The following is a 72,089-nucleotide window of genomic DNA, read 5'->3' as shown; positions in this document are numbered from 1 at the left end:
GTCATGGTCTGTGAGCAATGCTCCTGCAGTGAGTTCACAGCCCGCTCACACCACACACATCCTGCAAGCTCTCTCCAATTTCTCTCCTCTCCTTCTGTCACCTGCAGGCTGTGCTGTGCACGAGATCTGCTCCTGGGCACAGCTGTCTCTCTGCAGCTCTGCCCACTTTTATGAGCTCCCTGTGTCCCAGGAACATGGACAAGCTAGCAGCAGATTATGTCATTTTTATCCTTCCCACTCATTTCCCCTGACATGTCCCTGGGTCCTCATGGCCAACAGCTCCTGAAAGACAACAGCATCATGACTGTGCTTTGAAATTCGCTCAATTAACCACCACATGTCCAGTGGTCAGTGACTGATTGGAGACATATGGGGAGTGCTCCCAGAGATCGTTTGATGAAACAATAAGGGCACCCAGACAAGGAAGGCGAGGTTTGGACTTTCCCTGTGCAGGACAGTGATCCAGCTGAGGCAGCACAGGAGTCTCATCCCTTGACAGAAATCCTGGAGCTGAAATGGGATTCGGCTCCCCACAGAACCACAGGAGCTGGGATTTCTCTGGTTCAGTTCAGAAGTGCACAAGGAGTTGCCTGCATGTGAGCTCCTGCTCTGAGTCCTCGGTCCTTCAGCTGGGAGGCAGCTGCTCACACACAGACACTGGGTGATGCCCAAGGTGCCTGGGCTGCTCCTGATGTGTGCCAGTGCTTGTAAACCGTGTGGGAAATCCCTGAGATAGACACCTCCTTCCTGGGCATCAGCTGAGGGCCAGAGAGGGGATAGCACTGGCTGTCTGGTGAATTCACTCACAGCTACAAGAGCAGCACAGGGCCTTCAGGAAAGCCATGCCCATGGTGTGTCCGTGCTGCTACGTCACCTCCAAGACCCACGATCGGTCTAATGTTTGTGTGCCACCTTCTGCACACTGATTCTATAGATGAGCTATCCAGTCAGGCAATGTCCAGTGATGCTTTTCAATTAGGATATTTACTTCTGTGCTTTTGCACTAATGCAAACACCAACACACAAGAAGCTAGAAATCTTGGTAGAGCTGCAGGCCTGAGCTCCTGTTTGGACCATGGGGACACAGTTTAATGGTTTCCACAACTGCACTGTAGCACAAGGGGGATACCGAGTCTTTAGGATGGATGGGCGAGGAGACAAAGAAGGGCGACTGCCCTCTGTGAGTGTGCACTGAGCTCTGCCTGGGGATGGAAGAGCAGACAGGTCAGAGCTAATGGAAATGGCAAACAGAGGAGACAATCAGTGTCTTTTCCTGTCTTCCTGATCAGGGACAGTCAATGGAAGGTGCCCTCTGCAGACAGATGGGAATCTGATGTTGTCTGTCCCTTGTCCCATTTGGTGGCCTTTGTCACTCCATTATCTGTGGCAGGGACAGCACAGCAGGGCATGTGGCATCCAGCAGATCCATGGAGAGCACAGATGGCAGCTTCTTGACCAAGCAGTGGAGGAACCAAAGAGGAGAGGTGCTCTGCTGGATCTCATACTCTCCGGCATGGAAGGACTTGTGGGAACTGTGAAGGTGAAAGGGGCATCAGGCCATGTGCAAGATGCAAATGTATCTCTTTTAATTTATTTATTTATTTTGAGGCTGTAAGCTTAATAGTTGATCATAAATGTCAATAAAACTGAAACAAATAATTGAAGACAAAGATGGAAATCAATGAAAATGTGTTAACCCTTCTCAACATGAAAAATTCTCATGAGTCTTGTTCCATTTTAAGTTGTAAATATGAATCTTTGAGGTGATTTGATGTCTTTTTTTTTCTTTTACTGAAACTACAATGTTTTCCAGAACTGTGTTCGCTGGACACAAATGCCTTCAGGTTGAGAGACACAGACAGCGGTGCCAGTGCCAATGCCCTGTGACTGTAGCCTGGTGCCCAGCACTACTCTTCCCTGCTGCCTATTTGATGTGCCTCATCCTCCAAGTTTTTTCAGCTCTCCTAAAGAAATGGCCATGGTTAAGGGCATGTTTTCAGCAGGCTATTTGGGCACACACTACTCCCACTGCCCTCCAGATTTCTCCATCCCTTGCTCTTTGTTCAGTCAGATACCTCCCAATTATCTGTCTGATTTCTGACTTTCAGGGGGATTACTGGAATTTGTTCCATCTTCCCAAAGTCTGATGGAATGTGTTGTCAACTCCTTCACTGTGATTTGATCTATCCCTTCCTATCTATTCTTTTTCTTTTTCTTCTTATACTTTTTCTTTTTCTCAATCACTGTCTCTTTTTTATTAAGGCACGAAGTCTGAAAGATGTTCATTAATGTCAGTAAAAGTGAAAAACAGAGTTGGAGACAAAGATATAAATCAATGAGAATGTGTTAACCCATCTCAATGTGTGAAATACTCACAAGTCCTGATCAATTTTAAGTTGATACCTCTCAACTACCTGGCTGATCTATCCCAGGAAGATTACTGGAATTTGCTCCATCTCTCAGAGTCTGATGGCCTCTGTTGTCATCTACTTCACTGTGATTCAATCTATCCTATCCTACCTCAGTATAAATCATTTCTTTTAAAAATATTCCATATGAAAGACAAACTTCAATAGATGCAGCTTGAACATGGCATGCAGTTGATCACTGTGTTTTACTGTTCATTCAATTGCATCACCTTTCTTTCCATTTGCTGGCCAGATAAAAAAGAGAAATCTTTCCTTTTCCATGTGTAGCTGGTTCTCTGAGGAAAGCCAGTGGGAGTTGGTGCAAAGCAGTTTTAACACTGAGCGGATGAATGCAGAGGAGAAGAGTGATGTGAAGAAAAGTGATGCAAGTCCCATAGGTCCATTGTGAGCAGAAATTGGGTGGGGAGGTTGAGAAGGACCTTTGTCAACACAGTAACAGTACAGAACTCATTGGGACATCCTGGATTGGTATCAGTTGCACAGTGCTGCTTTAATGTCTTCTTTAAACCCAACTATAAATAAATAGACAATAAATTTATACTGGATTCTTTAAGCTCTCTCCAGATATCCCTCCTTTTTGCTGAACAAGTTCTGATAACCTGAAGAAGATAACAAGATGGCATAAGGCACAGGAGATTCTTTAGGTTATAATGGGCCCCAGGGTGCATTTGATGCTGAGTTCATCAGCCTCTAGTGCAGAGAGAAGTTTGCACAAAGTGCTCAACAAGACAAAGTCAGAAGTAACAGTGAAGTTTCTTGGAGTATTAATGGGCCCACTGAGGGCCATTACCAAGTAAGCTTCCCAAGGGACTTGTTAGAGAAGATAACTGGAAGCCATGACTACAGGCAGGCAAAGGCACTGGCATGCTAAGAAACCTCTCCTTTGCCTTACGAAGCAGACAGGTCAAGCCCTGATTGCAAGACCAGTGGTAGAGAGATCCCGTCTCTCATGTTGGCTCCTGGCATTTCCTGGGGCAATGGGTTGGAGGTCCGTATGATGTTAAATGAAAGACATTTGCTGATGACACGAAGTTTGGAGGATTGGCTGACACGCCTGAAGGCTGTGCTGCCATTCAGCGAGACCTGGACAGGCTGGAGAGCTGGGCAGTAAGACACCGGATGAGGTTTAAATAAAGCAAGTGTAGAGTCTTGCACCTGGGTAGAAATAATTGCATGCACCAGTACAGGCTGGGGGAAGAGCTGCTGGAGAGGAGCTCTGCTGAGAGGGATCTGGGCGTCCTGGTGGACGACAGATTGACCATGAGCCAGCAGTGTGCCCTTGTAGCCAAAAAAGCCAATGGCATCCTGGGGTGCATTAAAAAGAGCGTGTCCAGCAGGTCGAAGGAGGTGATCCTCCCCCTCTACTCTGCCCTGGTGAGGCCTCATATGGAATATTGTGTCCAGTTCTGGGCTCCCCAGTACAAAAAAGACAGGGATCTCTTAGAAAGAGTCCAGTGGAGGGCCACAAAGATGGTGAAGGGCCTGGAGCATCTCCCCTATGAGGAGAGACTTAGGGAACTGGGTCTGTTTAGCCTTGAGAAAAGAAGGCTGAGAGGGGACCTGATCCAGGTCTATAAATATTTGAGGTATGGGGGGCAAAGAGGTGAGGCCAGACTCTTTTCAGCAGTGTGTGGAGGAGGGACAATGGGAAACAGACAGAAACTGGACCATAGGAAATTCTGCACTAATGTGTGCAATAACTTCTTTATGGTGAGAGTGACAGAGCACTGGAACAGGCTGCCCAGGGTGGTTGTGGAATCTCCTTCTCTGGAGATATTCAAGACCTGCCTGGATGCCGAGCTGTGCGACGTGGTGTAGGGAACCTGCTTTGGCAGGGGGCTGGACTCAGTGGTCTCTGGAGGTCCCTTCCAACCCCTACAATTCTGTGATTCTGTGAATATCATGGAGTTGTTTGGATGGGGAAAGACTACCCCTTTGAATGACCTTTTGTCAGGGCATGTCCTGGGATTCCTAGGATCCTCAAAATGCAGCACTGCTTCTGTCACTGAAAAATGGGGCCCTGTGTGGGACGGAGGGAGGGTCCATGAGTCCCTGGCCCACCTGACTGAGTATTTCCATGGTCTTAGCAAAGACATACTTACAACTTGAGAATGACAGTTAGCTGTGTTCATGGTGGCATGGCCACTTTTAATGGCCTTGAACTGTCTGAACATAACTGAAGAGGCTCAGGCTGATGCAAATCAGCTATTGAATGACAGTGTTGAAAAACTGGAAAGACAGGTGGCAGTTTTGATGGGGAAAAAACCTAATTCAATCATTCTCCTATGGAAGATCAGAAACATCTCTCTGGAAGACCATGGGGACCCTGTACAAGGGAATCTGTATAAAATGGACTCTGTAAATGAAGGCACTAGAAGGTCAGATTTTGAGGTTCCATTTGGACTAGATCTATTTGAGATCTGACTGATTGTAACCCAAAAATGAAAAAAAAAAAAAAAAATGCAGGATAGGCTGGTGGGAGTGTCATATAACATGGCCAAATAAGAATGACATACCATTAAATATGAGCCTGTGGTCCTCTATGGAGGACTAACAAAATTATATTAGAGAATTAGGCATGAAAGAGGCAATCTATGAAGATGATTTTGAGAGCCCAGTCAATAAATTTTTCATCAGGAACGAGGGATCTCATCCTACAGCCATCACCTTTACATCAGTATGGGTCTATGTTATCCATACTGAACCCCCCAGTGGCCCTCAGGTGCTGTAATACAACAGGCTGCCCAATTGATGGGGAGACAAGAGTGCCTATGGCCAGATGCAGGCTCTGAATGGTGGTGGAAAGGTCTGAGAAAGGCAGAGAACCATCTGCTGCCATGACTTAGGCGTCCAGCCCCTAAGGTAATCCAGTCTGGACCCATTAGGGTCTTGAGACAACAAATGTTTAAAGACCAGATTAGAGCAGGAGTTCAGTTTAAAAAGATCGATGGACAGCATAATCAGGAAAAAATATCTGTTAAACAGGCCCAAGCACTGAGTATTTATAGTCCAACCTTTTCAGCCAAACTAGATGTGAATGTAACTCAAGAAGGGTCTGGATGGGGGCTCTGGCAGAGCCAGAGTTCTTTGTGAACCCCTATGAGGTTTTGGCCACAGGTTTGGCATGGAGCAGAATAAAGATACATCACAGTTGAAAAGCATTTATTGGCTACCTATTCTACACTACAGTTGGTAGAACCAGTAGCTCAGATTTCAGAGGTTATCGTTAAACAACAAGGCCAGTTCAGGGGTGGGTAAAAGATCTAACACACATCTCTATGATGGGGGTGGCCCAATCACAAGCAGTGGTGCGCTCAGTTGTTCTGCTTGCCTGCTCCTCAAGGAGTTAAGAGAAATCTATTCCTGTTGCATGTTCGAGTGCATGCGCAATCCCATGTGGAGGGCTTATCACAATAAAGATTGGCGGATTTGCTGCGTAGACCGGTCAGAACTCAGATCTGCGTTGTGCTTCCTGCGGCACCAAACACCCAACAGTGGCAGTTCCGTGTATTGGCCAGCAGGTGGCAGCAGAGACCACGGAAAGAACGTCTGAGGGACAGACCCTGGGGATCCGTTCTCTTTTGATTATAGGGGAAGAACACAAAGATGGAAGAGGAGGGAAGGGGGAAAAAAAAAAGAAAAAAAGAAAAAACCAAACCACAGCAAACAAATAAAAACTTCTCCAAACGTAGCAAACTTGAATGTCTGTCAATAAATAAATGAGTAATTGAATTGATGTCCGTTTCAGACAGTCCCCTGTAGAATCAGGGTAAGGGTTAGGATTAGAGTTACATTGCAGGTTAATGCTGTTATCTTTACAGCTCCTGTGAGGGTTGGGGTCTGGGTCAGGTGTTTAAAAAATGAAATGAAAAAAGAATTAAAAAAATATATTGAAAGCTTCAGATTTCCTTAATCTTTGTGGGAATCATATAATGTGCAACTTAGATCTACCTCTTCATGCAGTGACTGCCTGTAAATTTGCTAGAGCCCAATATAATATGGCCTTGTGCTTTCCGCTAACTCACCTTCATTTCATTTTCATTAAATTTGCTTGGTAGTCAGATTTTGGTGTGTGGATATTTTAAAACAATCTAACTGACATTGGCAAAAAATTAAAAATAAATAAATAAATGCACGACAGCATCAATTGTATCAATTTTTATAGATAAGAAGAGCAGTTTTCCTTAGTTTTCTGTGCCTCTTTACTTTCTTACCCTCTCCCCTTGTGTGAGAAACTCTCAAAGTCAAAGATTTCTAGTTAGGCAAAGATGGCAGCGATAGCAGCAGTGCTTATTCATTATTGTAATACTGCGCGCACATCCCCTATTGGCCAGGGAGAAATTGCACACCAGTCAGTGAAATCAATTCTGTTCTATGCCCTAAACCCAATGCAGGTGATGCTCTCATGGCTCTCATTGGTTGAGCATCTCAGGCTCACAGACTCCTCCAGATTGTTGCTAGGATTCATTTCCATATAAGGTCAATTACCAACCTCTTGTTTTTAGGTCTGCCTTGTACTTTTCTGCGGACAGAGAAGGGCAATGTTTCCAACAGTCAGTACATTCATTCTGTGCTGTGCTGGGCTCTACCCACCCTGCGTATTTATCTTGTGCTTGTCTCAATTCTACCCATGTCAGAATGCCCCCAGTCTGAACTTAACTCTGTTCAGCAACTTTCTTGGTGGAAAACCTACTTATACAGCTGTTTTACAAGAGGGTTATACATTCAGTTAGGGCCTACACTATGTACTGAAAATACTGGAAACTTCCACTGCAAAAACACAATCTACCTCTCCCATCTGTGCAGCCTTGCAGACCCAGAGCACGCCAGGTTATTTCTGCTTTCATAGCATTTGCATGCTGTAGGGTGAGCAAAAGGTTCTGCTGCTTGATTCTTCTGCAAGAGCTGCCTACCAGCAAATGGTTGCAGGGATGGAGGATGTGACAGAAAGCATTTGTCTCCACAAGAGCAGAGTTACATTCAGTGCAGAGTGTGAGAGTCAGGTTGGTGTGGAAAAGCACTGACACGCTGGGGATGATGCAGTGCTCACATGTCTAACACTCACAGACATTACTGTCAGAAGGATGGTGCTGTGTTGTGCTTCTACCTTTGGCAGCCCCTGGAGAAATGGTGTGGCACACAGAACACCTTTGTATTGCACTGACTGCTGCCATGCAGCATGGATTTAACACACCAAATCCAGAGGAGCATGACTGCATCTAACTGCCCTGAGAAAAACTACTGTAGCTGAAGAGATGAGGAGGCAGCTGCTCATCTGCAGAACAAGCAGCACTGCCAGACACTGGGCCAGGTGAGCACCTCCTGCTGCAGCGTGATGATGACAGGGCTGGAGATGATCTGCAAAGCCAGCTTAAAAGTGGGAGACATGAGTCAACATGGCAGGAGGACAGAGGTGTTAGGGAGCAGCCAAGGCATCAAAGAGTATCAAAAGGCTTTGAAAGGTATCACAAAGCGACAGCCAGGAAGACTGGGATTATCATGAGCAGCAACCTGGATGCTAGAGATTATTTGCTCCCATACAAAATGGTAGAGATCTTGCTGCTGACATCCCAAAGCCATGCAAAATGGGAACCCAGAGCTCTGCCTGCACGAACCCCACAGCCATAGCATTGCAAGCTGAGCTGCCTTGCTGTTTGTTGCATTCATCCCAATCCCTGTGAATGAAGACTCGGAATGCAGCCAAGGCGATGATTGAGCATGAGAGTGACTTTATTCAATAAAAGACAGGAGGGCTTGAGAGGTCAAGGGTGAAGATAGGACTCCTCTTGTCAAGATGAGAGTGGCTCAGAGCTGGTGCTGCTGCCTGGTGCCTGGGACTGGCAGCCTGACTCTAAGTCCCCATCTAAGATGCTCAGCTTCACCTCACTGATGCTGACCTGCTCCTGCATGGTTGTGCTGCTGCTGGGGCACTTGGGCTGTGCTTGGGATGGGCAGCACTGCAAAGGCGCTGAGTCACAGGCAGGTGACTGCTGTGTCTGGCAGGCTCAGGTCAGGAGCTTCAGCAGAGCCAGGAGATATGAGAGCATGAACGTGGATGAGCCCCTTGTGTCCATCACTGTTACCATGTGGAAGGCTGTCATCCGAATTGCAGCGATTTGTGCTTAATAAGAACTCTCCATTGATGGAAACACACTGCACATCACTACTTGGTTTGGATCTTTGGGGTTGACAAGGGCTCGAATTATCTAGGAAGGCACAGAAACACAAGGGTTAGTGTCAAACGTTTGCAAGTTGAATCATGCAAGAGGTTGCTGATACTTGGTAATAGAGTGGCGGCAGGATGAAGCAAATAAGCTTGAAGCAACAGAGCCACTGTCTTGAAAGTGATCCTCGTGCAGGTCCACAAGTTTTGACTCTGCCTGGACTTCATATGGGGCAGTATGACATCACAAAGGGGTGATATGATGTCACAAATGGGCATTATGACGTCACAAATAAGCATTATCATGTCACAAAGGGGTACTATAATGTCAAAAAGGGGCATTATGACATCACAAATAAGCATTATGACGTCACAAAGGGCATTATGACATCACAAAGGGGCATCATGACGTCACGAAGGATTGTTATGACGTCACAAAGAGGCATTATGACATCACAAAGGGGCATCGTGACGTCAGAAAGGGGCATCGTGATGTCAGAATGGAGCATTATGACATCACAAAGGGCATTATGACATCACAAAGAAGCATTATGACGTCACAAAGGGGCATTATGACATCACAAAGGGGTGTTACCATCACCCTGCGCCCAACTCCTCTCTCCCTCCTATTGGCTCCCTCTCCCACCAATCCCCGATCTCCCCTCCCCTTAGGCATGGAATTCTCTTCTCACTACCTCCTCCCAGTCCTCCCCTAGGAACAGAAACCATTCAGATTCTACAGCAAACTACAGCATCTACCCTGCAAGAGCACACTGAACCACCTGCAACAATGAAACATGGTTTTGGAGAGTGGGTTTGAAAACACACCTTTAGACAGCTGTCTCCCTGTAGCCAAAAGGAAACCAAGCAGCAAAAGAAGAGTCCAGCCTGAAACATGCCCATGCTACTAGCCCAGGTTTTTCACAGTCAATGCAGAATCCATCCTGTTCATGAGGTGACAAATGACCAGTGGGTCTCCCCTTGCTCCACCCCTTCTCCTTCAAAGCCAGAAAAAGAAAGAAAAAACAAGCTTCTGTACAGCTGCCGTTATTTCTGACAGCGAGTGTAATCACAGAATCATAGAATGGCCCGGGCTGGAAGGGACCTCAAGGATCATGAAGATCAATCGCCTCCCTGTCCCTGCTGGCCATCCCCTCTTCTGATGGAGCCCAGGGGACCATTTGCTCTCTGAGCTGCAAGAGCACGCTGATGGCTCACGTTCTGTTTTTCATCCACCAGGACCCCCAGGTCCTTCTCTGCGGGGCTTCTCTTAAGGACTGCTCCTCCCAGTCTGTAGAAATGCCTGGGATTCCTCCAGCCCAAGTGCAAAACCTTGCACTTTGCTGTGTTCAACCTCATTAGATTCACCTAGGCCAACCTCTCGGTTGAGCTCCCTCTGAATGGCATCCCTTCCTTCCACTGCGTCAGCCGCACCACTCAGCAAACAGCAGAGGGTGCACTCCATTGCATCATTGGTGTCACTGATAACCATGTAAAAAAGCACTGGTCCCAAGACAGACTCCTGGATGACACCACTTGTTATTGGCCTCCACCTGGACACAGAACCATGAATCACCACCCTCTGTCTGTGGCCTTTCAACCAATCCCTTATCCACCAGGTGGTCCACCTGTCAAATCCACATCCCTCCAGTTTAGAGATAAGGATGTGGTGGAGGGCCATGTAAAAGATCTTGCTCAAGTCCAGGTCAATGACATCAGTTTCCTTCCTTTTGTCCACAAATGCCGTCACTCCATCATAGAAGAGCACCAGATTGGTTAGGCATGGCCTTCCCCTGCTAAAGCCACGCTGACTGTCTTGGATCACATGCTCATTCCTTATGTGATCAAGCATGTCTTTGAGGCGGATCTGTTCTTCACCATCTTCATCACAGTTCTACATTTGAATCAAATAATTGGTGTTGCTGTCACCAAGAAAACCTCTTTGTCTTCTACTCCTGCTGCATATCTGTGCTTTCACCAGAAGCAAAGGGAGAGGCCACCTCCTAGATCCAAATTTTAAGAAACCAACACCCAATAGGTGTCATCTGAAGTAAAATAGGAGAGAAATTAAGATGACTCTTTTGCATCCAGCTTGGATCACTCCCTCACTCAGGCACACCACCATCAGATCAAGGAGATGCTGCCTTCAGCTTAGAGACTGTATGGGAAATCTCAGCTTGAACCTCTGATTAATCAGCTGAGGCAAGTGTTGGGCCAGCTGCGGGAGCACAGGTGAGAGTAATCTAGCTGTGCTCCCAGAAGGGGTGGACCTCGACTGCACCTCTTCTGAGACCTCACCTCATTTAAACGCTGACCACCACTAAGGCAGAATCTCTTGGAGACTGCTCCCCAGTTGAGACTGCCTCAGCTTTCTGGTCAAGGCATCAACATTGGTCAGTTTTCCTTTGCTAATAATCTTTGACTATTTACCACCATCTTGGTTAACATCTTTTTACTAGCCACCCTTACAGAGACCATAAGGGCTTGGGCTTCCAAACTCTCAGCAAGCATTTGGATCAGACAGCTTCCTGCTGGGGAGCCCCCTGCATCACTGCTGCCTCCTCGTGTTCCGTACCCGCAGATGCTACAGAGCTCATTAGCATGGACTTCCTTCCTCCCCTCAGCAGCTGCTCCTGCACTCACCTTCATTCCTACTCAGATACCGGCCACTTCCAGCACCAGCTGACCTGCAAGACACAGAAAGGAAAGGTGGGAGTCATGCAAACGCAGAAGCCCAAGGCTGCGTCACCACCACGTATGGCAGCCTCGGGAAGTCAGCTGCAACTACATCCTTTGTCAGAATGGAAACAGGCACCGTCAATTAAGTGTGACCTCTGAACTCATTGCCACCATCAGAAATAGGCACTGAAATTGCTCACTTCACTGCAGCTGGTTACCTCCTGATTTTGGGTAAATGCGGACACTGTCTTGAGGGCTACCAGAAAAACGACATCAACTTCATTGTAGGTGGTTAAGCTTGGAAGCTGGACTTGAGCAAGAAAAGTTTCTCAGCTCAGAATCACAGAATTATCAAGGTTGGAGAAGACCTACAAAATCATCTGGTCCAACCATTACCAATACTTCCCAGATAAATCATACCTCTCAACACAACATCCAAACGTTTCTTGAGCACTCCCATGGTCGGTGACTCCACCACCTCCCTGGGCAGTGCTATCCAATGCCTGAATACCCTTTAGGGGAAGTAATATTTCCTAATGTCCAGCCTGAATCTTTCCTGGCACAGCTTAAAACCATTCCCTCTAGATCTATAACTGATCACACGAGAGAAGAGGCCAAACCCCAGCTCACTACAACCTCCCTTCAGGACGTTATAGAGAGTTATAAGGTCTCCCCTGAGCCTGCTCTTTTCCAAGCTGAACAATCCTAGTTCCCTCAGCAGCTCCTCGTAAGGTTTGTGCTCCAGACCCCTCACTACTTTCGTAGCTGAAGACGTTCCAGAACCGCAAGGTTTTCTTGCAGGGAGGGGCCCAAAACTGAATAGGTCAAACATCCTTCTCTCCATCATTGCTGTCACGTGGAAGGCTGTCCTTGGAACTGCAGTGACTCATGCATCCTAACTGCACTCCATTGATGGAAGCACAACGTGCATCATTGCAACTTGCTGGTGGGTTCATGTATTGGCAAGGGATCGATTCACCTGGAAAGAGTAGATACACAGCATTTAGCGTCAAACTTTCACTGTCCAAGGAGGCAAAGGCTTGGTGCTGCCTGTCAAGCAGGTTTCAAGCAGCTTGTGAGACTCATCTGGGAAAGACAGGAGTCAACCAAAGATGTCAGGCACAGGCTTGAATGCCAGAAGGAGGTACAAGCCCACTGAAAGCATGAATTCTACCTGTGTTGCTGACAAGCAGTGTTTTGAAAGCTGGATTTGCACCCTTACCTGCCAGGACCAAGACTTCTACTTCAGAGGGCTCCCTGGCACTGCTCTGCAGTTGGTGTTTGGCCACAGGGGATGGTTTGCCCAGGCAGAAGCAGGAACGCCAACTGCCAGCTGGTGATTCCTTCCTCTTTCTGGAAGAACTTGGTCTGGAGAGAAAATAGAGCATGCTGTCAGTCGTGGTGCAGGGTGAGGGAAGAGCTGCACTGAGCCCTTGCCAATAGTTGCCTGTTCCTGGTAATGCCTGCTTTCTGCTGAAACACAACTTAGAAACACCCTCTGTTTCAAACAGCAGAGGATGCTTCCATTCCTACAGCTCAGCCCTCAAGTCCTGCTGGCTACATTCCTCTCAATGATTTCAAGCAAGATTCGGAGCATGTGAGCAAAGGCTCCACAGCCGGACAGGAAAGGAGCTGGCAGGCGTAACTGCTTTCTGAGGAACCGTACAGTTATAAGGGAAGTTCAAAAGCATCCCTGACTCTTACATTAACACCTCCTCGGCCTCAGCTCACTGCCACCTTTAATTTCTAGTGCCAGCAAGTCTGACCAACAGCTCTGCTTACAGGAGAAGCACAATTGGTTTCAGGCACATGGCCCTGAAATCTGGAAAACCCCAAGATTTCCATGTACAGCCAGCACAGAACAGGATAGACGCCAGCATGGCTTTCTGCATCTTGTGACTGCCTGCCCAACCAGGAAGGAAAGGCACCTTGTGTGGCTCCACTGAGGCCATAGGGCAACTGTGTGTTAGTTGAATCCTCAAAGATATAATGGACAAAAAATAAACCAATAAAAATCATCCGAACAATGATGGTAGGGGCTGGAAAGGGAATTCCTCTTTCTTTATCTTTCAGATGGAAAATCAATGATTGCGCTGAAGTTCCTCAGTACAGCTGCAGGCCCTTCCTCCACTTGTATCTTGCTGCTCTGTGTTGCAACAGGAGAGCTGCTCTGGCCTCTCCTCTCAGCCTGTGCCGCCTGCACGGTGAGCAGCTTTGTGGATGGAGAGACCCACACAGACTTGGGCCCAGGCAGAGAACTGTGCCCTGCAAGGGAAAACCACAGCTAAGACAGAAAAGGAAGCAGCAGCACAGCCATCCCCATTCTGCATATCTCTCAGAATTGCTCATCCGAGCCACTGGAAGAAGAGGAGCTCAAAATAACTGTGTGCTCAGAGGTATGCTCGTGGCAAAGGACACAGCCACAATTAAGAGCAGCTCACTGTATCTTAAGAGGCAAACAAAAAGCCTAGAAAAACTAGGGGCCAGAGATCTCAGAAAGCATCACTGCCACACTTCAATCAAGTTTCACCTGCTTGCAAAACATCTTAAGAGCAGTGATGGTTTTCTCTATGTAAGGCTTGGACACTCTCAGGACCCATCAACAGGGCACCATATTCTAACCTAAGCCCAGAAGCCTGCTGTCTCCTCAACAGTAACAGAATTTTCAAAGGTCTTGGAGAAGCCCTGGATTGGATGAAGCTGTCAGATTTAGATCAAGCTAATGGAGGAAGATGCTCACCTACTCCCTCTCCCATGGCTGGTGTGGATTTGGAGCAGAAAAGGACGTCTGTGTAAATAGTACTGTTGAAATATCAACTGGTAGAGCAGTGTTGCACATTGTACAAATCACAGTTGGACATCCATGGACAGCTGATGATAAAAGTAATTGTAGGGGAAGAGCTGGATGAAATATTGTTAAAAACAAATAATCATTTTAGCTGCACGTTTGTAAGCATTTCTTTTCATCCTTCTCAAAACAGTTTCATGGCAGAATAAAGAGGACACGTTCACACAGACATTTCCACAGCCAGACTAGGGAATAATCAAAGAATATCAACCAAAACGTGTTTCCTACCAGTTACATGAATCTTGAAGGTGAGTTTCTAGCCAGCAGCCTCGCAGCTGTACTCCCCTTTGTTGCAGTAATTCATTCCTGGATGTAAATCACATGTAGAAAAGTGTTGCTACGATACTAGATGACCAAGAAAGTCCTATAGCCAAAATGTTTTGCACCAGAGAGGCTGTCAGTTGATCCTCCAAATGCAAGACACACAAAATGAAGCGTTCCTTTATCTCTGGGATTCCAAGCATTTTCTCACCTCTGACTTTCACTTGGAATGTTGCTTTGTCATCTTTTGTTTCACAGCTGTAGCTCCCTTGGTCTTTCAGGGTCACATTTTTGACCATGAGTTTGCGGTGCGTCCCCTGGGAGATGATGGTTGTCCTCTGGTCCTGCTTCACCTCTGTTTGATCTTTCTTCCATACGACAGCTCCGCTTGCAGCTGACACCTCACACACCAGCTCCAGGTCTTCAGAAGGACTGACTGATATTTCTGAAGTGGTTTTGGGCTTGCTGACAACATTAATGGCTTCATCTGAAGAAAAAAAGAGAAAGTGGTTTACATCCTGACTCAGGCTTATTCAGCACAGCAAGAAGATACAGTTAGAACTGATTGTAATGTCTCTGCTCATTACATTTGGGTGATTGAGTTTCACCTCTGGAGGTACTCACATACAAACGTGTGCTTGATTCTCCTGTGTAAGGAAACAGTAAGTTCTATGCAGACAGTTCTTATTTCTTTTAATCAATTCTGTATTCTGCACATGTTCTTCTGAACCTAAAATGAAGGCAGATAAGTAACATGTTTGCAATACATGAACAAACCTATTCAACACCTTGTCTCTAAGCTAACAAGCAGCGTTTGAAGAGCACATCAGTATTTCATGCCCTTCATTCCATCCAGACAGAACCTGCCTGAGGAGCAAGCTGATGGCTGTCAGCTACAGGCAGACCTAGCTTAGCATTGCATTTCTTAGAGCAACAACTGTCGCTTTCAGTCACTGAATATACCAAGGCCAATTGCTATGACAGTCAGACAAGACGGTCTTAGGGCAGGGAAGTAATCTATCTATGTGATATTGGTTGGTGCTATTAGTTGTTCACAGCTTGACTCTAGAGGGACTGTTCTTCTTTGGTCACCTAGTTTTAAAAGAATAGATGGCTCCTGTCTATTACAATTTTTAACGAACTATTTGTTCACTGATGTCATAAATGTACCTGGCATAGCAATTGGCCTTGGTACATTCATGACTGAAAGTGACAGTTGTTGCTCTAAGAAATGCAATACTAAGCTAGGTCTGCCTGTAGCTGACAGCCATCAGCTTGCTCCTCAGGCAGGTTCTGTCTGGATAGAATGAAGGGCATGAAATACTGATGTGCTCATCAAACGCTGCTTGTTAGCTTAGAGACAAGGTGTTGAATAGGTTTGTTCATGTATTGCAAACATGTTACTTAGCTGCCTTCATTTTAGCTTCAGAAGAACATGTGCAGAATACAGAATTGATTAAAAGAAATAAGAACTGTCTGCATAGAACTTACTCTTTCCTTACACAGGAGAATCAAGCAGATGTTTGTATGTGAGTACCTCCAAAGGTGAAACTCGATCACCCAAATGTAATGAGCAGAGACATTACAATCAGTTCTAACTGTATCTTCTTGCTGTGCTGAATAAGCCTGAGTCAGGATGTAAACCACTTTCTCTTTTTTTCTTCAGATGAAGCCATTAATTCTGTCAACAAGCCCAATACGACTCCAGAAATATCAGTCAGTCCTTCTGAAGACCTGGAGCTGGTGTGTGAGGTGTCAGCTGCAAGCGGAGCTGTCGTATGGAAGAAAGATCAAACAGAGGTGAAGCAGGACCAGAGGACAACCATCATCTCCCAGGGGACGCACCGCAAGCTCATGGTCAAAAATGTGACCCTGAAAGACCAAGGGAGCTACAGCTGTGAAACAAAAGATGACAAAGCAACATTCCAAGTGAAAGTCAGAGGTGAGAAAATGCTTGGAATCCCAGAGATAAAGGAACGCTTCATTTTGTGTGTCTTGCATTTGGAGGATCAACTGACAGCCTCTCTGGTGCAAAACATTTTGGCTATAGGACTTTCTTTGTCATCTAGTGTCATAGCTACACTTTTCTACATGTGCTTTTCCATCCAGGAATGAATTACTGCAACAAACCATAGGCAAGGAGGGTAACTTGTGCAGCTCTTGTAGTCATCTGGTGTATGCAGGGTTACAGTGCAAGAGCACACCAGGCATGCAAGGAGTGAGAAAATGGGAGGTGTTTGAAGAGATCTGGTTACAAAATTTGAATGACACAATGAGGTGGAAAATGCCACTAATCAGACTCATAAATGGCCTGGGTTGCAAAGGCCCACAGTGCTCATCCAGTTCCAACCCCCTTCTTCCTATGTGCAGGGTTGCCAAGCAGCAGCCCAGGCTGCCCAGAACCACATCGAGCCTGGCCTTGAATGCCTGCAGGGATGGAGCATCCACAGTCTCCTTGGGCAACCTGTTCTAGAGGGCTGTTCCCTTCTGATTTACTGGAAATGTAGAGAGACATCAGAAGAAAAAAAGAGAAGGGAGGAGGTTCAGTTGTGCATGCAGGTGTTCTAAATCACATGTCCAAATCTGCTATCAGACTGCAAAATGTTTAGCTTTGTGATATGATGTGATATGATATGATATGATATGATATGATATGATATGATATGATATGATATGATATGATATGATATGCCTATCATTTCCCAAGGCAAAATAGAGGGGAAAGTATTTTCCTGTCTTAATGAGGCATCATGATGGTCCCTGTGAAGGACAAGTATAGTGAAAATGGGGAACTGGAGTTAGCTCTGCAGCAGACTACAGCAAAACGGTGTGACTGTTGTGATGTCCCTGCAGAGAAAGAAGACCTGTTTACAAACAAGGACAAGGTACAATAGGAGGTGAAGGCTGTACTGACTCAAAATGCCACGCTGAGCTGCGAGGTGGCCCAGGAGAAGACGGAGGTGAAGTGGTACAAGGAGGGGAAACTGATCACCTCGAGCAAGAAGTTCAAGGTGGAGTCAGAGGGCAAACAGCGTCGGCTGGTGGTGAGCCAGGTGGAGAAGAAAGATGCAGGGGAGTACAGCTGCGAGGCTGCTGGCCAGAAACTCACCTTCAAGATTCATGTCACAGGTAAGACAGGTGTTGTCTGAAATACAGCAGAGAACAGTAAAGTAAAATCTAGTTTCTATTATGCAGTGCAGTAGTCTGTGCTGAGGTTTTTTCCCTAGGCTTGATTGCCTGGGTTTGTAGAAAGTATTTGGTTTCAGTATGACACAAAGACCTGTTTCAGTCTGTCTGTAGAACAACAATTAGTAATATATGTACAGTGGAAGCAATATTCAAGATATTATTCAAATCTCTCCTGTGCCTGAGATCCCAAACTGTAATTCTTGTTCACCGAAACATTTGACTAAGAGAAGTATGTGCAGTGAGGCTGGAGTGCATGTTCTACGTGCAGCCTTTCATGGCAGGAGAAGCAGGAACTTCTCCTAGTAGTACACTGCCTTTTTACTATGCCTTTATGTTGGAGGCTGCATCTGGATAGGTGAGTCTGCTACTCACAGTAAGAGACCTGGTAGAGCTGTCTATTCCCAGAGCTCAAAGTAAGATAGATATCTGCAAATCACACACAAAGAAGAAAGGACTGCGTTGGTGAGCATATTTCCTTTGTGCCTTTGACAGTCACAGTTGTGGCAATGGTAGAGGCCATGAGGAGTCTGTTCAGGAAGCCAGGAGTACTGGTCTGGGTCATGAAAAGGCAGCCAGTGGTTTGACTATCACATGTTTATGTGTTTTGATGTTTCACAGTGGGTCTTAAGTAAAAGGAACTCAGGTTTTGGTTGCCTGCAGGACAGATGTTCTTTTGGGTTCAATATGTTTGCATAGTGACTTGCAACCATGGGACTGGTGTTCAAGGACCCTCTTGGTTCCTTCAGTTCCTAGCTTCTTTCTTGCCTAGATTTGACACTTTGTTTCAACAGAAGAGCTGATATTCTCTAGTGAAGGCTATTAGTTTGGGCACAAGTGGTAACCTAAACCTGTTCCAACCTGTACATACAAACCTGCAAGATGGTCTCATTTCAGTCCTTCTGTTTTTCTTTTCTTCCCTCAGAGCCAAAACCTGTGTTTATAAACCAGGAGCAGGTGCAGAAAGAGGTGAGTGCTGCCCTGGCAGCAAGTGCCTCCCTCAGCTGTGAAGTAGCACAGGATCCAACTGGAGTAAAATGATTCAAGGATGGAAGACTGCTTGCCTCCTCCAGAAAGTTCAGAATGGAATCTGTGGGCAAAACACGGCGTCTGGTTGTGGAGCAGCTGGAGAAGAAAGATGCTGGAGAATACATCTGCGAGGCTGCTGGCCAGAAGATGACCTTCAAGTTGGAAACAACTGGTGAGCATTCAGAAATTCTCAGCCAGGATTTTGTAGCGCTGTTGTGAACTGGGTTTTAGGGTGAAATCTCAGTTTTCTTTGCCCCTGACAGTGTGAGAATTTGCTCTGGACCTTTGAGCACCTCACTGGTGCTCAGCTGTTCCTTCCCTTACTTGGGGATAACGTCATTTATTCAAGGTGATGTCTAAATGGGCTTGTTAACAGTCCTCCGCAGTGCTTTAAGCTGTCATAGGTCAGCCAGAATTTATGCAAGTTCTATAGCCATTCCTACATGTTGAAAACACTTCACTGTGCTTAAGCTTCAGCATATGTTCCAGTAAGTACAGTTCCATTAATTCTAGGGGAGTGGGTGAATTAAGCATAGATCTGAAGGCTCCCTTTGCTCAGTGCAGAGATGGAAGGACTAATGTAGATTTGACTTGATATTTTCCCTTCTAGGATGGGAAGGAGCTCCGTCAAAGTAAAAAAGTGGGCATTACTTCCCAGGGAAATAAGAGAAGTCTCATTATTCACAGGTGGTGAACTCTCATTTTCTCTCAGTCTGCAACCAGGTTGGGTTGCTGTTTCAGTACAGGCTGTTTTATGCAGGAACTCTGCTCCTGAGGTTAATCCAAGTTGTATCCAGGCCCTTCAGAAGGAAAGGGAAATAGCAGCACAGAAATATGGTCTGATTCTGACATAAAGAAGTGCACACCTGGACAGTTAAAAGGGATTGTGTGATGTTCAAGGGACTTTGAAGCAAAGATGTCCCCTAGGTAAGATTTGTGGCTGACATTCCCCATACATTGTTTGTGGGCACACAAGCTAAGGAGAGACTAGTGATGAGCATGCAGAGAAGCCAATGATTCAGACAGGTTTGTAGTGACACGACATTGTAGAGTTCTGTCTAGTTCTCCTTGGCATAGTTTGGAAAATGAAGATGAGGAGATTGGTGGTAACCAATATGGCTTCCTCAAGGTCAAACCATGCCTGACAAACTTGGTGGCCTTTCATGATGGAGTAACAGCATCAGTGGATAATGGGAGAGCAACTGACATCATCTACTTGGACTTGTGCAGAGCATTTGATCCCGTCCTGCATGACATCCTGGTCACCAAACTGGAGAAAAATGGTTTTGATGGATGGACCAGTTGCAGGATAGGGAACTGTCTGGATGGTCACACTCAGAGAGCTGCAGTCAATAGCTCAGTGTCCAGATGGAGGGTGGTGTTGGGACCAGTGTTATTTAACATTTTTGTAGGCAACATGGACAGTGGAATCAAATGAACCCTCAGCAAGTTTGCAGATGACACCAAGCTGAGCGGTGCTGTTGATGTGCTAGAAAGAAGGGATGCTACCCAGAGGGACCTGGACAGGCTGGAGAGGTGGGCCCTTGGCAGCCTCATGAACTTGAGTGTGGCCAGGTACAAGGCCCTGCACGTGGGTCAGGGCAATCCCAAGCACAGGCACAGGCTTAGAGGAGAATGATTTGAGAGAAGCCTTGACCCTGAGGAGAAGAGTTGGTGTGGAGGGAGGTGTCCCTGCCTATAGCAGGGGGACTGGAACTAAATGACCTTAAAGATTCATTCCATTCTATTCTTTTTCTACCCTTAATTTTGCTTGAAAGGTTTTAGAATAAATGAGATTCTGGTTTCCAAGAAAACTGTTTGCAGGGAGCTCCACTGTAGCTAGTAAGTATATCTTTAATTTCAAGGGCAATAATGCATTGACTGTGTTGAAGAGAGAAATGACTCAGGAATGGATGATGGTTTAGAATAAAACATAATCCTACTTATTTTCTATGCAAATATGTGTAAGGAAAAGATGCTGCACTCAGTTCTGGAAATACCCTGACAAATATATCTCTAGTGTTTCACAGCTGGAGATATCAAGATTGTTAAACCACTGGAAGATGTGGAAGTGAATGAATATGGGAGTGCATCTTTTGTCTGAGATTTCACACGATGAGGTTCAGACCCAGTGGTACAAAGATGACAACAAGCTGAAGGCTGATGACAACATCAGAATGCGGCAAGATGGTAGGGTGTAAAAGGGGATCTTTCTCCTGAGTGGGGGGTGGGTTGGAGATCAAGCATATAAGACATCTGAAATGAAGTGAAGAGGGTTCAGAAGGGAGTTCCCCTTTATTTTGGGACTGAGGTTAGGGTGGAACAAGTGGCATGGTGGGATGCTTAGTGTGGGAAGTGTGATGCTATCCCACCATCCCACACTGCTGGGAGCAGGTAGGAAATGAGTGCAGTTATTTCCAGAGTGGGGGTGAACAGGGCAGTCAGTTCACCTCTCCAAAGAGTTTTTGTCTGACAGTGAGTGTGATCCTTCTGTATCAGGTACTTTGAAGGTGACAGTGGCTTCATTCAGTCAGTCCTTGTAGAAGCCATGTTTAGATTACACTTTGGTGGGGATGTGGACGTGGGGGAATGGGTCGTTTCATTGACATGAGAGAACAGGCAGTGATGCTTTGAAACCAGGTGGATGATGCTCAGCCTGGCCATGTGCCTCAGAGCTCTTTGCTCAAGGAAGCAAAGTGTAGTTGTAGGTTTGCTCTCAAGAGCACAGTTTGGTAGGGATGAGTTGGTGGCTGGACTAGATGACCTTAGTGGTCTTTTCCAGCCTTAGTGACTCTGTGGTTCTCTGCTTCAGGAAAGAGCTACTCGCTGACTTACACACGTGTCCAAGTCAAGGATGCAGCAGAAATAAAATCTGTAGAAGAAAAGGCAGAATCTCGTGAATCTTGTGCCCATCTTACGGTTAAAGGTAATTATGCTTCTGATGATGATTTTGGTTAAATTATCTTATGTTATAAACGAGCTAACATCCTTTGCTTTAATGTCAAGGAAGTTAAACACCACCAGGACCTTTCACAGAAATAAAAACTCCTACCTACCTACCTTTCTGCCCACAAAATATCCAGCTTCTCTTTTGGAATTTACTTTTGCTAAGTAAGACAGATTATTTTCTTAGGAGGTTGATTTTCTACGTTTAGACTTCAGATTTGTGTTTGAACGTTGAGGGATAAAAAACAGAGATTGACTTTTTCTTCATTTTCTCTTGCTGTTTGAAAAGAACACAGGGTTTTGTTTTTTTTTTTTTAATATATACAGTTTTAGGGTATACATATATGATGTTAAGTGTGATAAAGAAAAGGGAGACATTTGAGTTAGCACACTACTCAAGAGTTCAGTCCCCAGCTTTGCCACTGTTACAGTTATAAGGGCAAGAACTTCCTGGAAAATGAATTTCTCCTAAGTAGAGTCATTACATTTGAGCTACAGAGACCTTTACTAGGTAAAAACTTGTTGTTCAGAGCTAAGTTGCTGTATTTAACCAAAGTAATTGTCAATGTCCGTGTTTCATTGAACCTCTTTTCCATTTCGTAATGCGAGGAGTTTGATATTGGGATGGGAAGGTCATGGTTTGATTTAGATGTTGGACTGGGAATCAGAATATCTAGGCTCTTTTCAGGTTGTCAATCTTATTGTCTGACTTCTTAACAACATTCTTTTCTTTCTATTATTTTTTAATGATGTTTCAAGGCATTCTGAGCTGATAGGTGTAGTGTTCATGTGCAGTAATGCTGACGTGAGTAAGTGGGGTGATAATGTAAGGGTTTTTTACATTCCTTCTAAATCTCTGCTTTCTCTTGTTCCATCCTTCTTAATGAGCAATCTGTTAATCTAGTAAAGGAGCTGTGTGATGAGGATGTGACTGAGCCTGAAGAAGCCAAATTTGAATGCGAGATATCCATTCCTTCTGTGAAACCTCCCAAGTGGTATTCCTACGTGGGGAAGTCTTACAGGCTGGCAGAAACTTGATTATGCAGCAAGAAGGCACCATCCACCAGCTGACCACCACGAAAACCACCACTGATATGACAAGCACCATTCAGTTCTCAATTGGCAAATCAAAATCCACAGCCAATCTGCTTGTCAGAGGTAACATATCCTGGCTTGGTTTACATCATGAAGATGAAGAATTAATTAACGTACAGCCTTCCTTCACTGGGGTCTTTGAAATATTGTGTGCGTGTCTGGAGGGTCTGCTCCATTTCCAGTTCAAAGTCGTTGGGCACTAAATGAGACAGCTGCATCTCAGTAAAAGATCTGTTTGAATAGCTGTGATGTGCTTACTATTCAGATCTACAGAGCTGAGGTATTGTCCTTGGCTATACCAAAGAAGTCAAATCAAGTGAAATTAATTGTATTTCTGAACTAGACATGGTTAAGTTTGGTAGCACCTAAATTTGGTGCAGTTTGTCATTGATTTCATCTGAAAAAACTTGCAGGCTTTTTATCTGCTGTTGTCCCCAGCGTAAGAGTCTCCATTCACATCCTAAAGTACTTGTTATATTTTCAACTCACTCTTATTTGAATAAAAGCCTCAACAATTGGGAGCAATTTAATAAGCACAGAACAAGAGCTGGACCTTGCATTTGGTAGATAATGTACAGTATTACTTTATAGAAATGTAGTCAATGGCATTCCCTATAGACAATCGTTTGTTTTATCTTTAGAGTCATTCAAAGAACCATTGTGAACTTGACATTAATTGGAATGGAATACACGCAAGAGACTTTCCTCTTCTTCCAATTGTCCTCATCCTTTCTTCTCTTCCACCCCTGCTTTGCAGATTACCATATACAAATCACCAGGAAGTTGGAGGACAAGACAGCTTTGGAACGTCATTCTGTCATCCTGTCCTGTGACTTCAGCCTTCTCCAAAGGTTGTGAAATGGTTCAAAGGCCACACACTCATCAAGCCCTCTGAGAAGTACAAGATCAAGAGGGATAAGCATTCAGCAGAGCTCAAGATTCTGAAGCTGAAGCCCGATGATGCTGATGTGTACAAGTGCAAGGCAGGAATTGCAGAGACTGAGGCCACGCTGACAGCTGAAGGTATGAGCAGGGAGGGTGGCCTCTTCCATGTCCTATTTCACCTCAGATATCTCTTCTTGGAGTTGATTTCTGCCATTCTCTCCTGCTAACTTTATAAATGTATAATGTTCACTGAGAAGATTACACAAAGATCATCTAGTCCAACCATTGTACCACATCCCAGTATGATTTATAGTAACAGTTGGTTACAAAACAGGATGGTTTTGGTGTCCTGCCAAAGCATTCCATTGCTTTTTATCATCATTTTATTTACCACAAGGAGAGTTACAAGAGCAATTTCTTTTACTGCTTCAGTAACATGCAGTGTCAATGCTGTTGTCTCCAAGGATTTATGACTGCAGGGAGAGATCATTCAGTGTGTGTTTTGCCTCTGGGATGACTAATGACCAGGCTGTGAGCAACCTGATCTAGCTGTGAATGTCCCTTTTTATTGCAGGGGAGCTGGGCTAGATGGCCTTTAAGGGTCTCTTCCAATTCTAAGGATACTGTGATTCTAATCTGCTCTCCCCAGCAATTAAGCTCTTTTACTCTATGCGCTCAGAGTTTGAAGGATTTCCTCTTTCTCCTTTCTTTTGCATTTGGTGGAAGTTTTTTCCCCAGTATAAACATCTGATGTGTGAAATAGAAGACAGATAAGAGGAGTCAATAATACAGGAAAATCAAAAGTGTTCCTCTTAATCCTGTGGCCTGCTGTATGAGCTCTGCTCCATGTGAGGGCAATGCCAGCTCTCCAGCTTTAGAAGAGCTGCATCCCAATTACTTCATATGATATCAGTCCCACCCACCAGCAATGCAGGCTGTCCCTCCTGTTCCCTGTATTCTCCTACTGATTAGTTCAGAATTCCATAAAGTGCATTCAGTCAACACACATGAAACCGCTTTAGGTTCTATATTGGTGTCGTGAGTGCTGGTAAAGATTTATTTATCCCTCTTTAAAAATCTGAACGCAACTGGAAATGTCTCAACTTCTGTATCACATTGTTCTGTTTTGCCCTTTTAATTGCAGAGAAGCCTGCTGTCTTCATGAAGTCCTTGGATGATGTTTTTGGTGAGGAGCGGGGTGTGATTAAATTGGAATGCGAAGTCTCTAAAGAGAAGGTCAAACCAGTGTGGAAGAAGGACGGTGTTGTGCTCACTTCTGGCAACAAGTATGAGCTGGTACAGTCTGGGAAGACCCTATGTCCCCTTATCCATGACCTCGAGAAGTCAGATGCAGGTTTCTATACCTGTGATATTGGCACTGATGTTGCCAAGTCAAATGTCGGCATTCAGGGTAAGTACTGTGGAAAGTAAAGGAGTGCTGAAAGCACATTCAGTGTGGTCACTATGTCTTACACCTATTCCCCCACGAGCCTTAATAGTTTCTACAATAGAAGTGTATTACTGCAATTTAGCACAGTGATGTCTGGAAAATTCCCATTGCTTTTGATGTAAATGTATCTCGTTTTGCCATGAAAATCACCAAACACATGAAGAATGTCCTGGAAATATTTCCTTTCTAAACATCCCTAAAATGGAGAAATGGTTTGAATACCAGTAGGGGGAGGATGGTAACAAATTAGCTAATAGAAACATTTAATTTCTTGTCATAGGCAAATCCCTTTTTCTCACGCAGCGTCCTAGAGCTGTCCTCTCTGTTAGGTTGTTCCCTCTGTAGCTCATTGAATCTTCATTCTGCTCCATGGACTGAACTGCTCTAATTGTAGTTCTTCCAGAGCAAAGCCAAGAGATTCACGTCTCTTTTTTTTTATAGCTTTCTGGTAATTCTGAGAGGAGAATGTCTTAGAGAATACATCAGTAAGGAATGCAGCCATGTTCTGCAAATCCTGAGTTAAAACACCAGTGCTGCTACTCATGTCAGTCACAAATGCCTTTTCTCCATATAAACCTCATACTAACCTATCTCTTACCTTCCAGAGCTGAATAGTGGCATTACCAAACAGCTGAAAAACACTGAAATCCAGGAGGGAGAAGATTGTACTTTTGAATGCATTCTGTCCCATGAAAGCATTGATGAGTTCAACTGGACACTGACTGGAAGCAGAGTGGAAAGTGGTGGGCGATTTAAAGCTTCTAACGTGAGTTGGAAATATACTCTCATTATCAAAAGTGTGACTCCTACTGATGCTGGGGAAGTCGTTTTTTACTGCCCGTGGTCTAACCTCCAAAGCCTCTCTGTCTGTGAAAGGTAATGAGATGGGAGAGATTCTGGGGTCTGATTCCTTCAACTGTCTTCTGATAAGATTGTCGTGAGAGCTAATTCATAATATGGTTAAAGTGAATAGCAACCTTCTACTTGAACCTCGAAGCACTGAGAATTTCTCTTAAAAATAAGTAAAAGGAGGAAACATTTTACACAAATGTGAGAACTACCCAAAGCACTGGGGTAGTGTTGGAAATGGGCATCTCACTACAGCTTGTTCCATTAACAGTAAATCAGGAATGATTTGTTGAGGGAACTGTGGGAGCAAATATCCTCTAAGTATAAGCTGAAGGGATGGCCTTCACATCATCTAGCTGTACAACAAATTCCTATCTAGAACATGTGCATCTGAGAGCATCATCCGAGGCTCCCAGTGTGATGAGTGGAGAGAAGAAAGAGGCAGTTTTCAGACATGGTTCATCATCCTCAATGGGGTAGATTTAAGAGAGAATAAATGCTGCCTGGAATTCTATTGTCTGTACATTGCAGATTACTGCTGGCTGTAGGATGGCGTCTGTTGCAAGTGCCTCTCTAACTTATCTCCAGCATGTAGATGCATGTATTTTGAGAGAGGCATCCTACCCTAAGTGTATGTTACTCAAAAAGCAATGTTTTCTTCCAGGAAAACCTACTGAGGTTTCAAAACAGCTGGAGGATAAGACAGCAGCAGCAGGACAGGACATCAGCCTGAGCTGTGAGCTGTCAAAACCGGATTTGAACATCAGGTGGTACAAGGATGGCAAAGCAATCAGAAAAAGCCAGAAGTACGACTTGCAGCAGGAGGGAACTGGGGCCATTCTGATCATCCATGACTCTACTGCCAAGGACAGTGGGGAGTACCCCTGTGAGACAGAGGACTCCATAACAAAAGCCAGGGTCACTGTGCAAGGTGAGTTGAAAAGCACACTGGGGATGGCATGTAGAGAAGTCGAGGTAAATATCTGCAGCCTGTGGGTGATGTTTTTCTCTTCTGTTTCCTTGAGCAGGATCAATTCTTAGTTTTCAGAAAATATGATGGATTAAAATCTTTTCCTTAAAATAATCTGGAAACTGAATGATTCTCCAGTGTGATGTGGATCTGGGCAGCCTGGTCTGGTGGTTGGTGACCCCTTGGAGGGGGTTTGAAACTAGATGATCTTTGAGGTCCTTTTCTACTCAGGCCACTCTATGATTTTGTGATAATTCTATGATTCTATGATCTTGGGTGTTAGTGAGCCAAGAAAAGATGGCAATCTGAATTAGTCTATATTGAATATGTGTAATCAAAACTATATGCAGTTGATCAGATGAGATCCTACCAGCGCATGTATAATGGTATTGAACTTTCCAGATATCTACTGGAATTATCAAACCTATGTAAATGGGTGGACTCTGTGGTCTTCTTAGACTCTTTGCATCTCTATGTGATATTCTGAAATGAGGGCAAAGGAGATTCAGGACACCTCTGTATGCTTGGGACTTGTTGGGGTAAAAAATCCCTTTGTCCTACACCCTCATCATTTTTTTTTTCCTTCCAGAAAAACCTAATTACTTTATCAAGGAGCTTTCAGATGTGAAAATTGAAGAAAGCGGAAGTGCACTTTTTACATGTCAGAGAGAGAAAGCCGCATCCTTCATCATATGGAGGAAAGGCATTGCTGAGCTCAGACCTGCCAGGAAATACAAGAGGGCACAGAAAGGACGAGACCTGCAGCTGTGCATAAAAAATCTGGAGAAAAGTGACAGTGACGTGTACACCTGTGACATTGGTGATGCCCAGTCCAGAGCCAAGCTGGTTGTACAAGGTATGTGTGAGAGCCATATGACTGCGCATCCTGTTTCTCCACTACCAAGACATTATCCTGGTAGAATTTGTACATTTATGGCAGGTCTTTGGGGCTGCAGCTGTCTGGCCTGAATAGCGGTTCACAAGCCATGCACAGAGCAAGCTGCACAGAAAGGGAAATAACTATCGACTAGAGCAGTGCTATTGAGAACTTTATGTATCATTTAAAAACCAAAAATGCTGATGTACGGTGAGGCTGGTGACCCAGAAATCAGTGTGAACTTTCTATCTCTGACCTTTCTGAGTTAAAAATAGTCCTCCAGAGTTCTAGGCAAAAATTCCCTTATGCTGCATTCTGGGTAGTTGTCACGGTTTAAACAAAAATCTACCTGTGTCCGTGACAGGGGGGCCACAGGCAAGCGAGGTGCTAGAAGGAGCTGAACCTCTGTCCCAACTACTTCAGAAGCAGCCCAAACCCCCTCGTACATGGCTAAGATTTTCTCAGTTGGAGTGTAGCACTCCTCAGACCCTTTATATGCTCGACTCCAAAGTCCCGGGGGTTGGCCTTGGGTTTCTCCTAAAGCTCTTTGCCACAAACTCCAAGTGGGACCTTTCTCTCCAGCAGCAGTGTAGAGGATGTTCTTTACATCCTGTCCTGTCCGTACTGGCCCCAAGGCCACGGCACGGGCTATCTCTTGTTTTCTCTGCTCAAAAGCCTGCTGCTGCTCAGGACCCCATGAGCCCACTACTCCCAGAAAAGATTGGGTCTCTGTCTTGTTGGTGGGAGGAGACATAGCAGTGATTTTTTCAATCACATCTGCTGGGATGTGTCGATGCCCATCTTGCCATTTTACACCTAAGAACTGGATTTCCTGGGCAGACCCCTTCACCTTGCTGCGCTTAATGGCAAAACCAGCTTGCAAAAGAATTTGGATTATCTGTTTTCTTTTCTTGAAAATCTCTGCTGCTGTATGGCCCCACACGACAATATCATCAATATACTGCAAGTGTTCGGGAGCAGTAAAATTATTCATGCTTTATATGACGTTATGATGTGGAATACTGATAGCAAAATTACAAAATTATTAAACCATGACACCCTGGTATTTTTCTTTTTTTTTTCTTAAATATTTTCCTTTTTACTATTTAAATGTTATGGGCACATCTTGTAGAAACACAAGGCTGTTTACAAAGAAGTGCATGCTGTGTTGCTGTATGATGAGCAAGATACATCTATTCTTCATCTAGCAGGAATAGTTGCTGAGCCTTAAGAACAGTTTCAGAAAGCTTTGGGAATTTGGGCATTTTCCTTGTTTCTGCAACACAAAATGAAAATTTACGCTGTATTACAAAGAAAAGGGGAGTCCGAACTTGTACGTTAAATTTGAAGGAGATCAATCTGGGGTAATATTTAAAAAAAAAAAAAAAAAAAAAAAAGGGAGCGTGGTCATCAAATACTATAAAATATATTAGCTGTTACTAGAATGCCACTTATTTTCCCCCCATACGAATCACTGTCGTGTTGTATGTGAATTTGTGAGGTGGGTTTTGAAGCTGAAATTAAAAACTTCTTGTATGGCTGTCTTCATAGTGGCTATCCAGACTATCTGTAGAAATAACAGCTATTATGTAGTCAGCTATTCACCAGTTTTAACTGATTATAAATTACGTTTCAGGGTGGAGAACATAGCATAGTGCCTGACACCTGTGTTGATCCTGAGGGCATTCTTGATTCTGTGCATTATGATGTCATGGATATTAAAGAGCAAGCTGAGGCAGCACATAGTTCCATTGTATCCCTGGGGGACCCGAAGGAAGATACTGGCTGGTTTGAAAAGCAGCTGGAGAAAACTAACTTTGAACTGATGGAGACCAAAGAAGAGCTAACAGAGAAAAACACCAAACTACTTAAAACTGAAGAAGAGCTGATGCAGAAGAACAAAGGTGAGTTATGCGATGTGAAAGGTAGAAGACAGAAATAGTTCATTAATCTAAAAGAGAAATAACCAGTTTGAGTAGGAATTAGAGGAGATGTTCTACCTTTGGAACCATAGCCTGTAGATAAGTGATAGTTTGTTCCTTGTGTATATTCAGGTTCAGCAATTCCACGGTTTTTGGTTATTTCTTTTCTTTTTTCCCCCCTCTCCTTTAAACTGCAACTAGCAGCTTTACGCTTTCATAAGTATGGGGTTAAATATATCTTATATATCTATATCTTGATTTTTACTTTTATATTGTAATCTCTACTCTTCTTTATGTCTTGTTGATGCAATGTTTTTGTTCCAAGAAATATAGAAAACTTTTGAATCACTCCCAATAAGTGAAGACCACATGCAAATTAATTAATCTGTTCAAAAGCTACCTAAACATTAGAATATCTGGAAAAATTGATTACTTAATAAACTATCTATTGGCTACTTATGTAATACAACCTTTTCTGTGTGTTACAGACTTTGAAATGCAGATGATTAAATTGGATGAGTCTGATGAGCAACTTAAAGAAGCAACTGAGGTAACTTTATCAAGAAGATGTTGTGTAAAATTGTTTTAATACCAACTTGTGGTAGCTTAAAATGCTATTCCAGTAGGCTCCACTAATAGATTTCTTACCGAGCTTAGCTTAACTGAATTTGCCTTTAATGCATTGTGTAATTCAGCTACTTAACACTCCATTAGAAACTGATGACTGAATTTTTTTTATTTTTTATTTCCAAGAAAATGAATGCACAAAATGAAAGGATTCGAGAGCTAATGGACATCGTGGTGCAGAAAGATGACATTATGACAGAGCTACAAGACTTAAAATCTCATTTAGAGGAAAAAGTAAAAGATTATGTGAGTTTTACACATCTCCATATCCTTATACAAAAAAAGGAAAACACTAATTCTATGCTTGTAATCAACACATTTTTGGAAAACTGATTTTCTTTATGTAGCTGGTACTCGCTTGAAATTGTAAACAATTCAAATTTATATGAAGGTAGTTGTTGTTAACACAAACAACAAAAATATCAGTGTGTTCCACTAACTCCTGCCTCACACTCCTACATCAGAGGAAGAGCAACAGTAAAAGTATGTTGAGTAGAGTTGGAAGTATGAGTATGAATGGTCAGGATATCTCCACATTCTATGCAGTCCATAAAACTTTATCCTGACTAATGTACTGCGAGCTACTGAATATGTGAAGACTAGCTTGATTAAGTATGTGTGCATACCACTTCTGGTGGTTTTTGTTCATTTTTTGATGTTTGGTAGCCTGAAGTAGCTCTGAAAACATTTATAGTTAATTCTGTCACTCAGATCTCTAACCTTGTAAGCTTAGCAACTTGACCCTTCTTAGTCTTTGACTGTCTGCATCAATACAACATAGTATTTCCATGGTATTAAAGCTGACTGTGATGAGTAGTCATGTCCTCGCCTATTACTTCTTCCAAGAACAAGGCTCCAACTCTATCTGTGAGATTGTGTGGCCTGAACACTTCTGAGGCTTTTCTTTTCATAAGTTACTAAAGATGAATAATCAGTCCTTGGCAGTGCCAGCATGGCTTAACAATCGTCATCTTGTAAGTAAGGAAGCTTCACTTGTGGTCAAGGACACAATCTAAAATATGCGTGACAGAGCTGACTAAGATTTAAGGTTGGATTATATCTGTCACGATGAACGTGATTTTAGCAGCTTAGCAGAAGTGTGATGTGATGAACTTGTATGAGAGCTGACCATTTGCTCTTTGACCATGTTTGTAATTTTGTTGACTTCTTGGAAACAGGAAATTCTTTGATAAACTGGTAAACTCTTGATTGTGTGCAAGTCTTTTACTTTGTAACCTGCTAGGCTCTTGCTTTCCCTTGTATACTCTACCGAGTATTGCACTTGTCATTATCTGAAGGTGTACTTGTTCTGTCTGCTATTGAAATTTGTAACTGATGTCTATAGAGTCACTGGGTAAATATTTTAGCTGTATGGCTTTGTGTAAATATTTGCCTACAGAAGATTACTGAGACTTAAGTGCTCCTTTTGTTAAGCTTCAATGTAACTGATCTTATATCAATACAGGAAAAGACTACCTACCATTTAACTACCATTAAAGCAGAACCGGCAGAAGAGAACACTAATAAAGGAACTGAAAGCAGCCAATTTTCAGTGCTTTCAGTTAAAGCACTGAAACAAGAGAAAACTGAGTTGGAAGTGGGAAGAAAGCACAGTACTGATGAAGATAAGCCTACTGTGGAAGAGCCACCTCCAAAGAAATGTACAGTTTCTTCCATCGTTGAACAGGGTGTCTTCCAAAACAATAAATTGCTTCCTATTCCGGATAGGAAGCAAAAGGCTGTGAAGCGCGTACCTTATGGTATAAAGAGAAAAGCCACTGTGTTAAACTGTAAATAGAAGTAACTGTTATGTAAATATCCCTTTTTCAGAAGGTCCTATGCTGTTCATTTTTGAATGCTTAAGAATAAAAGTTTTTTGCACTATTTTTTTCCTTTTTGTTGCTTTTTCCTCATCTGTTGATGCACTTGCAGATTTGGTAATAGTTTTAAAGCAGTTTCTTTAGGATTGTTTCAACTGCTGTTGCTGATCTTCTGAGTAGCATCAGCTGTTCAAGTGCTTTTTTTTTGTTTGTTTGTTTTGTTTTTCCTGAAGCAACTATCAAAATTGTTGACGACCTGCTAATTGCTCACTCATGGGCAATATTTGAGCAAAATGGTTTGGATAAGCTCTGATGCATTTAATTTCACTTCTGGGCACAGCTGAGCATCAGTGTTCCTAGAATTACGGAAGGCATATACAATGTAGAAGGGAAAATCTAAAACTTAGCTGTAGTCCCTTCCTTTCTTGTATTCCTCTTGCAAAATATGTCAAGAGGAGTCAAGGCCTTCTTTGGATGAGATGCTGTTCTTGGATGATTTGTCCCTGCTGCCTTTATTTGGCATAAATATTGAATCCTAATGTGACCACTGAATGGCATCACATATAAGCATCTTACCAGAGACTGAGGGAGGGATGTGGACTCCTCCATACTCCAAATAGTAGTGGGTTTGTTCTAATCATATGACCAAAGCTCTCATTTAAAAATTAATGACAGCAATGCTCCACATAGGAATTAAAATGGGTAGCTGATAGTCACAATGTCAGCATGAAGTTTTTAAGAAAACTGTGAGGTAAAAATAAGAGAGCTTGAATATCGCCTGGAGGCTTCCAAGACAATGGAAGACAATGTGTCAAAACTCAATGAATTACTTAAAGAAAAAGAATCTATTATTGTTAATCTGGAGACAGTTACAGCAACTCTGCAGGAGAAGTCTGCAAATGCAGACAAAAATTTTGAAGAGTTAATTAGCAAAGAAGCAAATCTGATTCAAGAAGTTATGCAGCTGAAAAACAGCTTGGAGCAGATGAAACATTCTCTTCGGGAAAAGGAAAAGAGTGAAATGGAGAAAGTGCAACGTATAGAATCGTAAGTAACCACTGAGTTAACTTAGAGCCCTTTGAGAATGAACTAGAGTTAAAAATAGTTAATGGGAACATCCCTTCGACTTAATGCATCTGCAGGCTTATCAATGGCCAAACTACTACTTTAGGATGCTTTGGTATGCTACTTGAGTTCCAAGGGAAAACAGGAGTGTGCAAGGAAATAAAGAATAATATGGGGATTTCTGGTGGTTTTGTTGTACATCCCTCAGAATAGCATCTGAATAATTTATTGCTTCAGCATCTGATTATGAGAAGCAAGCTGAAATTCAAAAGTAATTGTTTAAATCTTGTCACTGGTCTAGATAGATTTAAGAGTCTATTTACAAATAGAAACCAACAGGCAGGGCATGGATTAAGCTGTAATTGCTGTTTCCATGAGATGTGTAACAGTAATGTTCTTTGTGTCTTTATTTTTAACATAAGGCTAGAAAATATTCTTTCTGAGAGTTCTGCCCTTGTACTGAATTTGAAAAAAGATTTGCAGAGGAAAGAAGAAGAGTATGCAGATCTAAAAGACAAACATTCTGATGCCAAGAAACAAATTCAGCAAGTACAAAGTGAGGTTTGTAGTCAACTGAGCTATTTTTTTCTGTAAGATTATGCTTGGCTTTCTGCTGTTAAAACTTCTCAAACTTTAACTATGAAGCTGGAAATTTCACACTAGTGTGGCTAGCAGCAAATCTTAGGTAAAGTTGCCATTGAAGCTCTAGAGGGGACCAGAAGTTAAAACATGGTTTCACATAGATAATGAACAGAGGAAAGTAAAGTTGGTTGGTAGTCTGGAATAAGGTTTGTGAAGAGAATAGCTAATCTGCCTCTGGAGGGGACTTGTTATTATCTCTATGTTACTGGTGACTTGCCATTGGTATCCGTGGTAACTCCAAAGCCTAAAACCTAAGTCTTGTGAAAAAACGCTGATAACTGGGAAGAAGAATGCTATTTACTTGAAGAGAAATAGACTAATTTCCAGAGGCTCTTTAATATAAGCGTGTATATTTTTTTCTTCAATTTCAGCTTCAATGATGTTAATAGTTAAAATTTAATTATTAAACAAGAAGATATCTTAAAACCCATTTTGCAGGATCTTAGTCTGAAAGTTTATTGGGTGTGCTTGGGGTGGAAAATTGAAGCTTAAAAATGAATTCATGTCTTCCTTGGTAACCTTGCACTTGCTATCGTTTTCCTACTCAGCACTTGTTTGTGAGTTCCTCTTTATTTAACGAAGAAGTATTTGGCCAGGTTGGATTACAGAAGTCTTTTAATTAACCGTGAGCTGTGCTTACATTACAGGTGTCCACGATGCGTTCTGTGGAGGAATCCCTCAGGAACAGGATGGATGAACTTGAAAGGATTAATAACCAGTTTAAGGATGAGCTGGATTATAAAGACCATACTATCCAACAACTTAAACGGGTATTTTACTTACTCTAAATTTTTATTACATGAATGATGCAGGTTTTCCAAGCAACAGGAACAGGTGGAAAAAAAAAAAATTGGAGCAAAATGAAAGTGGCCAACTGAAATTAGCGGTAGACCATGAAAGATATTCAAATAATTAGTCACTACAGAGCACTGGCAGATTGCTTTAAATACAATAATCTGCATAGTAAGTACATATGTAATACATGCATGTAACCTGATCTTGTTGAGTGACATCACGATATGTTAATTGAAATGTCTTACCATAAACTCTTTTTATCAGCTTGAGTCCTTATTTATGCTATATGAAAAACTTATTAATTCTAGGCTGTCTTAAAGATTCTGCTTGTTTCTACTGTGTATGCTTTCCTTTCAACATGAAATATAGGACCTGGAGGAAAAGGACCATAATATTCACATCTATTAATAATATTAACATCTTTATTAATGACATCGATGAGGGAATGGAGTGCACCCTCAGCAAGTTTGCTGATGACACCAAGCTGAGTGGTGCAGTCGATACGGTGGAGGGAACAGATGCCATTCAGAGGGACCTTGACAGGCTGGAAAGCTGGGCTCGGGTGAACCTAATGAGGTTCAACACGGCAAAGTGCAAGGTTTTGCACTTGGGCCGGAAGAACCCCAGGCACCTGTACAGGCTGGGAGGAGTTGTCCTTGAGAGCAGCTCGGCTGAAAAAGACCTAGGGGTCCTGATAGATGAGAAACTTAACATGAGCCAGCAGTGCGCTCTGGCAGCCCGGAAAGCAAATGGGATCCTGGGCTCCATCAGGAGAGGGGTGGTCAGCAGGGATAGGGAGGTGATCGTCCCTCTCTACTCTGCTCTTGTGAGGCCCCATCTGGAGTACTGTGTCCAGGTGTGGAGCCCTCAGTACAAAAAAGATATGGAGATTTTGGAAAGGGTCCAGAGGAGGGCCACAAAGATGATCAGGGGGCTGGAGCACCTCCCCTATGAGGACAGGCTGAGGGAGTTGGGTTTGTTCAGCCTGGAGAAGAGAAGGTTGCGAGGTGACCTCATTGCAGCCTTTCAATACCTGAAAGGAACTTACTCCCAGGAGGGGAGTAAACTCTTCGAAAGGGCTGATAATAGCAGGACTAGGGGAAATGGTTTTAAGTTGAAGGAGGGAAGATTTAGGTTGGATGTTAGGGGAAAGTTCTTTACTAGAAGGGTGGTTAGGTCCTGGAACGGGCTGCCCAGTGAGGTTGTGGATGCCCCGTCCTTGGAGGTGTTCAAGACCAGGTTGGACGGGGCCCTGGGCAACCTGATCTAGTAAATGTGTATGTTTGGTGGCCCTGCTAGGCAGGGGGGTTGGAACTACATGATCCTTGAGGTCCCTTCCAACCCGGGTGATTCTGTGATTCTGTGATTCTGTGATTCAAAAGTGGCGTGAGGAGAGAGATCAGTTAGTAGAAGCTTTGGAAGAACAGCTCAAAACTTTGGCTTCTAATGTCATACAAAAAGAGACAGAAATAGCAGAACTGAGACAATCTGCCTTAAAGGATTCAAGCAAGGTCAGCTCTCCTTTCCTCTCCTTTCCTCCTACCTGATTAGCTACCCATAAATTCTGTAAAACTCCTGTACCTGCTCTTTGTATTCTGGGTGTGGTTCTGTTCTTTAACACTGTCGTATTGACATCATGTGCAACTAACCAAAAAAAGCACCAGCTTTTATTTTTGTCTTCAGAAACAGAATTTCTGTTAATTACTAAAATTTCAATTTTTTCAGTAGTTCAGATAAGCAGATGTCAGTTTGATACTTATGATCCTACAATCATACTGGACATCTGTAGCTTTTTCCAATAATTCACAGCATTTCCGGATCCCAAGCTAGGCTCAATACTCAGACAGTAGTTCTGTCTCAGGTTTCTTACTTTCTTTGCTTTCTCTGAGGTAGTATCTACAATGGCATGAAAAGACAGAAGGGGACGTGGAGAGAGATTAAGGGAAGCATCAAAAAGCAGAGGGGGGATGATCTCTGGAAGTTGCATTTCTCATTTCAACATCCAGCTTTTAATCAGGATAGCCAATCTAAGCCGTAGCATAGAATTTCAGAAGCTAAACAGAAGACTAAAGGAGTTGTGCTCTTTTGAGAATGTTTGGATTCACTTTCTCTGAGAAGAAAGATGTTCTCATAGCAAAACTTCCCCTACAACTGCCGACTTTCTCACAGTACCGAGGATTTGGGAACAAATAAAAGCTCGGGTTATTATATCTTAAGAGAGATGAAGGCTGAAGCACATAAGTAAAATAGAAGAATCAAAATATATTGTACAACTTCCCAGGCAATTCTGTGACTACTGCACTTGTAACAGTGACCGTACAAATCCGTGAAATGTTACTGTTCTTGAATAGTTAAGTGTTCTAGCCTGCAATTCTAAAACTGATGCTACTAAGTAATTGCAATACTGCTTGTGTGTGTTAATTCCTTTTGCCAATCCCACAACTCAGCAGTTTTTACTGTTTATTAGGATAATGCAACTGTGATAGAAGAGTTAAGAAAAGAACTGGCTGACAAAGATGACTTTATAAAGGAATTAAAACAACGCATTAACCACAGTAGCCCTCAGTGTTTGCCAGAAATACCTTTACTTGAAGAAAGACAAAGTAGAAGGAATGACTCTGTAAATGAAAAGGTATGATTATATTTATAGAAAGTCAGTACTTAACATCTTGTTAACCCCTTTTTGTTCTTCTGTTTTCCTAGGAGATACTGGAGCTGGAATCATTTTTCTTAGCATATAGTCCTTTAACTACATATTCAGTGATGAGTACTTGTTGGTTCTTTTTGTCTTCCACTCAAACATGAGCTCTCATCTTCTCAGAAATATTTTATTTACTAGAAAACCATCTCTCTGTGTAGTTTTCCATGTATTCGTATGTGGATGCTGAAGATTAGGCAGAGGTTTAGCCTTTGGTGTTCTAACATAGCAGCTGTGAGCGTGCAGAGTCTGGGGGGAATGGATGACAAAACGACCAGCGTTACAGATTTTGTCCCTAAATAATGTCTCGCTTTCTCTCTTTTGGAGGCAGAATACTGCCTGAGACTGTTAGTGAGACCCAGTAGGGTGTATCTGAAGATCACACAATGAATAGATGTTACTACCTTCCCACACTTGTGCTGTGTTTCAGCTTACGTGTTCATGTGGCGTCTGAGCTTGAGGTTTTACACTGTAACTTTAGAAAACTCGAGATATTTTGGAGGTCTAATGCATAGCCTAATCTTTACTCCTTTTAAATATTTACAGCCTAGGAAACAACAAAGCAAAACTAAAACTGGAGAAAGTATTCCATTAAGATGCAAAGCTGAAGACAATTATTTGTCACATCGATGTACTAGGAGCCTCACTTCATTAAATGAATCTGAGGTTAGTATGAAACTTCAGATCTGAAAATGTTGTGATTGTATTGCTTTTGATAAGGAATGAGTAGGAAAAGATCTCATGTTCTCTAAACAATTCCCAAGTTTTAATTTATTTATCTCTTTCAAGGTGATCAGATCACCTGTTTTTATAGCCTTTGATAGGAATAAAAGCTGTTGAAACAATTGTGTGATGAATTTTTGTCAGGTGCTGTTGAAAACTCTCCTCATGTTAATGCTTATGAAGTGGCTCATGATTAGATAAGTTACTTGGAAAAAATTCATGGAGCCACTGAAACGGGCACAGCAAATTGAACTTTTCTTCCTCTGCAGGATTTCTGGACATTGTTTTGTTAGCAGATGATGTTAATCATTCCTATATAAGTTTTTAATTGCTAACTTTCATAAAACAGCAGTTACATATATTTTAAAAACAAAATGTTTATTAACCAACTTAATTCTTGGAAATACAGTGGGTGGTGATACTCCATTCAGATTCTTAGCAGAGCCTGATAAAGTGGCTCTGACTACTTTTTGTCTTTCTACAATCTTTGGTAACTTTTTGAGAGGAAGAAGACTCCCCTCAGGGGGTCGGAACAGTGTAAGTAGTAAAAGCTGCTAGTCTGTGTTTGGGACACTGGAGTTTGCTAGTTACTAGCAGCAGTAGAAGCAGCCATCTACCATTTTCTGATGTCCCCAGCAGCCTGTCTTCCATGTGTTCAACCAGCATCTGAACTCATTTTTGATATGCTAGCTGAATTCCTGCCATAGAGAAGGAGGAGTCCAGGTGATCTCAGTTCTGGCTTTGTTGTTCCTGTTGAGAAAAACAGGATTGGGTGGATTGTGGACAGTAAGTGCTGCTGGGGAAATGCATACTGACATTTCCCTGTCACTTAGCTGTGCATTTGCTGCCATTTGACCATGAGCAGGTACATGATAGCCTTCAGCTTAAGTACGGTGTCATTGCTTGAATGTCTGTATTCTCTCCAGGGAAAAGATAGCAATGGAGTTCTTTAATGACTTGTACTGGGCTTGCACCTTGCCAGCTGGACCTTACTTATGTAAATAACATCTCTAGTGTAGAAGAGGAAGGGCAAATTCCCTAAGATTAAGCTGGAAGTTAATCGAACACTTGAATCAAATGCTCCTGTTCCTGCCCAGTTCTGACACAGCAGAGTTGAGATGAAGAAAATCGTGTCAGTTCTACCACCATTCTCTATTTAAAAAAAGTGTAGTTGTCTGTGCCCTTGAGAAAAAATGACTTGTAAAGTATCAGGCTCAGTTTAACATGGAGAACTTTTTTTGTGATCATAGATTGGAAATAATTTTAAATGTAACAAGTTCTAGGAAAGAAGGGTAAAACTCTGCTGTAACTGAAATAGACTCCTTCTGTTACAAGTGTTCTTACAGCAGGAAAATCGAATGCTTACATATCCTTTTCCAGATGCTTTATAGCTTTTTAATCTCATGGCTACCTTAACACTTGCACTTAAAATTCTTCTGTGCTATCAGGAGCATTTGGAAACTGTCCTCGACTCTTCTGGAGTGTCCGCAGAAAATGGCAAAACTAGTCGGTTCCCAAAACCGGAGCTGGAAATCCCACTGACACCTCTGCAACCTGATAAGACGGAGATAAAGCAGCACGGCAGCATGATACCTTTAGGAGTGAAAATGCCTAAGGCAAAAAAGAAAAGAAGTGATGACATGGATGAGGTATGACCTAGACCCAACAGAAAACAAAATATCTGATGCCTTTTTACCATTCTCATTTAAGCATTAAAAAAATGCTATTTCTACCTCAGTAAAGTAGTTGAAGAATTTAATCAATGAACTGCTTTAATGAACAAAACTAATAGCCAAGCTCAGTGATAATGGTTTAAGAGAAGGGAATTTCTCTTAACTCCATTGTGTATTTTCTTTGAAACCTGTAGACATAAATCAGCTTTTTAGACATCATGAGATGTCTAATACTGATATCTTAATGTCATGTTTTTATAATTGAATGCTTATTTATTATTTGATTTACAGTGGAATAGTTACCACTAGCAAATACTTCCCTACTATTGGCAAAAGTGTTTAAAGTGTTCACTTTTGTGACATCAGTTGTTCTTTCCAAAAGAATCATGGCTGAAACTTGTCTTATTTTCCCAGGATTTTGTGAAAAGTGAGAACACGAAAAATACAAAATCTGTCATGGCTTTTAATTCACCCTCTGCAAGTGACGAGAAAATGGTTGGTTTTTGTTCTAGTTTTGAAGCTAGCTTGGGACTTCCTGTAATTGTGTGGTCACACGAAAGAAGCAGTGTCTTATCCTTATGTGTATACCTGAATGGGAATCTTACATGCTTATGAGCTCTTCCTATTAAATTCCATAAGCTAACCAAAGGGCAAGTCAGTCTGTCCCCAGAGCGTGTAATGGCTGTACTGTGTAATGATTTGGAGGGAAGGATATTGCACACTGAATAGTTGGGAAGAGAAGCTTTAGTGTATTATTGTGTGCTTTTGTAAGTGAAGCCCTTGTATTAAACTAAGGTTCATATCATTAATATGCATGGCAGTTATTAAAAACAGATGTTCACATGTGATAGCAGTATCCTTGGCATGGTCAGAGTATGAGTAGTAGATTTTTCCCATCTGTTGTCTTCTGTTTTGTATGTTTGTTTATTTTATGTAATTAGAACAGCTTATGTAAGAAACAACTCCACAGCTTGGGAGCTACTTTTAAAGAAACTACTGCCTTATTAAGAAACTTTAAGAAACGTATGCCTTGAAATAGCTGAGATTTTGACAACTCCCTAAAGGGTATAAAATTGTCTACATTACTTGCCGTTGAGGTATCATCAGCATAATGAACAGAGGTGTCAGTAGTAAAACTCAAAATGTCAACTTAAAATAATGTTGAACTAAAATGAAGTTTAAACAATGCTCTTGTTTCACATGTTCACATCTCTGTTGAACAGAAATCCGGAAAAGACTACTTCCTGAGAAAGCGAGTACATGCTTCAAGACTGACTAAAAAGAAGGATGAAACACTGCAAAAAGTTGGAGATTTTATTCAAAGCTCTCCTTCTATTATACACTCTAAAGGTTGGTGTAGAATAAGTTTTATTCCATGTTTTCTAGACATTGTAGAATGGCTTGTTTCTGCTGTAGGCTATTAATATATGTGTTCTTAGAGAACTTGTCTGCCATGTTAAGTTGTCCTTTGATTTATGAAGTAAATGCATTTATTCGTCTCTTCAGAGATTCATTATTACATTTGTGAAAACCTACAAGTATACAGAGAAAGTTGGTTCTGTCTTGTGCTTCTGTCAGCACGAAAGTTAGGCCTGTTGTTTAACTCCTGCTGAAGTTTCTGACTTCCAGCGACTTCTGAGCCGTGATTGTCTTTCATACTCCATTTTAATGCGAGCTTTAAGCTGCCGTACCTGAAGCTATAAACTGTTTCAGCTATAGAAGCAATAAAGAGCCTCGATGAACAAATACAATTTCTGAGTATTTTCACTTAAATTTTATGTGTCATTTATAAACCAAGTTTGTTACGAAGCTTTTTTTGCATTCATTGATTTAAAGACTCACAAATCCAGTAAGTTGATTGGTTTATGTATCAAAACAAATTTCTTCTAGCCAAGAAGCTGATGTCAGCAGTAAGTTCTCCTAAATCAAACGAACCTGAAAGTCTCGAAGAAGGAGAGACCAAGCCAAAACGATGCAAAAGGAAGTTGTATTCCACTGTCGTTTCTGGCCCTCTAGATATACCTGCTTCTTCGGTAAGTGATTATACTGTAGTCTTGGCTTAAAATAAACTACTAAGGAGTCCAGACAGACTGGAGGTTTCATGTATTTGCAGGGGGAGGTTGAAAGTACTGAGGTATTTCTTTATTCTACCAAGTCATTCTTGTTGGTCTTCCTGCTGTTCTGTTTTATTTTGTCCTCAAAGATCTCTGTGTTTGGCTGGCTTACAGTTTACTAAGTAGGTGATGTAGCAATCACGGAGATGTCTTCTAATTTGGAATCATAGATAATTTCAGTGTGTTGGAGTGGGATTATTCTACTACACGCTTTTCTAGAGCACAACTTAGACAGCTTTTTAGGTATGCTTAAACTATGATCTCCTGTCTAAGCCAACTTGCAAAGGATCTGATGTGCCAGTTTCATGACTCTGTCAGCAGCTATTGTGCTAAGAACATTCTTGCTCGGTTGGAACTGCATCTTTTAATTATATTAGAGTCCTTTTTCTGTTCAGCATAGTGATCATTTGCCCATACTGTAATATCCCTCTGAATTTTTTGATGATTTGACGAATGATAGGGGCAGAAACCAAAATGTTATTTTTTTTTTGTTAGAGGATGAAGAAGATGAGACAATTTCTTTTCTCACTGTAGTTCTGAGAACATGGAACTGAACCGAGAACTGAAATTCTGGGCAAGTCATTGCTACAGGGATTGAGGCTAAAAATGTTTTCTGAACGCTTCATGTTTCACAAAACAAGTATTATAATACTCTTTTGAAAACAAGTATTTCAAAATGAAAGCTGCCTTCAGGCTATCCTCAGATGTGTGTGCTTTTTTAAGATAAACAGGATTTTGTACATTCTCCATATTTGTTCCTTGTGATTAAGCTGCATTAAAATGATCTCGGTATCCCATAGTTTTCTGAATAAAATACAATAAGGAAATGCCATTCTGAAATCCATTTAGGGGAATAAATATGTTTGCGTGGGTCAAGAAGAGCTTGTCAGTCTTGTGCGAAAAGATGAGTAACTTTTGAAATGTTTTCTTCAGGAATCTGAGGAACAAAAGAAGGAAAGTGATCATCTGATCATCAAGCGACGGCTGAGATCCAGAACAGCTAAAAAACCTTGAAAAAGAGTGTTTGTTCCCCTTTCTCAGGACATACTTTTATTGTATTATTAAAACTGGTTGTTAATAAACAGTAACAGTTACTCCGTTGTGTTCTTAAATTTGTATATAGGTGTTTGTTGCAGAATGGCGGGATAAAAGCAGACGACCACATCTGTCATTGACATATGATCAGCGAATCTCATTTATTCCTTGGCTGCGTGTACCTTTATAATACGGATAATTAGCTCATACATATTGCAAAAGTGCAGCTCATCATTGGTTCCCAATTACACACTATCCCCGAGTATCTTAACAGCTTGTTGTTATCAACTGAAAGCTACTCCCTTGCTGAGTTCCCAGAACCATGGCTAGTTTCTCACCATCCCAGGGCGTCCTGTTGTTCTTGCTGTCCTTGCAGGTGTTATGGCTGCTTGCTTAGCTGCACCATGTTAACAACCCTTCTCAGCTAACTAGCTGTAAAAAACACTCTCTACATTTCCCCCGTTTTCTTTTAGGCTGAAAAAGGGTTTGATTTAACGACCGATCAATCATATTTAACAAGCAGTTCAGTTCATTTGTTCAATCAGTTCTCATGTAGTTTTATCCTGCTTCGTAGCTGCTGTTCTGTGAACTTCTCATCTGGATCCATGACGGACGCTCCATAGAATTCTTCTTACAATACTGCCAATAGAATAGCAACACTACTTAAATTAATAACATAACTATTATAACTCAATCAAGGCCTCGACTGACAATACTCTAAAAGTGAAAAAAGAGACAAGTCAAATACAACATAACAACATTACTGTTAAACCCACTAAAAAGAACAAACATGTTTGTACTGCAACCTAAGTTTCTGTAACCTGAAAATAAATCCATGAGGGTCCCATTGTGTTAATCTGTAACTGATCAGGAAAAGTCTTCAATTTTCATATACTCTGATATATTGATTTTAATGACCCCTAAAATTTGTGCAATAAATGCTTTTAAGATGCTCATAACCATGCTCTACCGACTGAGTTATCCGGGCTAATAATTGATTAATGATCGTGCAATTTTATGAAGTAGCATGTCAAATAGAACCAATTTTAGAGGACAAACGTACTAGAGTATCACTAGGGGCATTATTACTTATTGACCCTTGAGAAACAGCAAGCCATGTTGGTGGTGGATGCGACAGGTAGTGCCAGCAGGCCGTTCCCTGCTTCAAGGTGCACATTTCCTCTCTCACCCATGACAGATTCTCTCCTGCATTCAGGGTCTGAAGGATTTCTTCTAGTTGTACACCACATCCACATGGCCAGTGCGTGATATAGAGCCCAAGTGGAACACCTGCTTGGAAAACAGAATAAACTATCAAATTTAGTTCTATTAGTGTGCACTTTCCTCTAAAATGATGCATGGTTATATTTCAAAAATCCCAATTAGTTGGATGTAAGAGAGGTATCTATTCTATGATATAGGGTCATCTCTTTGTCTGGGATTCCTTTCCAGGTTTTGTCTTTGCAAATTAAGAAAAGCTAACTAATAGGCTAATAACATCATAACCAAACAGTACTAAAACATTAAAAGAGCTATTCCTGTAGATTCTAGTATTGATTAGATCAAATCCTGTTTAATATACATCTGATCTATTACTAAAATAGAAGAAGCACACAACATCATAGCTAATGCCTTAAACTCTAATTCTTGAGACTGCATTGGTAAAACAGAAAATCACACACTATGTCAAACTATTACTAATATTATCTATAACACAGCAAGTTACAAAGCAATATCACTAAGTAAGAAACACAAAATTACAATTACTATGAAGGCTGGATGCTATTTTCTGCCTTCAGATGAGACCGAAGATATCATGCTGGATCCCACATAGGGCCAGTCCCTGTGGAAATAGGAGCATATTCACGACCCCAAGTTGTCAGTGGTAGGGGACAGCCCCAAAGTCCTGTGGCCATATTCCAAACATTAACCATAGGCTGTTCCTTGAGCACTGGGGAAGCCTCAAAATGACGATCCACATAAGCTGTATCTCTATGAACACGATTCAAAAACTTCAGCACAAACAAAACAAGCAAAACCTTACATAATATTTTCAAAAAATTCAGCACAAGCAAAACAAGCAAAACCTTGCATAATATTTCTTGTAGCGTGTCTCCCATATTCCCCCTTTTTTGTTTAATAATAATAAGAATGGATTTCAATGTTTGATAAATGTGATCAGTGATAGCTTGTCCAGTGGGAGAATGAGCAATGGCTGTAGTATGTTTAACACACCCTTCTTGGAGGAAAGTTCGAGTGGCCTTAGAGGTATATGCAGGCCCATTATCTGTTTTTGTAGTATGTGGGATTCCCATAGCAGCATAAGCAGATAACCAGTGTTTACGGGTGTCATGACTGCGTTCACCTGTATGTGCTGTGGTAAATACGTAAGAAAAATTAGTATCTATTGTTACATGTGCATATTTTAGACAGCCAAATTCAGGAACGTGAGTGACATCTGTCTGACACAGTTGAAGAGGTGCTGTGCCACATGGATTTGTCCCAATTTGAGGCAAAAAGATATCAGTCAAATTATGTAGCTGGTATTCAGTCATAAACATGGTGTATTGCATAAGAGAGAGGATCATTCTTAACACAATTTTCCAGTCGTGAAGGGTCATAGCATAACTGTCACTGTTTGCAACCAAAAGATTGTATGTAAAGGCTGACTGAACTCCGTATGTTCTCGCTGACTCCCTTAGCTCCTTCACTGCCTCATAAGGCAGGGATTCCCAACGGGGTCCTGATTCGGCTGATAAAACATAGGAAAGGCTTGCAACATGTCAGCATCACCCCTTAATATTGTTTCTTTTCTGCACTGCTCTAAGACATCACAGTACGCTGTAGGGAAATTTGTCGTTCCTGCTCCCTTCAAAGTATCATCATGAGGAAATGCGCCCGATTCTCTTTCTGGATCTTCTGGGACCGGGGTCACAACGATCCCCTGGTTTCGGTCCGTCCGTGTCTTTAACCACGTTATACACGGGCTGCACAGACGCAGCCGTGCACGACGAGGGGGGGGCGGCACGGCGAGGCGCAGAGAACGACGTGGGCGGAGCAGAGGGCGGGGGCGCGACGAGCGACGTAGGCGGACTGAAGGGCGGGGGGGCCGTAGAGGCCGACAACGCGGCGAGCGACGTGAGGGGGGTGGCAGGCGGCCTCTGGCTGGGAACGGCTGGTTGTGTCGGAGCGCGGCCGCTGTTCTTTCTCCCGCTGGGCTGGAGGTTTCCCGACCGGTGACGGCAGGTGACGGTGTTGTGGTTGTCCGAGCGGCAGTTCTGGCACCACACACCGACAGCTTGGCAATTCCGTCGCAAATGTCCCTTAACGCCGCACCGTAAACATTTAACAGAGGTGCTTGGGCCTGCACTGGTTACCGCAGACGCTTGTAAGGGTGCAAGAGCTGCTAACACTTGATTCTGAGAAGCCTCAGCCTGTGCCTTTAATCCTGCCCCTAGCTCTTTAATAGCCTCAACTATGAAAGCCTGAGCCCCTGTGGGAACGCTTGATAATCTGTGTAACGCCTCCTCTATTGTCCAGTTACTCCTCAAAGTACTTAGAATGCCACGAGCTGTAGCATTACAATTCTGAAGTGCACAATGTTTTAGCATTATTTCCCTCATGTACTCTGGTACTCCAGCCTTCTCTATGGCTCCGGCTACCTTATCTAGAGGCGCTCCAAAATCCTCATTTCTTCCCTGCTGGGAAGAAACTTGTTTAGCAGTATCTTCACCCTGTTCATCAATATACCATGAGAAAAGACCTTTCATCTCATCTCATTTGATGTCTGTATGTTGCAGAACGGTGGGAGAAAAGCAGACGACCACAGCTGTCATTGACATATGATCAGCTAATCTCGTTTATTCCTTGGCTGCGTGTACCTTTATAATACGGATAATTACCTCATACATATTGCAAAAGTGGAGCTCATCATTGGTTCCCAATTACATACTATCCCCGAGTATCTTAACAGCTTGTTGTTATCAACTGAAAGCTACTCCCTTGCTGAGTTTCCAGAACCATGGCTAGTTTCTCACCATCACAGGGCATCCTGATGTTCTCACTGTCCTTGCAGGTGTTATGGCTGCTTGATTAACCGCACCGTGTTTACGACCCTTCTCAGCTAACTAGCTGTAAAAAACACTCTGTACAGGACCCCACAGATTACCTTCAGAATTCAACAGTTAGTTCTGTTTCCTTTCTGAGTGCATAACAACCTGAGCAAATGAATTGAATGACGTGGCTTGTTAGTCTGGTACAAACTCTGCTGTACACTGAAACTTGGTCCATTTGTAAGCAGGACTTTGTCCATCTCTGCAGGACAGCAGAAAACCCTTTGTGCTAATCATGATGCCAAGAAGCAGAATGCAGCAAATGGCAGATGATCCAACTGCTTCAGGTGTTCATTTCCTTAAAACTGAGAATAGTTTTGGACTGAGAGCTTGTAAGCAGAACAGAGCTCTTAAAGCTGTCAGAGATTATTTCTGCACTGTTCAATTCTATCTGCATAACATACACAGGATCTCAGAACTGCGTTGCTTGAACTGGTGGAACTTGTTGAAGTGAACTGGGATGAGCAAGTTTTAGTACTTAGAGTGCTATAAAAAATGGATAATCTCATGAGTATTAAGGTACAGGATTGCTATTTCTGCACTGAATTTGTTTTTATTTTACATGGCTGTGATCTGAAAGTTGCTTGAAACGCAGGCACCTAAGCACTGTTGTGTAACTGAATTTCACACATGATAGGTCCTGAAATATCCTGGAATCAAAAACTCTGACTTGTTTTAAGTCTGCTGCTTGAGTATAATCAGGGTCATAGTGTCTGTGTGCAGTGTTTCTTTCCCTGTAATGCTCCACATCATTTCATTTTGGGAATATTGAAGGAAATGGACTATGTGCCATAACTGTTGTTAGAACAAAGTATGTCTGGTGTGATCTTATGCATAGGTTCTGTAACTGCTCTTCACAGCTCAGGTGTTTGACCTTCTTTTTGGTGAAGTGATGAAATACTGCTGGTTTCTATTTGTGCTTCTAGGCACCTTGAAGCTCTTAGGAAGAGAACAATTGTCTCCAGTTCTTTTCAATGATATCAGTAACAGCTCAAGTGCTGCTGCCCACTAGGTAGACCCAAAGAAGCAGATTACAGTGAAACAACACACAAGCTGGACTTGCATGAGGATCACTTTCAAGACAGTGGCTCTGTTGCATGAAGCCTATTTACTTCTTCGTGACGCCACTCTATTACCAAGTATCAACAGCCTCTTTCATGATTCAACTTGCAAACGTTTGACACTAACCCTTGTGTTTCTATGCCTTCCTAGGTGATTCGAGCCCTTGTCAACCCCAAAGATCCAAACCAAGTAGTTATGTGCAGTGTGTTTCCATCAATGGAGAGTTCTTCTTAAGCACAAATCGCTGCAATTCGGATGACAGCCTTCCACATGGTAACAGTGATGGACACAAGGGGCTCATCCACGTTCATGCTCTCATATCTCCTGGCTCTGCTGAAGATGCTGACCTGAGCCTGCCAGACACAGCAGTCACCTGCCTGGATTGTGACCCAGCGCCTTTGCAGTGCTGCCCATCCCAAGCACAGCCCGAGTGCCCCAGCAGCAGCACCACCATGCAGGAGCAGGTCAGCATCAGTGAGGTGAAGCTGAGCATCTTAGATGGGGACTTGGAGTCAGGCTGCCAGTCCCAGGCACCAGGCAGCAGCACAAGCTCTGAGCCACTCTCATCTTGACAAGAGGGGTCCCATCTTCACCCTTGACCTCTCAAGCCCTCCTGTCTTTTATTGAATAAAGTCACTCTCATGCTCAATCATCGCCTTGACTGCATTCCGAGTCTTCATTCACAGGGATTGCGATGAATGCAACAAACAGCAAGGCAGCTCAGCTTGCAATGCTATGGCTGTGGGGTTCATGCAGCCGGAGCTCTGGGTTCCCATTTTGCCTGGCTTTGGGATGTCTGCAGCAAGATCTCTACCATTTTGTATGGGAGCAAATAATCTCTAGCATCCAGGTTGCTGCTCATGATAATCCCAGTCTTCCTGGCTGTCGCTTTGTGATACTTTTCAAAGCCTTTTGATACTCTTTGATGCCTTGGCTGCTCCCTAACACCTCTGTCCTCCTGCCATGTTGACTCATGTCTCCCACTTTTAAGCTGGCTTTGCAGATCATCTCCAGCCCTGTCATCATCACGCTGCAGCAGGAGGTGCTCACCTGGCCCAATGTCTGGCAGTACTGCTTGTTCTGCAGATGAGCAGCTGCCTCCTCATCTCTTCAGCTACAGTAGTTTTTCTCAGGGCAGTTAGATGCAGTCGTGCTCCTCTGGATTTGGTGTGTTAAATCCATGCTGCATGGCAGCAGTCAGTGCAATACAAAGGCGTTCTGTGTGCCATAGCATTTCTCCAGGGGCTGCCAAAGGTAGAAGCACAACACAGCACCATCCTTCTGACAGTAATGTCTGTGAGTGTTAGACATGTGAGCACTACATCATCCCCAGCGTGTCAGTGCTTTTCCACACCAACCTGACTCTCACACTCTGCACTGAATGTAACTCTGCTCTTGTGGAGACAAATGCTTTCTGTCACATCCTCCATCCCTGCAACCATTTGCCGGTAGGCAGCTCTTGCAGAAGAATCAAGCAGCAGAACCTTTTGCTCACCCTACAGCATGCAAATGCTATGAAAGCAGAAATAACCTGGCATGCTCTGGGTCTGCAAGGCTGCACAGATGGGAGAGGTAGATTGTGGTTTTGCAGTGGAAGTTTCCAGTATTTTCAGTACATAGTGTAGGCCCTAACTGAATGTATAACCCTCTTGTAAAACAGCTGTATAAGTAGTTTTTCCACCAAGAAAGTTGCTGAACAGAGTTAAGTTCAGACTGGGGGCATTCTGACATGGGGAGAGTTGAGACAAGCACAAGATAAATACACAGGGTGGGTAGAGCCCAGCACAGGACAGAATGAATGTACTGACTGTTGGAAACATTGCCCTTCTCTCTCCACAGAAAGGTACAAGGCAAACCTAAAAACAAGAGGTTGGTAATTGACCTTATATGGAAATGAATCCTAGCAACAGTCTGGAGGAGTCTGTGAGCCTGAGGTGCTCAACCAATGAGATCCATGAGAGCATCACCTGCATTGGGTTTAGGGCATAGAACAGAATTGATTTCACTGACTGGTGTGCAATTTCTCCCTTGCCAATAGGGGATGTGCGCGCAGTATTGCAGTAATGAATAAGCACTGCTGCTATCGCTGCCAGCTTTGCCTAACTAGAAATCTTTGAGAGTTTCTCACACAAGGGGAGAGGGTAAGAAAGTAAAGAGGCACAGAAAACTAAGGGAAACTGCTCTTCATTATCTTATCTATAAAAATTGATACGATGCTGTTGTGCATTTTTTTTTTAATTTTTATTTTTCATTTTTTGCCAATGTCAGTTAGATTGTTTTAAAATATCCACACACCAAAATCTGACTACCAAGCAAATTTAATGAAAATGAAATGGAGGTGAGTTAGCGGGAAGCACAAGGCCATATTACATTAGGCTCTAGCAAATTTACAGGCAGTCACTGCCTGAAGAGGTAGATCTGAGTTGCACATTATATGATTTCCACAAAGATTAATGAAATCTGAAGCTTTCAATATATTTTTTTATGCTTTTTTCATTTCATTTTTTAAACACCTGACCCAGACCCCAACCCTCACAGGAGCTGTAAAGATAACAGCATTAACCTGCAATGTAACTCTAATCCTAACCCTTACCCTGATTCTAAAATCGTCCCTAACTCCAAATGTAACAACAAAAATGATGCTACAAGTTTGTAGCAAAAGGAACCTTAACCCTGATCATAATCCTAAAAACAATCATTAAGGTAACAATAATCTTTACCTTAAAAGTAATATTAATCAGAGCCCACATGATGCCTGCATCCAATCAGAAGCATGCTTTGCATTATTTAAGAGTTGTATTTTTTCCAATGAACTCTCTCTATTATCACGTTTATAAAGTAACAGAGTCTGTTCTTTTTCTCCTGACACTATGCCTTACTCCTGACATCCCCTGAAAATGACCCAGATAGGGCACCATCAAAGTAATGCTAATAGTAATGTCAATCCTAAGGGTATCTCTAGCCTCAGTGTTAATGGGACGCTAACAACAATCCCAACAGCCTTAAACATTCTGGTGGTGTGAAAGAGGTGCTGCCTTGCACATGCTGGGCAGTCCCATTGCCTGTTAAATGCAGGCGGCAGCGTAGAAACATGATGCCCGTGGTCAGAATGCCCTGTGGCAGATCCTGGCACCGGAGAACTGACTGGAGAACCATGAGAGAACTGACAACAAATCACTCGACATCAGAACCGACCCAGTGGTTATTTACAAGCCTTGGGTGACCCAGACAGGATCTCAGAGTGGTGAATGTAGGTACAGAAGTTGTTACTACTCTGTTTTCTTCTAAAAGCTGCTCAGCTGCTTTGCGTTTCAGACCATCCCTGGCTTCACTGTGTGCATCTGTCCAATTGATACCAGGTGTTTTTTCATCTCAGAAGTTGGGGGGGGGGGGGGGGGGGGGGGAGGGGAAATGGACATCAATTCAAATACTCATTTATTTATTGACAGAGATTCACGTTTGCTACGTTTGGAGAAGTTTTTATTTGTTTGCTGTGGTTTGGTTTTTTCTTTTTTTCTTTTTTTTCCCCCCTTCCCTCCTCTTCCATCTTTGTGTTCTTCCCCTATAATCAAAAGAGAACGGATCCCCAGGGTCTGTCCCGCAGACGTTCTTTCCGTGGTCTCTGCTGCCACCTGCTGGACAATACACGGAACTGCCACTGTTGGGCGTTTGGTGCCGCAGGAAGCACAACGCAGATCTGAGTTCTGACCGGTCTACGCAGCAAATCCGCCAATCTTTATTGTGATAAGCCCTCCACATGGCATTGCGCACGCACTCGAACACGCAACAGGCACAGATTTCTCCTAACTCCTTGAGGAGCAGGCAAGCAGAACAACTGAGCGCACCACTGCTTGTGATTGGGCCACCCCCATCATAGAGATGTGTGTTAGATCTTTTACCCACCCCTGGACTGGCCGAGTTGTTTTAACGATAACCTCTCAAATCTGAGTTACTGGTTCTACCACCTGTAGTGTAGAATAGGTAGCCAATAAATGCTTTTCAGTTGTGATGTATCTTTATTCTGCTCCATGCCAAACCTGTGACCAAAACCTCATAGGGGTTCACAAAGAACTCTGGCTCTGCCAGAGCCCCCATCCAGACCCTTCTTGAGTTACATTCACATCTAGTTTGGCTGAAAAGGTTGGACTGATAATACTCAGTGCTTGGGCCTGTTTAACAGAAATTTATTTCCTGATTATGCTGTCCATCGATCTTTTTAAACTGAACTCCTGCTCTAATCTGGTCTTTAAACATTTGCTGTCTCAAGACCCTAATGGGTCCAGACTGGATTACCTTAGGGGCTGGACGCCTAAGTCATGGCAGCAGATGGTTCTCTGACCTTTTCACCACCATTCAGAGCCTGCATCTGGCCGTAGGCACTCTTGTCTCCCCATCAGTTGGGCAGCCTCTTGTATTACAGCATCTGAGGGCCACTGGGGGGTTCAGTATGGATAACATAGACCCATACTGATGTAAAGGTGATGGCTGTAGGATGAGATCCCTCGTTCCTGATGAAAAATTTATTGACTGGGCTCTCAAAATCATCTTCATAGATTGCCTCTTTCATGCCTAATTCTCTAATATAATTTTGTTAGTCCTCCATAGAGGACCACAGGCTCATATTTAATGGTATGTCATTCTTATTTGGCCATGTTATATGACACACAGCCATAAATCATTCTCTGATCAAATGGCTATCCTCATTATGTTGGACAGAGCATACAGTCTTTGCCTGAGGGCAGGGTGAGTAGTAATGGATGTCAGTTTTGAAATTTCCAGTCCGTTCACCACAGCGCTTTCTGCCTCCATGTCCCATAACCAGAGCAGCTATGCTGGCATGCTCTCTTGCTTTCTGTCTAAACCACTGTACTATATCCATCAGTTCAGCTGCTGTATTATGGGCAGCAGGGTTTGGGGGGTTGGACACTGGTCAGGGCACTCCCACCAGCCTATCCTGCATTTTTTTTTAATTTTTTTTTTCATTTTTGGGTTACAATCAGTCAGATCTCAAATAGATCTAGTCCAAATGGAACCTCAAAATCCGACCTTTTAGTGCCTTCATTTACAGAGTCCATTTTATACAGATTCCCTTGTACAGGGTCCCCATGGTCTTCCAGAGAGATGTTACTGATCTTCCATAGGAGAATGATTGAATTAGGTTTTTTCCCCATCAAAGCTGCCACCTGTCTTTCCAGTTTTTCAACACTGTCATTCAATAGCTGATTTGCATCAGCCTGAGCCTCTTCAGTTATGTTCAGACAGTTCAAGGCCATCAGCAGTGGCCATGCCACCATGAACGCAGCTAACTGTCATTCTCAAGTTGTAAGTATGTCTTTGCTAAGACCATGGAAATACTCAGTCAGGTGGGCCATGGACTCATGGACCCTCCCTCCGTCCCACACAGGGCCCCATTTCTCAGTGACAGAAGCAGTGCTGCATTTTGAGGATCATAGGAATCTCAGGACATGCCCTGACAAAAGGTCATTCAAAGCAGTAGTCTTTCCCCATCCAAACCGCCCCATGATATTCACAGAATCACAGAATTGTAGGGGTTGGAAGGGACCTCCAGAGACCATTGAGTCCAGTCCCCCTGCCAAAGCAGGTTCCCTACACCATGTTGCACAGCTCGGCATCCAGGCAGGTCTTGAATATCTCCAGAGAAGGAGATTCAACAACCACCCTGGGCAGCCTGTTCCAGTGCTCTGTCACTCTCACCATAAAGAAGTTATTGCACACATTAGTGCAGAACTTCCTATGGTCCAGTTTCTGTCTGTTTCCCCTTGTCCCGTCTCCACACACAGCTGAAAAGAGTCTGGCCTCACCACTTTGCTCCCCACACCTCAAATATTTATAGACCTGGATCAGGTCCCCTCTCAGCCTTCTTTTCTCAAGGCTAAACAGACCCAGTTCACTTAGTCTCTCCTCATAGGGGAGATGCTCCAGGCCATTCACCATCTTTGTGGCCCTCCACTGGACTCTTTCTAAGAGATCCCTGTCTTTTTTGTACTGGGGAGCCCAGAACTGGACACAATATTCCATATGAGGCCTCACCAGGGCAGAGTAGAGGGGGAGGATCACCTCCTTCGACCTGCTGGACACACTCTTTTTAATGCACCCCAGGATGCCATTGGCTTTTTTGGCTACAAGGGCACACTGCTGCCTCATGGTCAATCTGTCGTCCACCAGGACGCCCAGGTCCCTCTCAGCAGAGCTCCTCTCCAGCAGCTCTTCCCCCAGCCTGTACTGGTGCATGCAGTTATTTCTACCCAGGTGCAAGACTCTACACTTGCTTTTGTTAAACCTCATCCGGTTTCTTACTGCCCAGCTCTCCAGCCTGTCCAGGTCTCGCTGAATGGCAGCACAGCCTTCAGGTGTGTCAGCCAATCCTCCCAACTTCGTGTCATCAGCAAACTTGCTGACGGTGGTCACTATCCCCTCATCAAGGTCATTGATGAAGATGTTGAACAAGACCGGACCCAGCACAGACCCCTGGTGGACGCCGCTACTTACAGCCCTCCAGCCAGACACTGCACCGCCAACAACAACCCTCTGCACTCTGCCAGTCAGCCAATTCTCGACCCACTTCACTGTCCACTCACCTATCCCATACTTCCTCAACTTTGGTATAAGTATGTCATGGGAGACTGTATCAGTTATAGAGGTTATAGAGTTCAATTCCTGTAGTCAATTTGGCGGCCCAGGTGGGACCAGCTCTGTTCGCTGCAGGACCAGCTGAAAGGGAGACACTTTTGGCGCACCCTGAGATTTCTCTGAAGGACTCCCTTCCTCACCTGATCACTGCAGGGACAGACAAGGACCACCCATAGGTGGACCAGGTATGTGTATGGTAAGTGGAGCCCATATGTCTTGAGGAGACATCCTACACAGTTTACAGCCATACGTGCTGCTCCCAGGGAGGTGAGCTCATGGCTTTGGTTGCCAGCTGGGGTAGGAAGACTCCTTGGGTGAGTTCCTATGAAAGGGAACTGTATGTCATATGAATGGAAACAAGAACAAATACTCTCTCCCAGGTGGTTGGCAATAGGAGGGACCTAGGTTGGTCTCTCCTACAGGTATGGGATATAGGGGATAGCCTGTCAGATGGTAGCCTGGGTTCTCCAAGGTGTAATCATGGGGTTTATAGGTTGTATGTTCAATATTATCATCTGCTTTAAGTGTTTGGTACCATGTGTCAAGCCGACTCTGGGAAAAACATTAACGTTTCCAACTGGTCGACCAGAGTATGAGTGTTATTAAGATTCCAGCTAGAAAACGTTGTCAGCATTGTGTAGTATGAATAAACCATGTTTTTTGATCTAAATGTCAGAGTGAGTGTGGTGTGAGTGAGACACAGAACAGCTGCAGGGTGAGTGCCGAGTCCCGATCCATGTTTCCTTCCTCCTGTGAGGAAAATGGCCAGACACAGACAAAGTGAAAGACTGTGTTGTCTGTCCACTCATATGTACTTCCTGCTTGTATGTAAGAAGACAGGAGTTTGTACTCTGTAGATTAATAAGATTGTCCTGAGGAGAGGTGTACATTCCACCCGACCAATGAGTGTCAACCCATTTATGTAATACTATGTACTGCTTGCGAGGAAGTGTGTGAGGGAGGTGGTTCATTCAGTGCTGGTTCTGTGGCACAGTGTTTATAACTGAAGAATACAGACTGTATAAAGGGAGTTTATGTGAACTGAAGAACCGTACTGTTTGACAAACTGTTTTGATGGTATAAGAAAGTGTAATTGTTAATTATACATGAAAGTGTACTTGAGGGAATGTGGAAGTGTATCTGAGCATAGAAACAGAGGAAGCATTTACAGAGGAAAAAGGGTTAAAGTGAGTTTACCTGCACTGACATGAGAGCAACACCCTGCCGGACCGCTGCCTTGTGAGCTGAGCAGAGAAGAGTGGAGACACAGTCCCCGTGTATCAGGTAGTGTTATTCTGCTTACCAAATGAATGAGTTCACTACAGAAGAGGCAAATCTTCCCCTCTGCTCCATCTGTGGCATACTCTGGAGTTCAAGGCATTGCAAAGCTATGGCACATCTACTTTCTTCCAATGATGACACCTTAGTGTGCTCTGGGCTCTCATTTCAATTGCATCTAAAGAAGTCTAGGGTCATGCCAGCTGACAGGAAGCTGGCAAATGTTGTCTCATTGTAAGGAAGAGCAAGAAAGATGACATGGGCAATTATGGACCTGTCAGTCCAGAGCCTGGTAAAATTATGGAGAAAATGATGGTGGGAGTTATGGAAAAACAGCTGAAGGACAATTCTGTCATTGGTCGCAGCCAACACAAGTTTGTGAGGCGAAGGTCCTGTTTAATTTAAGCTCATTCTGTGACACAATTATCCGTTTAGTTGACCAAGAGAAGCCAGTTGATGTAATCCTTGAGGATTTCAGTGGAGATTTTGACACTGTTTCTCATAACAACCTTCTGGACAGAATGTTCTGCATATGGCTAGACAGAAACACAATGTGGTGGGTGAGCAGTTGGCCAGTAGGTCAGTCCCAAAGGATTATAGTCAGTGGGTTCCATCAGGCTGGTAGATGGTCACTGTCGGGGTCCCCAGGGTTCCATTTGGGGGCCACTTTCCTTTCATGTTTATGCAGATGACTGGATTGCAAGAGTAGAAGAAGTTCTGAGCAAGTTTGCTGATGAGACCAGATGAGGAGGTGCTGTTGCCTCCACTGAGGGTGGAGAGGACTTGCAGAGAGATGTGGACAAGTCAGAGAAGTGGGTACCAGTTGGTACTAAGCACCAAGTGCATAAAGTATAACAAGAACAAGTGCCTGATTGTGCACCTGGGTAGGGGCAATGCTGGACATACACACTGACTGGATATGGGACACTGGAGAGGAGTCTGACTGGAAAGGATTGGGGTGCTGGTCAGCATCACACTGAATGTGAGTCAGCAGTGTGCCAAGGCAGCCAGGAAAGACAACGGTCCCCTGGAGTGCATGAAGCAACTTATTGCCAGCTGGGTGAGGGAAAGGATCGTCCCTCTCTGCTCTGCATTGCTACTGCCTCACTAGCAGCACTAGGTGCACTTCTGGGCACCGCAGAACATAAAGGACTTCAAACTCTGGGAGAATGTGCAAAGGAGGGCACTGGAACTGAGAGATATGAAGTTCAGAGTTTCACAGGGATTGACTGCTTGTTCACACTGGGCCCTTCTCACATCCCTTCTCACATCCTGCAATGAAACATAGGTCTCATATGGGACATGAACCTCACAGCGTCCTTGCACCACATGTAGAGCCTGGGATCTTCTGTCCCCATGTCTTTCATTTAACATCATACAAAACTCCAACCCATTGCCCCAGGAAATGCCAGGAGCCAACATGAGATACAAGATCTCTCTACCACTGGTCTTGCAATCAGGGCTTGACCTGTCTGCTTCGTAAGGCAAAGGAGAGGTTTCTTAGCATGCCAGTGCCTTTGCCTGCCTGTAGTCATGGCTTCCAGTTATCTTCTCTAACAAGTCCCTTGGGAAGCTTGCTTGGTAATGTTCCTCAGTGGGCCCATTAATACTCCAAGAAACTTCACTGTTACTTCTGACTTTGTCTTGTTGAGCACTTTGTGCAAACTTCTCTCTGCACTGGAGGTTGATCGACTCAGCATCAAATGCGCCCTGGGGCCCATTATAACCTAAAGAATCTCCTGTGCCTTATGCCATCTTGTTATCTTCTTCAGGTTATCAGAACTTGTTCAGCAAAAAGGAGGGATATCTGGAGAGAGCTTAAAGAGAAAGAATCCATTATAAATTTATTGTCTCTTTATTTATAGCTGGGTTTAAAGCAGCACTGTGCAACTGATACCAATCCAGGATGTCCCAATGAGTTCTGTACTGTTACTGTGTTGACAAAGGTCCTTCTCAACCTCCCTACCCAATTTCTGCTCACAATGGACCTATGGGACTTACATCACTTTTCTTCACATCACTCTTCTCCTCTGCATTCATCCGCTCAGTGTTAAAACTGCTTTGCACCAACTTCCACTGGCTTTCCTCAGAGAACCAGCTACACATGGAAAAGGAAAGATTTCTCTTTTTTATCTGGCCAGCAAATGGAAGGAAAGGTGATGCAATTGAATGAACAGTAAAACACAGTGATCAACTGCATGCCATGTTCAAGCTGCATCTATTGAAGTTTGTCTTTCATATGGAATACTTTTAAAAGAAATGATTTTTACTGAGGTAGGATAGGATAGATTGAATCACAGTGAAGGAGTTGACAACAGAGGCCATCAGACTCTGGGAGATGGAGCAAATTCCAGTAATCTCCCTGGGATAGATAAGCCACGTAGCTGAGAGGTATCAACTTAAAACTGATCAGGACTTCTGAGTATTTCACACATTGAGAATGCTTAACACATTCTCATTGATTTATATCTTTGTCTTCAACTCTTTTTTTTCACTTTTACAGACATTAATTAACATCTTTTAGACATTGTGCTTTTTAAAAAAAGAAAAATAAAAACAATAAGAAAAAGAAAAAAGAAGAAAAAGAAAAAGAAAAAGAAAAAGAAAAAGAAAAAGAAAAAGAAAAAGAAACAGAAAAAAAAAAGAAAAAGAAAAAGAAAAAGAAGAAGAAAAAGAAAAAGAAAGGGAAAAATAGAAAGAGAAAGAGAGAAAGAAAGAGAAAAAGAAAAGATAGGAAGGGATAGATAGAATTATGGTCAAGGATTTGACAACACAGTCAATCAGACTTTGGAGAGACAGAGCAAATTCAAGTAATCTCCTTGAAAGTCAGAAATCAGACAGATAATTGGGAGGTATCTGACTGAACAAGGATGGGGAAATATGGCAGGCAGTGGGAGGAGCGTGAGTCCAAATGGTCTGCTGAAAACATGCCCTTAACCACGGCCATTTATTCAGGACAGCTCCAGACACCTGAAAAATGAGGGACATCAAATAGGCAGCAGGGAAGAGCAGCAGTGGACGCTGGGCTTTAGTCGCAGGGCAACGGCAATGGCACCACTGTCTGTGTCTCTGTACCTGAAGGCATTTGAAATATAGGGAAAAAAAAAAAAAAAAAGAAGAAGACACAAAATCCCCACAAATTCTCATATTTACAACTAAAAATGGATCAAGACTCATGAGAATTTCTCATGATGGGTTAAAGCATTTTCATTGAATTCTTTGTCTTCAATTCTTTGTTTCAGTTTTATTGACATGTATGTTCATCTTTTAATCTTACAGCCTCAAAACAAACAAACAAACAAATAAATAAATAAAATTAGATCCATTTGTCTTTTGCACGTGGCCTGATGCCCCTCTCACCTTCACAATTCCCACTAGACCTTCATTGCCAGAGAGTATGAGATCCAGCAGAGCACCTCTCCTCTTTGGTTCCTCCACTGCTTGGTCAAGAAGCTGCCATCTGTGCTCTCCACAGATCTGCTGGACGGCACATGCCCTGCTGTGCTGTCTCTGCAGCACATACTGGAGTGAAAAAGGCTCCCAAAGGGGACAATGGCCTGACAACATGAGTACTTCCATGTGTTTGCAGAGGGCACTTTCTACTTGCTCTCCCTGATCAGGAAGACAGGAACAGACACTGTTGATCTCCTCCATTGGCCATTTCCATTAGCTCTGGCCTGGCTGCTCTGCCACCCCCAGGCAGAGCTCAGTGCACTCTCTTTTCCTTGTCTTCTCACCAATCCATCCTTAAGAATGTATACCCCAGTGCTACCCCTGTATGCCCCTTGTGCTACAGTGCAGTTGTAGAAGCCATTCAACTGTACCACTGTGGTCCCAACAAGAGCTCAGGCATGTAAATCTACAAAGATTTCTAGCTCCTCAAGTTCTGTTGTTCTCATTAGTGCAAAAATATAGAAGTAAACATACTCATTGGAAAGCATCACTGGACAGAGCCTGACTGGATAGCTCATCTATGGTATTACTGTGAAGAAGGTGGCACACAGACATTAGCTCCATTGTGGATCTTGGAGTTGACACAGCAGCACAGACACACCATGGGCATGGCTTTCCTGAAGGCCCTGTTACAGTTGCATGTGAGTGTGTGGGAGAGCCCAGAGACACTAGGCTGCTTCTGAAGCCATTCACTTGAGAGCCCACCGAAAACTGAGGTTATGTCTGTTGAAGAATAAAGACGTATATTATCTTTGTGTTGCCTTGAGCTCCAGAATATGCCGCAGATGGAGAACAGAGAAAGATCTGGCTCTTCTTTTGTGAGCTCATCCATTTAGTCAGCTGTGTAACTCTGCATTCTCAGTGGAGTTGGAGACAAAGGCACCATGAAGTGCCCTAAACGCTGGGGTCTGTTGTCATTCAGGATGGTCGATAATACCTCTGTTCCCTCTCTGCCCCGCAGCTGATGTTCAGGAAAGAGGTTTCTGTCCCAGGGATTTCCCACACATTTTATAAGCACTGGCACACATCAGGAGCAGCCCAGGCACCTTGGTCATCACCCAGTGTCTGTGTGTGAGCAACTGCCTCCCTGCTGAAGGACCGAGGACTCAGAGCAGGAGCTCACATGCAGGCAACTCCTTGTGCACTTCTGAACTGCATCAGAGGAATCCCAATGATACTGTGTGTCTATGGGGAGCTGAATCCCATTTCAGCCCCAGGGTTTCCCATTAGGGATGAGACTCCTGAACTGCCTCAACTAAATCACTGCCCTGCACAGGGGAAGTCCACCTCTCTCTGTCCTTGCCTGTATGCCTATTTTGTTTCATCACAGGATCTCAGGTATCAGGTCTGAAATCAGTCACTGACCACAGTACATTTGGTGATTAATTCATCAGATTTCAAAGTACAATCATGATGCTGTTGTTTTTCAGGATCTGTTGGCCAAGAGGACACAGGGACATCTCAGGGGAGATGAGTGAGAAGGATAAAACATGACATCCTCTGCTGCTGAGCTTGGCCAGGCTCCTGGGACACAGTGAGCTCATAAAGGTGGGCAGTGCTACAGAGAGAAAGTTGTGCTCAGGAGCAGCTCTTGTGCACAGCACAGCCTGCAGCTGACAGAAGGAGAGGAGAGAAAGGGGAGAGAGTTTCCAGGATGTGTACAGTGTGAGCAGGCTGTGGGCACATGAAAAGGTAAGTCTCACTGCAGACCATGCAGCTTCCTTTCATAGAGGGTTAACCAAATCAGGGACATCCCATGGCAGATTTGGCTGCAGGCACTGCATGTTTCTGTACTGTGGAAAAACCCTTCTGCTACAGCTGTGGGCTTCTGTGCTGCAGTATGAAAGCACAGCCCTGAGGGCTGCGTGTCCCAGCACGGCTGCAGGCTGTGCAGCCAGGGCTGCAGGCGGGTGCCCAGGGCTGTCCTGCAGAGCAGGGTCCCTGCTGTGCCCCAGGGGCTGTGTGCCGGGTATGGGACTCTGCCGCCTGCCAGGCTCAGCACTCAGCCTGCCCGGGGAGCTGCCCAGGGCGCTGCGGGGAGACGTGTGGGGGGAAGGAGCTCCCCAGCAGGGCCTGTACTGCCACAGCTGATGCCTGGGGCAGGGGATCATAGCCCCACTGCACAACTGAATGTTTGTGAAGGCCCTTTGCAAGAGGAGAGCCAAGGAAGGGTTTTTTAATATCTTGTTCTGAGGGAAGGCAGAAAGGACTGGAGGTGGAAATCTTATAGAGGCTTATAGAGGTAAAATTTAAAACACAGCTATGTTACCCCCAAATATTTCTTCAATCAATTGCTTGTTTTGTGAACAACCACACAGGTTGTGCTTTCAGCCTCTCGTTTCTAAAAGGAAAGAATCAGTTTAAGTTTTTGCTGTTTTCTGCAGACTCTAATATTGCACTTATACTGCAAACAGGAATATTTGACTAAAACATATTGAAGTGCAAAGAGGCTGGAGTTGGGGGCACTAAGAACAGTTGGAGTGAAGATATGAGACATGTAAACAGCTCCAAAGAGGAAAATATTCAGAAGCTCAGGATATGATTATGAAATGAGAACATATTAAGAGCTCCTTAATCTTCTATTTCTTTAGGGATTGTGAAGCTCATGAATATAAATTCAAGTTATGGAGTTAAATGAAAATTATCCAAAGGTAAATGAAAACATTTCAGAGTACAGCGGGAGGAGTGTGTCTGAGAATGATCTGGACTTGTCATTATCTTCTGCACTCTGAACAGGACTCCAAACCCAGGAACAGCAGATGCCCAACAGCAGCTCCATCAGTGAGTTCCTCCTGCTGCCGCTGGGAGACACGTGGCAGCTGCAGCTCCTGCACTTCTGGCTCTTCCTGGGCATCTACCTGGCTGCCCTCCTGGGCAACGGCCTCATCAGCACAGCCGTAGCCTGCGACCGCCGCCTGCACACCCCCATGTACTTCTTCCTCCTCAACCTGGCCCTCCTCGACCTGGGCTGCATCTCCACCACTCTCCCCAAAGCCATTGCCAATGCCCTCTGGGACACCAGGGCCATCTCCTACACAGGATGCGCTGCACAGCTCTTTTTCTTTCTCTCCTTCATCTCAGCAGAGTATTCCCTTCTCACCAGCATGTCCTATGACCGCTACGTTGCCATCTGCAAGCCCCTGCACTACGGGACCTTGATGGACAGCAGAGCTTGTGCCGCCATGGCAGCAGCTGCCTGGGGCACTGGGGTTCTCTATTCCCTGCTGCACACTGCCATTACGTTTTCACTGCCTCTCTGCCAAGGCAATGTTGTCAACCAGTTTTTCTGTGAAATCCCACAGATCCTCAAACTCTCCTGCTCAGCCTCCTACCTCAGGGAAATTGTGTTTCTCATTTTTAGTGGTAGTTTAGCCTTTGGGTGCTTTGTTTTCATAGAGGTGTCTTATGTGCAGCTCTTCATGGCTGTGCTGAGGATGCCCTCTGAGCAGGGACGGCACAAAGCCTTCTCCACGTGCCTCTCTCACCTGCCTGTGGTCTCCCTGTTTCTCAGCACTGCCTTTTTTGCCTACCTGAAGCCCCCCTCCATTTCCTCCCCACTCCTGGATCTGACAGTGGCAGTTCTGTATGCAGTGGTTCCTCCAACACTGAACCCTATTATCTACAGCATGAGGAACAGGGAGATCAAGCACGATCTAAGGAAGGTGTTGCAATGCACATTATTCCAGCTACAATAAAGTGCACATTTTCCTCGCAAGATTCCCAGTGATGGTTCTTTATATTTTACGAATCTTTGATTGTTTAATTGTGTGTGATATAGCAACCTGCAAAAAAAAAGAAAAAAAAAAAAGAAAAAAAAAAAAAGTGATTGAACTTATAAATAAAAATTTATTTCACTTCTTTCCTACCTACTTTCCATTTTCTCACTCCGAGAGCTCATGTAAACATGGAAAAATATACCCTGAATAAGTTAAGAGATAAATAAAAAGCTTTCAAAATAGAATTTTCCTTATCTCTTCTCTCTTCCTACTTTGAATGGGTCTGGGGGAGGTACAGCCACAGACAGCAGCACAACGTGCTCTTTTCATTCCTGCTCTATTTATCCTATCTATTTATCCTGGATTCCCGCTGTGTCTGTTCCTGGCTCCTTGATCATGGAGAGCAAGTGGAAGGTGCCCTCTGCAGACAGATGGAAGTCTCATGTTGTCAGGCCATTGTCACCTTTGGGAGCCTTTTGCACTGCAGTATCTGCTGTAGGGACAGCACAGCAGGGCATGTGCCATCCAGCAGATCCGTGGAGAGCACAGATGGCAGCTTCTTGACCAAGCCATGGAGGAACCAAAGAGAAGAAGTTCTCTGCTGGATCTCATACTCTCTGGCAATGAAGGTCTGGTGAGAACTGTGAAGGTCAAAGGGGCATCAGGCCAAGCAGAAGACACAAAAGGATCTCTTTATTTATATCTTTATATATTTATTTATTTTGAGGCTTTATTATGAAGCTTAAATGATGTACATTTATGTCAATAAAATTGAGACAAAGAATTGAAGACAAAGATCGAAATCAATGAAAATGTGTTAACCCTTTTCAATATGAGAAATTCTCATGAGTCTTGTTCCATTTTAAGTTGTGAATATGAATCTTTTTTTTTTTTCTTTTTTCTCTCTCTTTTTTTTTTTTTATTTTTTTTTATTTTTTGAAACTACGATGTTTTCCAGAAATGAGTTTTCAGGAAACAGATGCCTTCAGGTTCAGGGACACACACAGTGGTGCCAGTGCCAATGCCCTGTGACTAAATCCCGGCGCCCGCAGCTGCTCTTCCCTGCTGCCTATTTGATGTCCCTCATCCTCCAGGTGTCTCCAGCTCTCCTAAATAAATGGCCGTGGTTAAAGGCTTGTTTTCAGCAGGTCATTTAGACACACGCTCCTGTCACAGCCTGCCAGATTTCCCCATCCCTTGCTCTTTGTTCAGTCAGATACCTCCCAATTATCTGTCTGATTTCTGACTTTTAGGGGGATGGCTCAAATTTGCTCCATCTCGCCAAAGTCTGATGGACTGTGCTGTCAACTCCTTCCCCATGATTCTATCTATCCCTTCCTATCTTTTCTTTTTCTCTTTCTCTTTCTTTTTCTTTTTTTTAATTCATTTTCTTCTCCATTTCCTTTTTCTATTTTTCCTTTTTTCTCTTTCTCTTTCTCTTTCTCTTTCTCTTTCTCTTTCTCTTTCTCTTTCTCTTTCTCTTTCTCTTTCTCTTTCTCTTTCTCTTTCTCTTTCTCTTTCCCTTTCCCTTTCCCTTTCTCTTTTTCTTTCCCTTTCTCTTTCTCTTTTAAATTTTTCATGCTTTAAAAAGCATGAATTCTGAAAGATGTTCATTAATGTCAGTAACAGTGAAAAAAAGATTTCAAGACAAAGATAGAAATCAATAAGAATGTGTTAACCCATCTCAATTTCTGAAATACTCACGAGTCCTGTTCAGTTTTAAGTTGATACCTCCCAACTCCCTGGCTGATCTATCCCAGGGAGATTACTGGAATTTGCTCCATTCCTCAAAAGTCTGTTGTCAACTCCTTCACCGTGATTCTATCTATCCCATCCTATCTGTGTCTAACTGATTTATTGTGCAAATATTCCCTATGAAAGATAAACCTCAATAGAAGCACCTTGGACATGGCATGCAGATGATCACTGTTTTACTGTTCATTCAATTGCACCACCTTTCCTTGTGTTAGTTGGCCATAAATAAAGAGAATTCTTTCCTTTTCCATGTGCAGCTGGTTCTCTGTGGAAAGCCAGTGGGAGTTTATACAAAGGAGGTTTAACACTGAGTGGGTGACGGCAGAGGAGAAGAGTGATGTGAGGAAAAGTGATGCAAATCCCATTGGGCCAATGTGAATAGAAGTGAAGTGGGGAGGTTGAGGAGGAACTTTGCCCACACAGAAACAGAATAGAACTCATTGGGGGCATCCTGGATTGACATCAGTTGCAAAGTGCTTCTTTTACTTCTTGTATAAAACAAATATAAATAAATAGACAATAAATGCATTTTGGATTCTTGCTCTTTAAGCTGTCTCCATTTTTCTGAACAACTTCTGAAAACCTGAAGAAGATAACAGGAAGGCACGAGGCACAAGAGGCTCTTTAGGTTATAATGGGCCCCAGGGCGCATTTGATGCTGAGTCCATCAACCTCCAGTGCAGAGAGAAGTTTGAACAAAGTGCTCAGCAAGACAAAGTCAGAAGTAACAGTGACGTTTCTTGGAGTATTAATGGGACCACTGAGGGCCATTAGCAAGCAAGCTTCCCAAGGCACTAGTTAGAGCAGATAATTGTAAACCATGACTCCAGTCAGGTAAAGGCACTGGCATGGTGGCTCTGATGCTAAGAAAATCCTCCTTTGTCTTAAGAAGCAAACAGGACAAGCCCTGATATTCAGACCCTTGGCAGGGAGGTCCTGTCTCTCATGTTGGCTCAGGGCCCTTCCTGGGGCAGTGGGATGGAGGTCTGTATGATGTTAAATGAAAGACATGGGGACAGAGATCCCAGGCTCTGCACTGGGTACAATGATAATGTCAAGTTCATGTCCCACGTGTGCCCTGTGTCTCATCACAGAATGTGGGGTGTGAGAAGGGCCCCGTCTAAACAAGCAGTCAATCACAGTGAAACTCTGAACTTCAGATCTCTCAGTTCCAGTGCCCTCCTGTGCACACCCTCCCATCGCTTGATGTCCTTTATGTTCTGCATTGCCCAGAAGTGCACCTAGTGCTCCAGGTGAGGCAGTAGCTGTGCAGAGCAAAGAGGGACAACCCTTTCCCTCACCCAGTTGGCAATAAATTCCCTGATGTGCTCCAGGGGACCGTTAGCTTTCCTGGCTGCCTGGGCACACTGCTGACTCACATTCAATTAGATTTTGACCAGGACCCCCTGTCCTTTTCAGTCAGAGCACTCTCCAGTGTCCCTTATACATTCTGTGTTTATGTCCAGGGTTGCCCCTACCCAGTTGCACAATTAGGCACTTGTTCTTGTTAGACATTATGCACTTGGTGCTTAGTACCAAGTGGTACCCACTTCTCTGACTTGTCCACATCTCTCTGCAAGTCCTCTCCACCCTCAGTGGAGGCAGCAGCACCTCCTCATCTGGTATCATCAGCGAACGTCAACAAAAAGTCTTGCATGCAAGTCATTCGCAAAAACATGACAGAGAAGTGACCCTAAAATGGAGCTCTGGGGAACCCTGCTAGTGACCATCTACCAGCCTGTTGGAACCCTTTGACTCTAATCCTTTGGGCCTGACCTACCAGCCAACATCTCACTCACCACATTCTGTTTCTGTCTAGCCGTATGCAGGACGTTCTGTCCAGAAGGGTGCTTTGAGAAATAGTCTCAAAAGCTCTACTAAAATTCTGAAGGATCACATCAATTGTCAACCCTTGGTCAACCAATTCACTAACATTGTCATAAAAAGACCTGTAGTTAAACAGGACCTTCCCCTCGGGAACTTGTGTTGGCTGTGACCAATGACACAATTGTCCTTCAGGTGATTTTTCAATCAGTCACTCCCACCATCATTTTCTCCATAATTTTACCAGGCATTGGAGTGAGACTGACAAGTCCATAGTTGCCCCTGTCATCTTTCTTGCTCTTCCTTACAATGAGACAACATTTGCCAGCTTCCCGTCAACTGGTATGACCCTAGATTTATTTACATGCCATTGAAATGCGAGCCCAGAGCATACTAAGGTGTCATCATTGCAAGAACATAGATGTGCCAGAGCTTTGCAGTGCCTTGAACTCTGGAGTATGAAACAGATGGAGCATAGAGAAAGACTTGCCTCTTCTGTTGGTTAGCAGAATAACACTACATGATACATGGGGTCTCTGCTCTGCTGGGAGTGTGGATGTGCCTGAAGTTAGCAAGGCCTTGCTTAGGAATCTGGACAGGCTGGAGAGCTGGGCTGAAGCTAATGGGATGAGGTTCACCAAGACCAAGTGCCACGTCCTGAACTTTGGGACCTGGAATGGACTGCCCAGTGTGGAGGTGGTGGATTCACTGACACTGGAGGAGTTCAAGGAATGACTGGATGTTGTGTTGAGGGACATGGATTAGTGGGAGCTCTTGGTGATAGGTGACCAGCTGGAGTGGATGATCTTTTAGGTCTTTTCCAACCTTGGTGATTCTATGATTCTATGATATCCCGCCCTTGTATGAGTGCCCTCTTTGAGAAAACACTCTCTGGGATGACTCAGAACATGTCTGGAATTAGTCACTGACCACTAGAAATCTGGTGTTTAATTCAACAGATTTTAATGTACTGTCATGATGCTGTTGTCTTTCAGGAGCAGTTGGCCATGGGGACCCCGGGACACCACAGGGGAGATGAGTGGGAAGGATAAAAAATGACATCATCTGTTACTGATCTGGACTTGGCTCCTCAGATACATGGAGCTCATAAATGTGGGCAATGTTTTAGCTGTGCACAGGTGCATCTCTTGTGCGCAGCACAGCAAGGCTGGGGCTTCATCAGCAGTTGACATGAGGATAGAAGAGAAGGGAGAGAGAGCGTACAGAGTTCACACAGTGTGAGCCTGCTGTGAGCTAACTGCTGGAGCATTGATAACAGACCACAGCATGGTAAGTGTCTAGCAGTAGGCAATGGAGCTTCTTTTCCTGGAGGGATCACCAATCTTGGACACCCCATAGCTGATCTGGCTGCAGGCACCGCATGATTCTTTACTATATGAAAAGCCTCCAGCTCTAACTGAGGGCTTCTGTGCTGCAGTATCAGACCACAGCCATGAGGGCTGCATGTCCCAGCACGGCTGCAGGCTGTGCAGCCGGGGCTGCAGGCGGGTGCCCAGGGCTGTCCTGCAGAGCAGGGTCCCTGCTGTGCCCCAGGGGCTGTGTGCCGGGTATGGGACTCTGCCGCCTGCCAGGCTCAGCACTCAGCCTGCCCGGGGAGCTGCCCAGGGCGCTGCGGGGAGACGTGTGGGGGGAAGGAGCCCCCCAGCAGGGCTTGTGCTGCCACAGCTGCTGCCTGGGGCAGGGGATCACAGCTCCACTGCACAACAGTATGTTTGTGAACGGTTTTGGCAAGAGGAGAGCGAAGGCAGGGATTTTGCAATTATTTTTCTGAGGGAAAGCAGAAAGGACTGGAGGCAGAAATCAAATAGGGGCTGTAAAATTTAAAACACAGCTATGTTACTTGCAATTATTTCTTCAATCAATTGCTTGTTTTGTGAACAGTGACACAGGTTGTGCTTTCAACCTCTCATTTCTAAAAGGAAAGAATCAGTTTGTTGTTATCTGAAGACTTTAATATCGCACTTACCCTGCAAACAGGCATATTTGTCTAAGACATATTGCAGTGCAAAGAGGCTGGGGCTGGGGGTCTAAGAGAAGCTGGAGTAAATATGTGATGAGTAAAGAGCACCTAACAGGAAAGTATTCAGGAGTCTGGGATATGATTATGAAATGAAAATAAATTGAAGTTATGGATTTAAATGAAAATTATCCAAAGGTAAATGAAAATATTTCACAGTACAGCAGAAGAACTGTCTCTGAGAATGGTCTGGACTTGTCATTATCTTCTGCACTCTGAACAGGACTCCAAGCCCAACAACAGCAGATGCCCAACAGCAGCTCCATCGGCGAGTTCCTCCTGCTGCCGTTGGCAGACACGTGGCAGCTGCAGCTCCTGCACTTCTGGCTCTTCCTGGGCATCTACCTGGCTGCCCTCCTGGGCAACGGCCTCATCAGCACAGCCGTAGCCTGCGACCGCCGCCTGCACACCCCCATGTACTTCTTCCTCCTCAACCTGGCCCTCCTCGACCTGGGCTGCATCTCCACCACTCTCCCCAAAGCCTTGGCCAACGCCCTCTGGGACACCAGGGCCATCTCCTACACAGGATGTGCTGCACAGCTCTTTTTCTTTACCTTCTTCCTCTCAGCAGAGTATTCCCTTCTCACCATCATGTCCTATGACCGCTACGTTGCCATCTGCAAGCCCCTGCACTACGGGACCTTGATGGACAGCAGAGCTTGTGCCACCATGGCAGCAGCTGCCTGGGGCACTGGGGTTCTCAATTCCCTGCTGCACACTGCCATTACGTTTTCACTGCCTCTCTGCCAAGGCAATGTTGTCAACCAGTTTTTCTGTGAAATCCCCCAGATCCTCAAGCTTTCCTGCTCAGACTCCAACCTCAGGGAAGTTGTGTTTCTCATTTTTAGTGCCAATTTATTCTTTGGTTGCTTTGTTTTCATAGTGGTGTCCTATGTGCAGATCTTTGTGGCTGTGCTGAGGATGCCCTCTGAGCAGGGACGGCACAAAGCCTTCTCCACGTGCCTCCCTCACCTGGCCGTGGTCTCCCTATTTGTCAGCACTGCCGCTTTTGCCTACCTGAAGCCCCCGTCCACTTCCTCCCCACTCCTGGATCTGACAGTGGCAGTTCTGTATGCAGTGGTTCCTCCAACCCTGAACCCTGTTATCTACAGCATGAGGAACAGGGAGATCAAGCACGCTCTCAGGAAGTTGCTGCAGTACACACTATTCCAGCTTCCATAAAATGCACAACCTCCTCATTGGATTCCCAGTGATTGTTCTTTATGGTTTATGCCTCTTTTGTTGTTTGATTGTGTGAGATATAGCAACGTGCAAAAAAAAAAAAGAAAAATATTATTGAACTTATAAATAAAAATATATTTCACTTCTTTCCTACCTAATTTCCATTTTCTCTATCCAAGAGCTCATGGAAACATGTAACCAGATTCCCTGAATACATTTTAAGGTACCTAAAAAGGTTTTAAAATAGACATTTGCTTAGCTTTTCTTCCTTCCTACTTTGTCTGGATTTGGGGAGGTACAGCCACAGACAGCAGCTCAACGTGTTCTTTTCATTTCTGATCTCCTTACACTGCCACAGTGCTCTGAAGTCCTCTCATTTGTGCAGTCCTGAAGGTCTTGTGTGTCTCATGACAGTCCTGTTGTCTCTACAGCAGCACTCTGGGGCTGCAGTCAGTAGCCGGCAATACGAACGGCTGAGTCAGAGCTGGTCTCCTTGCTGGCACTGCAATAACAAGAGGGCTCCTTCAGAGCAGGCCCAGAGAACTGGAGGCCTCTTTCAAAGCTGGTGTAAGGAATATACCTCAGGAGCTGCTCCCTGAGAAGACTTCAAGATATTCTGGTGCTCTTCAGTGTGTGACCAGATCAGATTGAATAGTCCCAAGGAGATCAGTAAGAGACTCGGGGCAGTGCTGTGGTTAAAGGTTTATGGGTTGAGATAAAGAGAAAAGAGGAAAAAAAAAAAAAAAAAAAAAAAAGAGAGAGAGAGAAGAAAAAGAAAAAAAAGAAGAAGAAAAAAGAGAAAAAGAAAAGGATAATAGTTTTGACAAATGTATTTATACATTATACATATATATTTAGTATATTTTCACACATATACAATATATGCATTTGCAAAGATATATGAACTAATTCTTATGTTTTTCTGTTTGCAAGTTCAGAACTAGTTGCAGGGGTTTTAACAGCCATAGTATTCACTGTAGGAACTGAAGTGACTGTTGGGCTGTCGCAGGAGTTGGAGCAACTGCAGAGCTCATTGCCAGAGCTGGAATCACCGCAAGACCTGTGACTGAAGTTGGAGCAGCCACTGGGCTCATTGGAGGGGTTGGACCACAGGGCTGTACCTCCTGGCACAGTGCACCTCCCTTGGGAGGAATTTGTTTCATTTTCTTATAGCAATACTTGGAACAGCTACAGGACCTGTTGCAGGAGTGACTGCAGAGCTCATTATGAGGGGATGAGTGACAGTGGGATCTGTCCAGAGCATGGAGCAAACGCAGGACATGTGGCAAAACCTTGGAGCTGCTGCAGGGTCTGTGCCAAGAGTTGCAGAGGCTGCAGCACTGTCAGCATTTCCAGCTCTCTGGATCTGGTACACTGCAGTCATGTGTGTTTCTTGGGGGCTACCAGAGCTACAGCAGACCTGCCCCCAATATTCTACCAGTTTCTCAGGATCCTGCAGTTGCTCAGAGATGAAGTTCCAAAGCCCTGGGGGTGCCCACCACTCCAGGCAGCTGCCCAGACCATCCCACACCCCCTGTCATGCAGAGCCTTCTCACCTTGGGGCAGATCTCTCAGTGATATTCCTGAATAATTGTTTAACCTCAATCATAGATTCATAGAATCACCAAGGCTGGAAAAGGCCTGAAAGATCATCCAATCCAACCGTTCACCTATTACCAATAGCTCCCACTAAACCATGTCCCTCAACACATTATCCAGTCTCTCCTTGAATACCCCTGGGCTCCCAGAGACGACAGTGTAAATTGTGTAATTCCTAATCATACCAACAATATTACTTCCAAAACCCAAAGATGTCCAAAGTGCTGAATGTGCACAAAACTTCACTTTGCCAATTTTATCGTGGTACAAACCAAGGTCAAACAGCATAGCAAAATAAATACCCTAATCCAGCATCCAGAGTTGACAAATAATGCAGCAGGGAAAACAAGCAGCAAGCAAGGAGCTGTGAAATGCAGCTTCATGAGAAGACTCAGCAAGCTTCACAAATAGGGAAACTATCAGCACCATGGCCTGCACATCTCCAACTCCCACAAAGCCCTGTCCACTCTGGACAGATGTGCTGTTACCACAACCCTTGGAGCCTCACATCAGGCACCAAAATGACTGTGGTTGTTGAACCCAACATGTGGCTCAGCAGCACACAGTGCTTTGTGCACTGCCCAATTCCCAGTGGGATGGGGATGAGAACTGGGAAAAAGAGTACAACTTCTGGGTTG

At 43.8% G+C, this 72,089-nt stretch overlaps 1 protein-coding gene across 1 annotated transcript; it reads left to right on the top strand.

Annotated features, from left to right (window-relative positions):
* Window positions 1-25,753: 25,753 nt before the first annotated feature.
* Window positions 25,754-59,741, top strand: LOC146755084 (uncharacterized). The gene is made up of 12 exons (XM_085526368.1): window positions 25,754-25,847; window positions 26,485-26,751; window positions 27,380-27,513; window positions 29,304-29,571; window positions 30,078-30,139; window positions 30,343-30,462; window positions 31,682-31,976; window positions 32,777-33,083; window positions 33,524-33,662; window positions 34,391-34,513; window positions 58,840-58,955; window positions 59,681-59,741. The coding sequence occupies exons 1-12, from the start codon at window positions 25,784-25,786 to the stop codon at window positions 59,739-59,741; spliced, it is 1,956 nt and encodes a 651-aa protein (XP_085382494.1). The 5' UTR covers window positions 25,754-25,783.
* Window positions 59,742-72,089: the final 12,348 nt, after the last annotated feature.

The sequence above is a fragment of the Coturnix japonica genome, chromosome 36 (genome assembly GCF_054131305.1).
Source record: "Coturnix japonica strain WE chromosome 36, WE-NBRP24, whole genome shotgun sequence".
Taxonomy (NCBI): Eukaryota; Metazoa; Chordata; class Aves; order Galliformes; family Phasianidae; genus Coturnix; species Coturnix japonica.
The sequence above is the reverse complement of the archived record's forward strand: the minus strand, read 5'-3'. Positions and strand labels throughout refer to the sequence as shown.

Excerpts from the sequence above, each read along its gene's own strand:
- LOC146755084 (XM_085526368.1), top strand. The coding sequence starts at position 25,784 with ATGCTGGGGAAGTCGTTTTTTACTGCCCGTGGTCTAACCTCCAAAGCC. Across the intron at positions 33,084-33,523 it reads AAAGTGCAACGTATAGAATC|GCTAGAAAATATTCTTTCTG; the intron begins GTAAGTAACCAC and ends TTTTAACATAAG. Across the intron at positions 33,663-34,390 it reads TTCAGCAAGTACAAAGTGAG|GTGTCCACGATGCGTTCTGT; the intron begins GTTTGTAGTCAA and ends CTTACATTACAG.